The following is a 72,089-nucleotide window of genomic DNA, read 5'->3' as shown; positions in this document are numbered from 1 at the left end:
ATGTAATATCAGTTGCATGTGTTTTCTCATCGAGAAAACTCATGCATGTAGTCAAGGATTTATCCTTGAATATTACATAGTTTTGAAGGAGGTTTTCCACTTGGTTGAAGGCTAATCATCCACAAGGAACAACGCAAGGAAATAGGAGCTTGGAGGGCAGAGGAGAAGGCTGGAGAGAAGCCAAGTTTGCTTGTAAGCATCTGTGAGGATTGTACTGAGAGCTGGCTAGCTGTAAGAGCTAAGGTTTTGTATAATTCCTATGTATTTCCACCATGTATGATAATACAATAGTGTGGGATTTTTAGCTCAGGCTTTCCCCAAAGTATTTTCATGTGTATTGTGCCATTTATTCTTCATCTTTTGGTTATATTGTTTAGCTCGATCTTTAAGCTTCCGCAAATTGATAGTAGAAGTAGGTTATAGTATTCTGCTTTGATTTATATTGCATTATCAGGTTAACCTACCATCAGATTTTCTGCATGGTATCAGAGCTAGATTTGTAGAAATCTCTACAGAAATATGAATTTCTCCCCCTTGCTGTCCAACTTCTTCCTCAACTCATCCGAGACATGTGCATATGCCACACAACCAAAGACTCTCATGTGAGTGACACTATGCCTTCTTCCACTCCATGCATCTTTAGGAACCACATTTTGGACGCTTTTGGTTGGACATCTATTCAAGATATATGCTGCACAAGCAACAACTTTAGCCCAATAATCATTTGGCAAATGCTTTGCCTTCAACATACTCCTTTCCATTTCCATAATGGTCCTATTCTTCCTTTCTGCCACACCATTTCGCTGAGGTGTATATCTTGTTGTAAATTGCTTGTGAATTCCATGCTCCCTGCAAAATCGAAGGAAATCATTTGAGATGTATTCGCCACCTCTGTCAGTCCTAAAGAATTTGATGTAGTGTCCACTTTGCTTCTTAACAAGATCTTTGTATTAGTGAAAGTGCTCAAACACTTCACTTTTTTATTTCAGGAGATAGACCCATGTCTTCCTAGTGTAGTCATCTATGAAGGTCAATACATAGTGGCTGCCACCAATTAATAGTGTCTGCATTGGTCCACATAAATCTGAGTGGAAAATCTCCAAAGGTGCCTTTTCCCTTACCTACTTTCCTGCTAAAAATGTCTCTCTATGTTGCTTGCCCAAGATACATCCTTCACATAGGCTATCCGGTTTTTGTATGAGTGATAATCCCTTCACCATGCCTTTCTTATGCAGCAAATTCAACCCTCCAAAGTTGAGATGTCCAAATCTCAAATGCCATAACCATTTTTCATCTTTGACCTATGCTTGATAGTTGACTTGTGTGACAACTACCTCTTTTCTTCCATCCTCTTGTGAGTTCATTGATAGTTGTGCTTGTGCACCTTCTTCTTTCAAATCCGATCTTATGTTTAGGGGAAACATTCTATTGTTTGTCATCTGAAAGTTTGTAATCAGCAGTCTGCTTGGAGGCCTATCCAACATTGTGCGCACATCATTCTTGAAAAAGACATTGTAGCCCTTTTCCATGAGCTATGCAATGCTTATAAGTTTATGCTTGAGACCGAGGACAAAGTAAACATATGATATGTACTTCTTCTCCACCTTCTTTGTTAGGATATTAACTCTTCCTTTTCCCATGAAAGAGACTTCGCTATCAGTCCCTAATGTCACTTCAGATTCACACTTTCATCTAGATTGAAAAACATTTCTCTGTTTCCTGACATGTGGTTGCTACACCCTGAATCAAGATACCATATATCACTTAGTTTTTCTTGTGCTACATTACAAGCTAAAAACATGCTATCATGGTTCTGATTTTCTTTTGTGAAATTTACACTTGGTTTGTTACTAATGTCATATTGCTTCTTTCTACATTCATTTGCATAATGACCATACTTCTTACAGTAATGACATTGAACTTGAGATTTATCATACCTCTGACCTTGTGCTTGATTTTGTCTTGGGTCTTGACTTGGATTTTGATTCTTGCCCCTTTCACTTGAGCTTGAAGGGCTTCTTCTTCCACCTCTGTGTGGACTTCTCCCTCTTCCTCTAGCATATGATCTTGCTCTGCCTTGACCTTAGCCAAAATAAACTTGTGTCTTGAAGGCATGCTCCAATGAGGAGCTTGTTGCTCTATTCAGTCTATGTTCATAAGAAATCAGTGATGCATGAAGCTAATCCACTGAGAACTATGAGAGATCCTTTGTCTCTTCTATGGCCACAACAATGGCATCACACCTCGCTGGCAGACTTCTCAAAACTTTCTCAACTATTCTCCTTTCTTCAAGTGTCTCACCATTAGACATGATTTGAGTAACCAACCAAATTACATGTGTAAAAAATGAGTCTACATTCTCAGACTCTTTCATATTAAGTGTTTCAAAATCTCTTCTTAACATTTGCTGTTTTGTTGTCTTGACTTTTGCCATGCCTTGGTAGGTTGTTTGGAGGGTATCCCACGCTTGCTTGGACTTCGTTGCTGCTGCAACCCTTGGGAAAATACTTTCATGAACTGCTTGGAAAATATAGAACAGAGCTTTTGAGTCCTTCTTCTTGTTGTCCCTTAAAGAAATCCTTTTCTGCTAGAGACAACACATTGTATGTTGTTGCATCTGCTGGTTCTGGAAAACCATTCTCCACCAAATCCCAAATGTCTTGAGACGAAAACACGGCCTTCATTTTTATATCCCAATAATCCTAATTTTTTCCATTAAACTGAGGTATCTGAGAATTAGTCAAGCTTGTGCTTGATGTTGACATTTCTGGGTGTGAAAAAAAAAAGCTTTCTATCCATTGGTAAATACGCTAAAAAACAATCTGCCCTCAAAACAATTTATTTAACTATTAGTAAAAACACTTGTTTTTACACTAACAATATTTAACCCAATACCATGTTAGAAATATTTACCAGGGCAAAGGAACTCATAAATCAATTGTGGCAAAGTAGGTAATGTCAACTTTAGTTGCGAAAAGGTAAATCTTAGTAGGTAATGTCAACTTTAGTTGCGAAAAGGTAAATCTTAGGTTGCGGCGAGGATATCACAACCACACAGGGACTTAATTAAAACATAGAGTTCACTCACAAAAAAAACATAGTAAAATAAAAGAGGTTGCAAAAATTTACTTGTGTAAGATTAAAACCATAAGGCAACTTACCATACCTTCTATTATATGTTAAAACATAAAGAAATTACATTCGTGTGATAAATGGAGGTTGCAATGCCAAGTGAAAAACACAACAAACTTACTGTGATTTACTCATTACGGAGTAAACTTTTCTAAAACTCCGTAAAATTGGTTTTCACAAGCCCACCAATATTTCCTCCACGATTTTCTCCTCGCCATCTCAGAGACTCTCCCTCTCTAACTTTCCCAACATGCCCAACATTACAAATGACTTTTACTTGCATATTTATCTTAACATACAAATTTAACATTAATTACATGACAGAGAAAATATTTAATACACAACATGGACTATTTTACATGGTAAATGATTCTCTAAACTTGAAAGGGTGTTGTGGAGTGTGGGCAAGAGTCGTGGAATGAATGTTTGGTCATACTTATTTATTAAATTTCATTAAATGCTTCAACTTCTGTGATGTGTTGTGGAATGGTCTGCTATGAACTTCTGTTTTGACTTTTTTCCTTTTGCCTGCAAACAAAATTGCAACAGTGTAGTGGTTGATTGGGAAAGCATTGTTTTTGTCAGTGTAGTGGTTGATTGGGAAAGCATTGTTTTTGTCAGTTTGTTTAATGCGGTGGTTGGTATTATTATTTCCAACATGCCTCCGGGAGAAACCGCAAGCTCAAGAGACTTGGTGGTTGGTATTATTATTTCCAACATGCCTCCGGGAGAAACCGCAAGCTCAAGAGACTTGATGTTTCCTCGAATCAATATTTCACGGGAGCCATCCCGTCGGATCTCTGCTCAAGCAGGAAACACTTCAAGCTCATCATTTTCTCCAACAGATTCACTGGTGAAATCCCCCGCGGCTTCATGCCCTGCCCCACACTGTGGCAGTTCCATATTGAGGACAACATGTTAAGTGGTCGAATTCCGCAGGGCTTTGGCTCGCTACAGAATTTGGCGTACATGGACATGTTGCACAATAATCTGAAAGCCTCTGGCCTTCCGATCGATCTTTGCGACACGCCCAAATGCAATATACAATATACAATAACTAGTTTCTTGGTCAAAACTCACATTCACCAGTTTCTTGTATCAAAACCAGTAAATTTATGTTGTTTCAACTTTAGATGTAGTTGGAGGAGAGGACTTGTATTGAGCCCGAGACTGTGTTTGTAAGTCTTGTTGGATAAGGCAGTTGGATCAGTGGTAAGCTCGGTAGTTGTACTTCAAATGGATCTAGAAATGGCTGAAATATCCCAAGTAGAAATTGAAACTCTTACTCCTATGACTTCTTTATTAGATAAAAGAGGCTCATACAGAGAAACAGGTAGTTCTGCTTCAACTATAACATCAAATGAGATTGATGCACACTCAAATTGGCAAATACCTCCTATTTTGCTATACCAAGTATATAATATGCCATTATATAAATATCATGCAAAGACTCAAATTCGACAGAACTCTGTAGATATATCATTCACATCTCAAGGCAATCCAATACAAATACCATTGCTTGAGAAATCCCAAATCGAATGGGGAAAGTTTAAAGGTTTCAAGTATTGTCTTGGAGCAATAAGATTTGGTCTTAATCCTCTTGTAAGGCCACAATTAGATATAGAAAGCGTATGTGTCATTTTTGATACAAGACACAATAAACTATGAGATGCTATACTTAGGCGGTTTTGCCAGTCCCCTCCATGACGGTCCCGCATTTAGAACTGTTTATCCAAAGTATTCTGTATCACTGGATGATCCTTATATCTACCAGTTCCTTCAGGCTTATATCCATCCACAAGGTTTTGACATGTCTGTAAATTCATTAATCATACAACTCAAAACCCTTACCATTGTCAGATTTGGCAATGGTAGTCTTCCACCTCTACAAGCCCATATAAGAAATACTTCACAACTTGTAGGCGAAGTGGAATCAGCTTCCAGTAAATCCACAACACCTGTTACATTTGAGTGTACTGGAATTTCATGTCCTTCTGAATGGGAATCACAGTACTGCAAATACAGCCAAGTTTCCAAAAATAAAGAACTGGCTAAAATCCAACCAAAGACAAAACCAGTAACCTTTAGCCACGTTACTCAGTCTTTTAGGACAAACCCTGTAGTTCTAGAAGCAATTCAGAAGATACCAAGGGGAGTTTCTGAACTTCCTTCAACTAGCGCATTTACTGGAGAGCTAGTTAGAGAGCATCAAGGTTAGCATCAGCAGTGTCCTTCCTGTAACCAGCTGATAGATAGCTTTGGCATACATGCGAGAAAAAGTCACAAACTGGGGAAGAGTACTGAAACCCCTGAAAAGAAATCACATCAATTCTTCATGTTTTCTTTACTCCGAAGAGAAGAAATTTCAAAGACTGAAAAATTCACCACCAGAGAAGAAAGCTTCATCCTAGGAAGAAATTTGCCTCACATCCCATTTAGGCAATTTGATGATGATGGTCAAAAGAAAAGGGAATTTCTCCCTTATTTTATAGTGCCAAAAACCATTTCCTCAAGCACTAACACTTCACAGCTGAAATATGCCAATCTATAGTTAGATCTCACGTCTAAGAACATAGATGATCTGCATAGAGACGTGCTTAAAGTCACAGTGACAGTTATAATAGAAGAAAAAGCACTATGTGAAAAGATTCTAGCTAGATCTGAACTGCTAGAACATCAAATAGATGACTTAGCTCAAGCCAATGAGAAACTTGATAAAAGGCTAGTCGCTATTGAAAAAGTATTATCCATTCAGGTTCCTTTACTAAGAAATTTAGGAACAAAGAAACCTTCACCAGATTATTCAGCTATAATGGATAAAATGAAGACATCTGTATTATTTTCAGATAATCCTAAAACTAAGCTAAAAAGAACGTTTAGTTTTACCTTAGTTGGTTCTGAGCTCCCAGAATGGAATTTTAGAGAAGAAGAGCTAGATGAAGACTATGATGATGCAGTCTTCACATCAATCTCCTTCTTGCAACAGGTGCAAGAAAAGGGCCCTGCACTTGACCAAGACCAGTACAAAAAGTTCCTAGTCTTCCCGAAACAAGAACCATGAACTCTATGGGAGAATCTTCCTCAAGAAAAGACATACTCCCAATGTTAGCAAGCAACACTAATGCAGCTGAAATCAATAGTGCTATACATTCCATGCCACAGGAACCCATGTTCCTACTGAACTACCAACCAAAAATTGAAATAGAAAATTCTATTACATTAATGGCTAGTTGGTCAACAAAAAGGAGAGCAGAAGATCCAACACAGACTTTGCGAAGCATTGCACAAGAAATTGTTAATGGTTTTGGAGGTCTTGCACATACATGGTGGCATTATGCTTCAGCAAAAGCATGAGAAGAATTTTTAGGTCATGCAGATCCTATCAATTAGTTATTACTTGTGCTCAGAGTACAGTTTGTTGGTGCTTCAGTAGATCCTGATCCTGATCATTACATAGATCTTTTCCTCTCTAACCAACTAGGCAAAATAACATTATTAGATCCATATTTTTTGCCAAATGCAAGAATGGCTTATCAAAGGAAATGCCTACCTAGACCCTGCCTTCATCCGCAGATATATTCAGAGTATGCTAGGAACATTACCAAATGCAGTAATGCAGTACTTCCGAGATAAACATATCACTTTCAATGGTATGACTTTAGCTGAAGCACAAGATCACATTAAATTTGTGATACAAGAACATTGCTTGGCTAAAGTTTAAACGGATGTAGAAAGAGTTTAAAAAATACGACAAAATGTTTAGTAGCTATGTCTGCTCTACAATCGGTCAGATGCCCAATTGGGGGAAGGGAACATTCAATAAAGATGACCCAAAGCATTGCTCATGCAAGCCAAAGAACAAATGGTCATCCAAATCCGAGTGGAAGAAACCATATTCATCCACAAGGTCTTACACAACTGGAAAAAAAGGTTTCCAGAGGAAAAAAGCTTTCTTTAGATGACGAAGCATGCCAGCCAAAACAGTCAGGTGCTTCATCTGCAATAAGGAAGGACATTGGGCCAATGCTTGCCCACAAAAAATGAAAAAAGGAAGGATAACAGCTTATGCTGAATTTCTAGAAGACCAACTTGAACCTAAGTACTGGGACTTGTTCTTTTGTGATATAAATGAAGAACCAGAAGGAGAAATCTTTTATCCTGATGGCCAAGATGAAGAGCAAGAAGAAAATGAAGAACCAGAACAAAGTTCTGATTCAGAAAATGATAGCCTACAATCATACCAATTCTGTATGTTTCTTAGATCAAATAAGCTGATAGAATTAAAGAAGGAGTTAGAAGAGACACCTCCTTACAAGATAGGATATAGAATGCATATCCAAAATCATATTACAGAATTGGAGAATCAAATCAAGTACAACGCATCATCAGCTAGTCAAATTTCAGACAAGCAAAAGGAAAAAGAAATAAGATACTCAGTTTCTTCAGACTGGCATGAAGATGAACTGTATGCATCTCATCCATCTAAGCATACAGTTAGGCAGAAGGTTAAAAGAGAAACTTGCGAATCATATAAATCATAGATCAAGGATAAAAAAGATAAGATTCGGCTTCTAGCCTCTGAAATCACTTCTCTAAAGCAAGCACTGCATTCACTAGAAAAAGAAGTTGAAAATTCATCCGATGAAGATCTAGAAAAAACTATGGATGAACATTTCTGAAAAGAAGAACAAGCAGGTTATACAGAGAAAGAATATTTTGGACCTGAATTTGATTCATCCAGCTATCCAGGAAAAACCATAGCCCTAATGAGTCAGCCCAGACTGTTTATAACTTTGCAATTTTGTCCTCCTGATTTGAAACCTTATTATTTAGATTGTTTATTAGACTCTGGAGCCCACCTTAACTTAGCCAGACATTTAGCAATTTCTCCGTTTTATTGGGATAAATATAATGAAGGTGGATCCACCATCACTGGATCAATTTTTAACATCAAGCACCAAGTCATAGATTTCCCTCTACAGATCCAAGGAAACCCAGTTCAATGTACATTTTTGGAGTTGGATGAAATCCCGGCTAATGTAATTCTTGGCTCTGAATTCTTTACTAGATGGTTGCCAATCCAAATAGATTATCCCAAAAGGATATTTAGAATAACCATCAATGACAAACGTGTTTTTCTTCCTCTTAAAACCAATGAAGACTTTACTGTCCCAAGAAAGAAAACAGTTTCTCCAGTCAAACCTATTAATAAGGCAAAACAACAAAGAATTGTTTCCTTTGCCATGGCTCATCATGATGATTATTTAAAAGATATTTAAGAGAAACTAAAAAATGGTTGTTTCTCTGACATTCCTAATGCTTATTGGAAAAGAGAAGAATATGTTATTGATCTTCAATTATTATTGATGCTTTCATTATTGTACCTACATTTCTAGGTTGAATACTTTATCAAACTCTATAGCTCTATGTAGATTTTCTATCCTTTATTGAGATTCAATTGAAGTGGTTATAGTCATACAAGTGTGGCAATTACATGCGAAATTTCATGACGACCTTTTCTTAATTTGTTTTCCCGGGTCTTCCAAAAGGCTCCTCAATGTCGGATTAATCTTTTATCCTCTTATATATTATATATAATAATACAAATGATAACCAGTGAATCAGTTACATGAATTTATTTATTCAATTAGTGATGGCAAGCGTGATCGTGACTTATCAAAGTGGCTGACCACAGTGGGTTTCAACAATCCATTCATTTGGATGTAGATCTGCTGCTATGATCTACTTTTTTCATCAACTTCAATACTCTCTCTTGGACCAAAACACCTTTCAAGGGTAACCCAAGCCTTCTTCGCTGTCTTGGTTTCTGAAATCAAGGGTAGAATGTTGTCATCGACAGATTCTTTTATGCATTTCAATGCAAAGTCATCTTTTTGCCCCTTCACTTCCAGATCTGAAAAGATCTCAAACATCTCATGTAGTCGCTTTGACTTTCTCAACCACTTGGCTTTTCCCATTTGATCGCTAACAAAATACGACTCAAAAAAGAAATCAAACTTCAAACATAAAGACGCACTTCTTTGCTACAGAACTTCAGAAAGCTTTCATAAAAAAATTACAATTGTCCAGAACCAATTGGAACAATAGGCCCTTTTTTCTCTTTAATCTCCTTTTCAAGACTTAAAAAATTCTCTTTTAAATAAGCCTTAATAAAAATTCTATCCCTTTTTAAAATAAACTTCAATATATTTTCTTAAAAAAATCCACGGCTCTTTTAACAATGCCACCCCATTATATAAGCAACAAAATATTCACATGCGGAAGCCCTTTAAAAACCAAATACATGAGCACTTTTAAAACAATACGCCCAAAGCCCTTTTAAGTAATCACGCAAACCTTTTTTGTTTGGAAGTCTCATGCCTTTTCATAAAAAATAACTCCCTAAACCACTATTTTTTTTTAAATAAAAAATAAGTCCCCGCTTCCTATTTGGTGGTTAGTTTAGCTGGAAAGCTATAACACAACCGCCATTACCTTACTTTTCTAGCAAATCCCAATCCCTTGACTTTTTCAGCTTGCCTTGTGAACATTCATTTTTTTTTGTTTAAATCACTGGTAATGCTCTGTGGGATGAGAAAAAACCGCGTGCTAACTCTTCCGTCGACTTTGAAGGGTAGTGCTAGCGCTCTAATGTGTTGTTCATCACAGCCAACCCGTGCCAAAATTTAAAATTGTTTCAAGTAACCTTCGATTAACGCATTTTCTCCTCTCGCTGTTCAACGTCAGTGGAGTTACTAACGCACTGGTTTTAACGCATGTAAAGCATTAATCTCCCAAAAGAAATTCTTCAATCTGTTTTGCCTTGCATTAGCTGGCTTCTAGTTTTCTTGCAGCTTTCTATATATATATAGGATTCTTCAAACTTCTGTTGTTCTTTTTCAAAGAGGCTTACTCTAAACTTGTGCTACTTTTTCAATGTTGGATCAGGTGCACAGCTAACATAAATACACACAGCAATTATCAAGCACATAAACACAAGAATTAACGTGGTTCACCCAACCAATCTGGGCTACGTCCACCAAACATAGGCATCAGGAATATATTAATTAAATTAAGAGATTACATCATGAAATCCTCACACTCACATAGCAAATCATCCGAATGACTGCCTGTTATATAGCATAGAGAATCTAATAGCCTCATAACTCCCTCACATCAAATATAGGAGGCATTAACTCCCTCCCAACAACCTGGAGCTAATCTAGGAACTGAATCCCTATTGTTGTCATCCTTCAGAGATTTTTGCCTATTTGACTCAAAACAGAAAATCTCAACAATCTCCACCTTGACAACAATTCGCCTGATGCCTTGTTATTATTATTTTATCTTTTCTGCAAGCCAAGAGAAGCCAAACACCAGCGTAGCTTCTCCAACAAAACTGGTTTCGTGAACATGTCTGCACAGTTCTCCTTTGTATGCACCTTTTCAAGAGAAACTCCCCTTTCAGTGATAACCTGTCTTACAAAATGATATTTGATTGGAATATGCTTTGACTTACTATGATAGACCGGATTCTTAGCCAAATGTATTGCACTTTGACTGTCACAAAGTAACCTGATGTTATCCTGTAACCTACCAAATTCACCAAGCAAACCTTTCAACCAAACCGCCTCTTTGCAAGCATGAGAAGCAACAATGTATTCTGCTTCAGTAGTGGATAAAGCAACAATGTTCTGTAGCTTTGACATCCAGCTTATAGCTCCACCTGCAAGAGTGAAGACGTACCCTGAAGTTGACCTTCTCTTATCCAAATCACCTGCAAAATCGGAATCAACATATCCGCAAACAAATTCACTACTCTTATTGTAAGAAATACAATAACTACTTGTGCCTCTCAAGTACCGAAGCACCCATTTCACTGCTGACCAGTGTTCTTTACCCGGATTTGCCATGTACCTGCTGACAACCCCAACTGCATGAGAAATATCTGGTCGCGTACACACCATCGCATACATCAAACATCCTACTACATTGGCATAAGGAATTCGAGACATATAATCCTTTTCTTCATCGGTATTAGGACATAAACTCGAAGAAAGCTTAAAATGGGAAGCTAAAGGGATCGACACAGGCTTCACATTGTTCATACCAAACCTCAAAAGTATTTTCTCAACATACTTCTGTTGTGATAGCCAGAGCTTACCATTACTCCTGTCTCTGAAAATCTCCATGCCCAAAATCTGTCTTGCGGCTCCTAGATCTTTCATATCAAACGTCCTTGCCATCTGAGTCTTCAACTTGTTGATTTCTTCAATGCTTTTGCTTGCTAAAAGCATATCATCAACATACAACACTAAGATAATGAACATGCCATTATTTAACTGCTTAAAATAAACACAATGATCATATTCACTTCTTACATATTTCTGACTCAACATGAAAGAATCAAACTTCTTATACCACTGCCGAGGCGACTGCTTCAGGCCATATAATGACTTCTTGAGCCTGCAGACAAATTTCGCATTGCGATGCTGAACAAACCCTTCCGGTTGTTCCATATATATTTCCTCATCTAAATCACCATGTAGAAATGCAGTCTTAACATCTAACTGCTACAACTCCAAATCAAACAAAGCCACTAATGCTAACACAACTCTAATTGAAACAATTTTAACCACTGGTGAAAATATCTCATGAAAGTCTATGCCAGCGTTCTGAGAAAACCCTTTTGCAACCAGTCGAGCTTTGTACCTATCTTCCGTATCATTCACACCCCGTTTCAGCTTGAAGACCCACTTGCATCCCACAGTTTTCCTGCCTTTGGGAAGTTCAACCAGATCCCACGTACCATTCTTACCTAAGGCCATCATTTCTTCCTTCATGGCTGCTTTCCATTTGTCACTATTTGAACCTTCTACAGCTTCCTGATAACACAAAGGTTCATCATCATTAGCGATCAAAGCAATTGAATCATCATACCTTCTCGGACGGCATTTGATCTTTGTAGACCTCCTTAAGAATGTTTCTGGTGCTTCCACAACTGGCTGTCTATCAACTGTAGGAATTTCTTCATGATCGCCATCTGAGACCTGTTCATGTCCTCCATCTGAACCCTGTTCATAATCTGATTCTGAAACCTGTTCATGACTAGAATCTGAACTATGGTCGTTATGACTATCATTAGAAATGCTGTCAAACTGAATATGCTGGAAATCAGATACATCATCCTGTTTCAATCTTCTATCTACATCTAACTGTACAAGAGAGAATTCATTAAACCTTACATCTCTGTTGATGATGATTTTGCGGGTAGTAGGATCCCACAATCTAAATCCCTTTGTTCCATCACCATACCCAACAAAGATATACCTTTTAGACTTTGGATCTAATTTAGTTCGCTGATGTTTAGGCACTAGAGCATATGCATCACAACCAAACACTCTGAGTTTAGAATAGTCACAAGGGTGTCCTGTCCATACCTCTTGCGGAACCTTGCAGTCTATTGCCGTTGATGGAGATCGGTTTATCACATAACAAGCAGTTACCACTGCTTTTGTCCACAACTCCTTTGGCAACCCGACGTTACTCAGCATACACCTTGCTCTCTCTAGAAGAGTCATGTTCATGCGTTCAGCTACTCCATTCTGCTGAGGAGTATAAACCGTGGTCTTATGTCTCTCGATCCCTGCTTCCTTGCAATAGCTGTCAAACTCCTTGGAGGAAAACTCACCACCATTGTCAGTTCTTAAACATTTTGTAGTTCTACCAGTGCTGTTTTCTACCAATGCTCTAAACTGCTTGAAAACTGTAAAAACATCAGACTTCTTTTTCAACATGAAGACCCAAACTTTCCGAGAAAAGTCATCAATGAATGATACAAAATAAGATGAACTACCATATGAAGCTGTAGGAACTGGACCCCACACATCTGAATGGATATAATCAAGTATGCCTTTACTAGTATGTTTGCATGTTTAAAACTTTTGTTTACTTTGTTTACCAAACAGACAATGTTTACATAAATCCAATTTTCCAGATCTTAGATTAGGAAGTAACTTTCGGTTAGCCAAAATTTTCAATCCTCTTTCACTCATATGCCCCAATCTTTGATGCCATAAGTGAATGGAACTACTGTCATGTTCAGACACAGACACATGATCTGACCCAGTTCTACCTTCTAACTGAAATAGATTTCCTACTTTCTTAGCCTTCATCACTAGTAAGATACCTTTATAGATTTTCATAACTCCACCTTGAATTACAGTTTTATATCCATTTGAATCAAGTGCTCCTAATGAAATCAAATTTTTCCTTAAATCTGGTACATGCCTCACATCAGTTAATATTTTGGTTGTGCCATCAAACATTTGTAGTTGTATGCTTCCAATCCCAACAATATTACATGTTACATCATTACCCATGTACACAACACCATCATCAATTGATCTATATGTTTTAAACCAATCTTTATGTATACACATGTGGTTAGATGCCCCAGAATCTAACAACCAATGTTGATCATGTTTTGAAACATTAACTGATAATACCTCATCACTCATACCTGAACCAGATACTGAACCTGTATCTGTGGTGTTGGCTTCCTTCTTTTTTGTCGAAGAGCCTTCTTTAGTAGCTTGCTTTCGCTTCCAGCAATCCTTTTTCAGATGTCCAGCCTTGCCACAATGCCAGCACTTCACCTTTGGCTTCTTTCCTTTGGACTTTGAATGAGAGTCGCTATGCTTTCCCCCGGAGTGTCTCTCTCGTGAGCGACCTCTGGCCATCATCACCTCTGATGTAGAGGTGTCTGCATTCGACCTCTTCCTCGTCTCCTCAGCCAACAAGGCTCCAACAACATCGTCAAATTCAAGAATTTTTGATGTACTAAAACTTATGGAAGTTACAAAGTGATCCCAGGATTCAGGCAAAGAACATAATAAAGTTATCGCCTTATCCTCCGAATCAAATTTCACATCTAGACTGTTTAATTGCACCGAAAAGGTATTAAAAACATTCAGGTGATCAACAATTGAGGTACCTTCTTTCATCCGCAAACTGTAAAGCTGCCGTTTCAGGAGAATTCGATTTGTCAAAGATTTCGTCATATAGAGCTTCTCAAGCTTCGACCACAAGCCTGCGGCGGTTTTCTCTGACACAATGTTGAACAGAACATCGTCCGCCAGACATAACCGAATTGCGCTCAGAGCTCTATCGTCCTACTCATCCCATTCATCCTCCGTCATGGAAGGAGGTCTTTTGTTTTTCCCCAACAGTGCTTTTGCCACACCTTGTTGAACCAGCAGATCGTGCATCTTCACCTTCCAGATCTCAAAATTATTCTTGCCATTAAACTTTTCAATTTCAAACCAGGCACTTTGTGTTTTGGCCATCTTGTATCAGCAAAAAACACAATAATCTCCAATATCCAACCAGCAATTAAAAAAAAATTGCCTATGCCTTTGATTTTACACAACAAAAAAAAATCTGCCTTTTTTTTGCACTTCACAATTTTTTTTTTTTCTTGTTTACACTTGTTGTTTTTCCTTGGACCAATTAACCAATCTTATGAATGCTGTCACTGCCATTTAAAAAAAAAAAATTGAATCAACTGGTTTTACGCTGCCATAAAAAACAATAATACCTCCGCGCAACGGGATTGTGATAAAGACCAACCCAAAATGTTTAGCAGAAATGATACGACTATTTTATGAATATCTATTAGTGCTAAATTATTCTGCAGGCATTAACTTAGTATCACGTTCACCTCTGCCTACCAAAAGTTTTAAGTGCCTTGCGTTTTCATTTGGCTTTCTCTGCCAACGAAATCTGCAACACTTATTATGAACCCGCAATCATTGAAGGATCCTACGGAAATTTTTGGTTTTTCATGACAGTCGTATCATGAAAAAAACATGGGAATGGGGCAAACGATTTAATCAAACGCACCAGCGATTTAATCAAACGTTACCATATGCACCAGCGATTTAATCAAACGTATGGGGCAATTGCTAACGACCTCCCATAATATTTGTGTTGCTGTTGTTTGCAAAGAACAACATCATTAACTATATACACGCTGTAGTTTTTAGAATATATATTACACACATACCCACGCTGTTGTTTTTGGAATATATACACGCTGATTTACACACATACCCACGCTGTTTTCAATACACAGTTTCTAATGCATATCAAGAATACGTTTTTGACAAAACTGCGTCATACCGTTGTCCATACGCAGGTCCACGCAGGCAGCAATTGTAAACACGCAGGCAGCAATCTCCAGCGCTTTGGTGGTCAACCAGCACTCCGGCAACATTTGTTCAACAGACATACGCTGCCTGAGCCACGCAGCACCTCCAGGCAGCAATCGATCTGCTCACCAGCAACCAAACCAACTCAGTGCTCCACCTCCAGCAGTGCCGCTCCTCCAACATGCTCTGATACCAATTGTTGGATCAGGTGCACAGCAAACATAAATACACACAACAATTATCAAGCACATAAACACAAGAATTAACGTGGTTCACCCAACCAATCTGGGCTACGTCCACCAAACATAGGCATCAGGAATATATTAATTAAATTAAGAGATTACATCATGAAATCCTCACACTCACATAGCAAATCATCCGAATGACTGCCTGTTATATAGCATAGAGAATCTAACAGCCTCATAACTCCCTCACATCAAATATAGGAGGCATTAACTCCCTCCCAACAACCTGGAGCTAATCTAGGAACTGAATCCCTATTGTTGTCATCCTTCAGAGATTTTTGCCTATTTGACTCAAAACAGAAAATCTCAACACTCAAAGAGTTTTGCACTTTCTCTTCAGTGACTTTTTCTGCTCTCTCAAAGAGGCTTACATTTTCTCTTCACTCACGTTGCTGCTCTCTCATGGAGTCTTATGAAAACTCATCTCTCTCTGTTGCTCTCAAGGAGTCTTACACAGGCTGAGATCTGATACCATGAAAAAGATTGAAGAGAACAATATGTGGAGCACAGGACTCACTTTGCTTACTCTTCTCAGTATTACAAATCACTTAAATAAGATTAGATTGGAAACATCAACCATAAATGACTGAAGTCAACATGTGGTTGGAATTAGATTCTCCAACAGTTACCATACCAATTGCAAAATAATTCGCCAGGCATTGCAACCCATCTCCATAAGTGGACACATGTTGCCTAATCTGCTCTAAAGTCTCATTGGCCCCTCGAGTATCATCTACTGCCACAACTTGTGCACAAATAAGAAGAAGAGATCTTATATCCACCACTTCCTTTTTCCCTTTCTTCTTCCCAACAGCCTTTGAACCTTGTGAACCTTTCACAGACCCATTTTGAACACTTTTCACACTTGCACTTGCATTTTCGTAAATTTTCTACCATTCCAACCACCACAGAGCAACACCTCATCAAAAATATCGGTACAAATAACATTGTCTGAATAAATTGCTGAATTCTTGTTGCTTTGTCTGTCTTCCAAGTCCAGATCCTCCCGGTATGGATCCTTTTGTAGCTTAGGTCCATTCTCATCATCACTATGTGTCGCATTCATCTGAAAAGGAACACCAATTGCATATTCCCTCTTCCCCACCTTCAACTCAAGGTTAATTTCCTTCTTTGGAGCTCACAAAACCTACCATTCTTGGCACTGAACCCCATATTTAGCATAGGTACAAATTGGATAGCCTCCTCAAACTCTCCAACCCTCGAGTCCTGCTTGTCTTTAGAAAACAATTTCAGAGAGGCTAATGTCATAAATGGGGGAATGGTGCCGATCCCGAGGAGGGACATGTGGTGACGACTGTTTAACTCTTATCGTTTTCGAATTTAAGAGAGTGGTAGGGTTTTGGTGTGAGGTTTTAATGTGTTTTATGTTTTTTGGTCTACCCTTCGTACTGGCCTCGGGTTTGCAAACACATCTATCACACATGCCGAGGGTATTTGGAATTCATTCTTGCATTGTTGTGGTCTGGTTCGGCTCTATGGGTGCTCGGTGCTTTCGCCTGGTTCTTGTGATGGTTGGTAAGCGCTGTGCCTTGCTTGTCCCGTAGGGTGGTTTGTTATTGCTGTGCCTTTCTTGTTCCCTATGGTGGTTTTTTGGCGCCGTGCCTTTGCTTGCTCCCTATGGTGGTTTACTTTGCTAGTTCTTGGAGGGTTTCAGGTCAATTTCCCACCTGCAAGTCGATTTATCTCTATCACCCAGCTCGTACTTTTTCTCTGCTCTGTTTTGCAATGATTGTTTTCTTGATGTTGGGTATGGTGATGATTTGGCTCTGCAAACACAGGTTCTCACCTTTCTACTACACAAGACGGCTCAACAAACTCATTCTCAGGTAATCTTCTTGTTCCTGTTGCAATTCATCCTTTTGTTTTTAAGGCTCTAACCTTTTGGCTCCTTGGTGAGTAGGCAAAACTCTCTCATGGCATTTCTATTGGGAGAAACCCTTTGTTGCGGGTCTCGGCTCTCGTCCTCCGTCGCAGAATCGGACCTCCTCCAGGTAAATCTTCACTCCTCTCTTGGTTATCTATTCACTGTGTTTTGGTCTGGTGACCCTACCTAAATGCTACCCTATTTTGTGGTGGTGTGCAGGTCATCCCAGGGGAACACTGCTCCATGGCCTCGTCCTTGGAAGTTTTCGCAGGCTTAGTGAAAACCTGGGTAGGGTCTTTTCGTGGCTGTATCTTTCTTTTTCTTACTTTGTTGCTTGCTTTGTCTGTAGTCGGGTATAACCCTTGGGGTTATGATTCCTTTGTGTATGTGTGTGGTTTCAGGGGTTTTCATGTCCTTGCTGTTTGACTAGTATTAGTAAGGTTTCAGGGGTTTTCATGCCCTCGTTATTTGCATAGTATTAGCCTGTGAATTGTAATTTTCGGCTTTGCATGGGTTTCAGAACCCTCCGCGGTTTCTGGATTGTATAATTTGTACCATGCACTGTTAAATTTGGAAATGAAATGAATGCACAATTTTTCTTAAATGCTGAATATAAAAGTACCTGATTTTTTTGTTGAGGAAGGAAAAACATTGTATTGTCTATGCTGGTTTTGCCTTTGACTGGTCCCTAGTCTGAGAGCCCTTCTGTCACAAGTTTTTTGTCGATTCCATTCAGCTTCTTAATGAGTTATGTCACTGTCTTGCTTTCAATACTTTCAATACAATGCCTGAAATATTTATGCACAAGGGAAAAAAAACTGTCCTACTTCCTGAATGATAGGTTCTAGATTTATTTGCTTTTATAGAGATTCGAGACAATTGTAAATTACAAATTCTGAGCTCTCTCTTCTCTCTGGATGGCAGCCCCTCAATGAGATCTCGTTTTTCTTTTTCAATGCATTACTAGCAGTTTCTTTACAGTTGAGGAATTGTTCCTCAGTTAGCTTTCAGTTATCTAACAATTTCTTTAAACATATTCCTAACTAATCATATCTTGATTTGCTTGTGTACTTTTTAAAGAATAATGACTGAGTTAGCCTTAATTTAAATAAAACAAAATAAAATAGAAACTCAAAATGTTTTCCCTTGTTTCGAGCAAAATAAAAATAAAAATAAAAAACCATTTCCCAGCGGCCGCCTTTTTTAGTGAGATTCTCCTACATTGGGATCCCGAGGTAAATTAAACTCATGGCTCCTGTCCATGAGCTCTTCAATAGAGTACCCGAATCTGGCCAACATCTAACCAAGAACTATCTTCAATAGGATGACCCTTCCACTTGACTAGGTACCACAAATATTCTTTCCTTCGAGTTCGTCTGGCCACCTGGGTGTCTAGGATATGTTCGATCTCTAAAGGCTTTGCTGGGGGCATTTGTTTAATCCACGAGTCGTTCTCATTCTGGGTGTCTCGTGTTCGTCTTTCCGAACTGTCTTCTTCATTTGCCGCAATGTAGGGGTACAGATCTGTGACATTAAAAATGGGTGAAATTCCTATACCTGGGGGTAACTGTAATTCATAAGCGTTCGCATAAAACTTCCGAAGAATCCTGCAAGGCCCAATTTTCTTCCATTTTAACTTGTTGTATTCACCTTTAGGAAACCTCTCCTTGCATAGGTGTGCTAATACCAGGTCTCCTACGTTGAATTGTACCTCCCACCTTTTCAAATATTCTTTCTGTTTCTATCTTTGGCTGTTGTCTTGTAATTTTAATTTCACCTGTTCATGAATATTTCTAATTCCCTTTGCGAAATATTCACCATCAACACTCCTGCGCTCCAACTGACCCAAATCCCATGACTCATGTACTCCATGTGGGTGCATTCAGTATAGGATCTGGAAAGGACTACTGGTCGTGCTTCTGTTGGGTGAATCGTTATAAGCAAATTCCTCTTGTACAAGCACACGATCCCACTGTCGATAATTTTCTCCAACCAAACTCCTTAATAGATTTCCTAGATTTCAATTCACCACTTCAGTTTGGCCATCGGTCTGCAGATGATAAGCTGAGCTAAAATTTAGTTTGGTGTTTAATTTTTTCCATAAGGTCCACCAAAAATGTCCTTTAAACGTAATGTCTCGGTCCGAAATAATAGACTTCAGCAAGCCATGTAATCTAAATATCTCTGTGAAAAACAAATGCGCTACATGTTTGGCATCATTGGTTTTCCTGCACGGAATGAAATGTGCCATTTTGGTGAAACGATCCACCACCACCATGATGGAATCAAATCCCCATTGTGTCTTCGGCAGACCTAAGACAAAGTCTAAACTGATTGAGTCCCATGGTCTGTTCGGAATAGGTAAGGGCGTATACAACCCTGTGTTCTGGTTGTGTCCCTTTGCAAGTTGACACACTTTGCATCTAGTCACAAACCTTTGTACATATCTACGCATCTTCGACCAATAGTAAAAGTGGCTCAACTGATCCAAGGTCTTGTCTATGCCAAAATGCTTGGCTAAACCTCCATTATGCTTTTCTTGGATTAAGTTCTCTCTCATAAAACATTCTGGAATACACAACTGCCTTCCATTGAATAGCAACCCTTCCTGCATATTATAGTTTGGCCATGAACTGTTCTCTCAACAATGGATTTTGGAAAGCTTCATAGGCTTCCTTAAAATCTGCATCTGTTTTATACAAGTCTTTAAGATGTTCGAATCCTAATACTTGTATCGTACTTTCCTGTAGGATCAAATTCCTCTTGCTTAATGCATCTGCCACTTTGTTGGCTTGACCGTTGATGTGTTTCAACACAAATGTAAAACTCTGCAGGTACTCCACCCACTTCGCATGTTTATGGTTCAGCTTATGTTGCTGCATAATATATTGTAACATGGAATTGTCTGAAAATAAGACAAATTCATTGGCCAGTAGATAATGTCTCCAATGCTTTAGCGCTTGAACCATTGCATAAAATTCCTTGTCATAAGACGTGTACTTCTGCCTACTTTCATTTAGTTTCTCACTGAAGTAGGCTACTGGCTTGTCCTCTTGGCTAAGTACTGCACCAATGGTTGTTCCACTGGCATCACAACGAACTTGAAAAAGTTTGTTAAAGTCTGGTAATCTCAAAATTTGTTTTTCAGTAATCTTTCTTTTGAGTAGCTGAAAACTCTTCTCTGTCATTTCTGTCCAATGGAAAGGCTGATTTGCCTTCTTAATGGTGTCCACCATGGGTGCACAAATCCCACTGAAATTTTTAATAAACTTCCGATAAAAACTCACCAATCCATGAAAACTTCGTACCTCAAAAAAACTTTTGGGAGACGACCAACTAACTATGGCTGAAACCTTTTCCGGATCCATTTTTAGTTCATTCTTGGAAATCAAAAATCCCAAATAAATTAACTCTTTCTTGAAAAAAGAACTTTTCTTCAAATTTATCGGTAATCTATTTTGCTACAATTTTTCCAATACATACCTCGCATGTCGAAAATGCTCTTCCTTTGTCTTGCTGAATATAAGTATATCATCTAGATATAAAATAAAAAATTTACCAATGAATTCCTTTAGCATCTCATTCATCAAATGCATGAACATGCTGGGGGAATTTCTCAATCCAAATGGCATAACCAACCATTCGTATAAGCCTTCATTAGTCTTGAAAGTCGTCTTCCACTCGTCACCTTCTCAAATCCTGATTTTGGTGGTAGCCACTTTTCAGGTCTATCTTTGAAAAGTACGCTGCTCCACTCAAACAATCCATCATATCATCCATCAGAGGTAAAGGAAATCTGTACCTGATAGTGATCTTGTTAATTTCCCGGGAATCAATGCACATTCGCCACTCACCTCCTTTCTTGGGAGCTAAAACAGTAGGAACTGTAGAAGGGCTTAAAATTTCCCGAATCAGTCCTTTATCCAAAAACTCCTACACCTGCTTCCTAATTTCTTCATTGTCCTTCGGACTCATCCGATAAGCAGCCTTGTTTGGTAAATTGGCTCATGGAATAAAATCAATATGGTGACTAATGCTCCTCTTTGGTGGTAATTTCTCTGGTAGATCGTCTACCACAATATCACTAAATTCTTGTAGCATGTCCTGTATTTCTTTCAGTAAGTCAGTGACTTCAGTATGGATCAAAACTGGTTTTGACCTTTGGACAACTTCATATTTTAACTCATCATCCCCCATTTGTCGCAAAACCCTTTTCCACCTAACAGTGATGCTTTTGTCCCACTAGTTTCCGCAGCATCCTCTTCCTTCATGGGCACTAGCGTATGATTTATCCCATCTTTAGCAAACTTGTAACAATTTGTTTCCCCATCATGGACAAACTTCCTATCATACTGCCATGGTCTGCCCAACAGAATATGGCACACGTCCATAGGCATGATATCGCAAGTCACCTTGTCCTTGTACTTGTCAATATGAAACTCTAGTTCGCACTGCTCATCGACTAATAGTTGGTGACCTTTCTGCAACCAAGACACCCTATATGGAGTTAGGTGCTTCAACTTCTTCAAACCCAATTTCCCCACCATTTCAGTGGCTACCAGACTATCAGTACTTCCACTGTCTATGATTGATTTGCAACATTTCCCATGCAACTTGCACATAATCCGGAACAATGCTTTCCTCTGTGTCTGATCAGTTACTTCCTTAGCTGGTTTCAATAATACCTTGTTCAGCACCAAGGCTTCCCCAGTTTCTAGCATATTTTCCACCTCCTGTGGTGGTGCCTTCGCTTCATCGGGCTGAGCGACATATGCTTCCCTATGGCCAGTTTGTTCATTTTCAGGACATTCAAAGGACCTGTGTCCTCACTTGTGACACTTGTAACACTGATAGGAATTTCCTTTGCCGTTGCCATTACCTCTTCCTCGCTGGTATGACCTTCCTCCTCTAGTGTTACCTTCCCTTTCAGTCTGCCCCAAAGTCTTCGAACTACTTCCCTCTTCATTGTTGTTGGTAGTCCTACCTCTGCCAAAGGTTTGTGCCCGACCTCTACCAGAACTATGTCCTCTTCTAGCATTTTGTTTCCTAACAATATTTTCCTCTGCCTTCAAAGCACTCTGATAGGCTTCCTCTATGGTCTTAGGGGAAAGAATACTAATTTCGTCTAGGATCTCCATCCATAGACCATTTACAAACCTCACTGTTTTCTCAGGGGTATCTTCAACATAACCAGCTCTCAGGTTTAATTTATAAAATTCTTCATTATATTCATTTACGGTCATCATTCTTTGCCTCAGGTTCTGTACTTGTCTATAAAGGGCAATATGATAATATTTAGGTAGAGATTTACTCTTCATTCTAGCAATCATCCTATACCATTTTTAATCAATGGTTTGTTCAATCTCCTCCTTTCTACCTGTACACTATCCCACCATAGTGCTGCATGTCCCTTCAACTTGGTGACAGAAAACCTGATCCTCTTGTCTTCACTGATTTCTTCATATTCAAAATATTTATCTAGCTCACTTATCCAGTCTAACAATGCCTCTGTGGACAAACTACCATCATAATTAGAGAGCTTCGGTCTTGGCTTGCTGCGAGCCAACAAAACTGACATCAATAGTTTAATCTTTGGTCCTTCGTCATCTGACCCATCCATCGTGGCTGTGTTTTCCTCCTCACTGTCATCCCCACCTTCTGGATCTCTACGCCTTCCTGCTTCCACTGGGGTCAAACATGCAGTTAAAGTCCTAATTTCTTCTCATAACCCTTCATCTGCTACTCTTCTAATGGCTCTTTCTCGACGCCTTCTTCCTACCTCAATCCTTACGGAGAGAAAGGAACAAACTGCTCTAATACCAAAAATTGGTGGCGATCCCTAAGAGGGACACGTAGCAATGTCCGTTTAACTCTTATTGTTTTCGAATTTAAGACAGTGGAATGGTTTTGGTGTGAGGTTGTAATGTGTTTTATGTTTTTCGTCTTGCCCTTCGTACTGGCCTCGGGTTTGCAAACATGGTCTATCACACCTGCCGAGGGTATTTGGAATTCATTCTTGCATTGTTGTGGTTTGGTTCGGCTCTATGGGTGCTTGGTGCTTTCGCTTGGTTCTTGTGATGGTTGGTAAGCATTGTGCCTTGCTTGTCCTGTATGGTGGTTTGTTAATGTTGTGCCTTGCTTATTCCCTATGGTAGTTTGTTGGCGTTGTTCCTTTGATTGCTCCCTGTGGTGGTTTTCTTCGCTGGTTCTTGGAGGGTTTCAGGTCAATTTCCCACCTACAAGTCGATTTATCTCTGTCACCCGGCTCATACTTTGTCTCTGCTCTATTTTGCGATGATTGTTTTCTTGATGTTGGGTCTGGTGATGATTTCGCTCTACAAACACAGGTTCTCGCCTTACTACTACATAGGACGGCTCAACGAACTCGTTCTCAGGTAATCTTCTTGTTCCAATTGTAATTTCTCCTTTCGTTTTTAAGGCTCTAACCTTCTGGCTCCTTGGTGAGCAGGCAAAACTATCTCATGGCATTTATGTTGGGAGAAACCCTCTGTTGTGGGTCTTGGCTCTCGTCCTCTGTCGCGAAATCGGACCTCCTCTAGGTAAATCTTCACTCCTTATCTGTTCACTGTGTTTTGGTCTCGTGGCCCTACCTAACTGCTGCCCTATTTTGTGGTGGTGTGCAGGTCATTCCAGGGAAACACTGCTCCACGACCTCGTCCTTAGAAGTTTTTGCAGGTTTAGGGAAAATCTGGGTAGGGTCTTTCCGTGGCTGTATCTTTCTTTTGCTTACTTTTTTGCTTGCTCTGTCTGTAGCTAGGTATAATCCTTGGGGTTTCGATTCTTCCATGTATGTGTGTGGTTTCAGGGGTTTTCATGCCTTCACTGTTTGACTAGTATTAGCCCGTGAATTGTAATTTTCGGTTTTGCATGGGTTTCAGAACCCTCCACAGTTTTTGGGTTGTATAATTTGTACCATGAACTGTTAAATTTTGAAATGAAATGAATGCACAGTTTTGCTGAAATGATGAATATAAAAGTACCTGGTTTTGTTGTTAAGGAAGGAAAAAAATTGTATTGTCTATGTTGGTTTTGCCTTTGTTTGGTTCCTGGTCTGAGAGGCCTTCTATCACAAGTTTCTTGTTGATGCCATTCGACTTCTTAATGAGTTATGTCACTGTCTTTCTTTCAATACTTTCAATACAATGCCTGAAATATTTATGCACAAGGGGAAAGAAACAGTCCTACTTCCTTAATGACAGGTTCTAGATTTATTTCTTTTATAGAGATTCAAAACAATTGTAAATTACAAATTCTGAGCTATCTCTTATCTTTGGATGGCAGCCCCTTAATGAGCTCTAGTTTTTCTTTTTCAATGCATTACTAGCAGTTTCTTTACAGTTGAGGAACTGTACCTCAGTTACCTTTCAGTTATCTAATAATTTCTTTAAACATGTTCCTAACTAATCCTATCTTGATTTTCTTGCTAAGTTTTAAAGAACAATGGCTGAGTCAACCTTAATTTAAATAAAACAAAATAAAACAAAAACTCAAAATGTTTTCTTTTCTTTTCAGTAAAAAAAAAGAAAAAAAAGTCGTTTCCGAGTTGTCGCCTTTTTCAGTCGGATGCTCCCGCATCAGGGAATCAGGCAGGCCATCGATGATTGTACTGCTACTTGAAGAACTGAACGAATACTGAGAAGAGTAGCCAACAAAAAGATTCACGGACAGAGGTGACTCAAAGCCCATGGCCATCTGAGAAGATACCTATTTGTAAAGACATATGGCCTCTATGAGCTTGTACATGTTATTTCAAAAAAATTATACAAATATTTGATCTTTAGAAAGCACACATATAGGCACTTTATAAAAAGATTTTATTATTGAGACTTGAACAAACCTATCTAGATTAAGCAGATTATTCTTCCAATCCTACTTTGTGTAGGTGTTGTGTGTTGCTTTGCATCTTATACACCAGTGTTTGTATATCTGAAACATTTATCCATTATTTAATGTGGATGAACATTTCCCCAACTACAATATTTGAAAGAGCAAAGCAAATGGTAGGTTGCAAACTAATGAAGCAAGAGTAACTCAATTACCAAGATCTACAAGTATAAGGGATTCATCTTTTCTTTATGGAGCACAATATTGTTTGTAATGTGATGTCATTACAATGATAACACAATTTCCAAAGTCTAAGTTTGATGAAAGAGGAATCGAGAGTTTGACTTGCAGAATTGTGATTTGACTCAGATTGGTAGTCAAACTTCTTTCTCCTGCTAGGGCTCAGCCAATTTCATGGTTAACAAGTTTGACTCGATTAGCACACTATATCTCCCATAAAAAGGCACCATTTTCTCATTTTTTCACGATTTTACTCCCAAGCTTTTTCTTGATTATTTTATCTTGCTAATTAGTTTGCAGTCTGGTAATTATGACTAAGCTTGTCATTTGAAAATTGAAACTTTAGAACCTGTGGTTGGTAACTTTTACATTGATACAATATGAGTGTCCATTTAAAAAAAATAATTAAACATCTATGATTCAGATCAAATATTATTTTAGAAACTTCTTTTTAATTGTTGCTTCTTTCAAGCCCAATATTATCTCTTTATGCAAATTTCATGTTTAAATATCTTATTTTCAAATTGCAAAGTTTATAACAGTAGACACGCACTGGGGATTTGCTTCCATAAAATTCATTGGATGGGGATGGGCTGGAATGATCTGGCTTTACAGTGTGGTATTCTATGTTCCTTTAGATATAATCAAGTTTGCAGTGCGTTACACTCTTAGTGGACAAGCTTGAGAATTGTTCTTTGAGAGGAAGGTCGGTTTTGGGCGATCTCCACTCTTCATAGGTTTTTTGTTTGTTATGTGTTAGAAAAGTTTCTGTGGAGCATATATTCTTCTCTTTCAAATGCTCATTTTGGTAACAATGACATCATATAGACAAATTTCATGATAAAGAAGGATTACGGAAGAGAGGACAGAGAAGCCAAATGGGCACTTGGTCAAATAAATTTACATGGTCTGATTGCTCCTGATGCCTACACTTTTGTTGGGCATTCATCCATGATTGCAGGGCAAGCCAGAAGACGTGCATAAATTGCAAGGTAACAAATCATGGAAATGCATAATGCTTTTAGAGTCTATGTTATCGCCCTAATCCTATTTCATGAGAAAAACCAAATTGATTTGAATCTTTGCATTTTGAAAATGATTTTAAGGTTCTAAATACCATGCCCTGAGAAAAAAGTGTGTTCTCTGTGTTTTTGCACAAGTTTTATTATTTAGGAAAATCTACATGGCTTGCATTCAATTCCATTTCACCAATGATCTGAAGCAAGAAAAACTTGTTTTTAATATTTGCAATTGTTTGATGATCAGTAAAACCAAAAACTCAATCCTCATGCCTATTCAATTATAGGAGAAAAAAACTTGTATTTTGGAAACAACATTGGGAAAGAACCATTGTTTTAAAATACTGCACACGAGTGATCCCTTCCATTTGCTTCATGCAAGAAAGTATACTCAAGTTATTCATCTAGAATATTTGAGTTTTGCTTCACTTGACCATTTTGTCGGGGAATGGAAAAACATGTTGATGCTGTTGAGAGAACTGCATACATTGAAGGGACACGTGGAATCAGTTGTTCAGTTAAAAGGATTAGACATTAATGTCATTCAACACGCATATATTGTTTAAACCAGACCAACTACATTCAGAGGATTATATACTCTAGCAGGTTCAACTTGAAATTTGGGAAGACATTTGAGCAACACTGGTTTGTTTAATAAAACCATATTGGCAAGTCACTAGGAGAGAGTGTAATGTCCCCTAATAATAATAATAATAAATAAAATAATATAATATTAAAATGTAAGCAAATAAATGATAAACAATCAAGAAAATATAATAATGGTAAATAAATAATAAATAAATAAAAAAAGATAATAATACTAAATAAATAATAAATAATGAAAAAATTATAATAATAATAAATAAATAAAATAGTAAATAATATTACTAGAGTTCTAGATAAATATATATAAAAGTAAACTATAAAAATAGTAAAAATTAAGTAAAGTTAACAAAAAAGGTAAAATAAAATAAGAAAGAGTTAAATAAGAGAATTATAAATATAGTAAAAAAGAATAAAATACGAAAGAATTAAATTAAGATAAATATTAAATTAAGTAAAATTTAAAATAAATATATAAAGCTACGTGTTGATACATGGAATGTATGCATGTAGACCCTTGTTCATTGTTTGGTCTATTTAATAGACGATGAGGAAGATGAGATTCATCATTCCTTCATTCATCCTTTTGGGAGAAAAGTATTATAAGACAAAGGATTCTCTTACAGTAGTATGTTGATTGAGGGTTCGGGGGTGACCAATTGTAGAAATATTACGTGTAGCCGAGCCTACGTGTGGGTGGAGAGTCATCCCCAAAACTTTGTTGCGGATAGCGAAATTTAAATAGCATTCAACTCCGGAATCACAAGTAAGGAATATCATCGCTACAATTAAGTTGTCTATGTTCATGTTTCTAGAAATTCTATGCTAATTAGTTGAATAGTTGTGTGTTGATTATAAATCTCATAACTGATCTAACTAATTGCATATTTTAAATCGGGGTTGTTACATATGGTATCAGAGCTAGATAGCTTGCAACTCTTATGACCTATGAGTTCCATGCTTCATTACAACCCTTAAAGCTTATGAATTTTGATACAGTGATTTGCAACCAATAATATCATGCACACTTATACATATTTAAATTATTAGTCTTAAACTATAAATTTTATAAATAATGCATATAAATTTTATGATAATATCAATATAGATAAATTATATTTATATATAATATATAAAAAAATATTATTTAAAGAGATTATTTAAGAATATTTATTTTTTTAAAGGTTGAAGAACTATGATTTAACATGCGTGCATATGAATAAACCATTAAGAATTACAATTTTTCATGAAATATTGATTTTTGTTGTATCCACTATTTAGGAAATAGTATTATGGTTAAAATTGAGCCTTTCGTATTAACCCTCAATTGAAAAAAACGACGATAAATTGGAAAATGTAAAATTGAATTTTTATGTGCAATTGGAAGCTTCACATATTACCAAAAGAAATGTCTATCGAAAATGAAATCCAAACATATAGATTGTTAGGGAATTATCCTTACGGTTGGAGTAATTCTTTTTGAATTAATCTACATTTGTTACAACAATCCGTGTTCACCGCAAGAAACAAAAAACCAATTATAAACATATTGGCTATATTGAAAAAGGAAATATAGAAAAAGCTAACACTGAAATTCCAGCCATATAGGTGGAATACTTTTGTGAATCAATATTAATATAATAGGTAGATTTATGGCATGCAGAATTTTGCGATAACAATGATGTTATGTTTTCATGATGACATGCAAGACTTAGTACATGGATTATTTTCTATGATATTATGATGTTATAGCTAATGTATTGGATGTATGTTGAGATGTGGTGATTGACAAAAAATCCACAAATGGGCCGAGAGGGTCGGTTTATTTGATGATCTCTTGGGAGCCCATACTTGTGAGGGAGAATAGGTAACACCATATAGGTTGGAGACAAACTCAATCAACATTACATATGCCAATGGTTCCTTTGTTTTGTATAGTCTTTTATGGATAACTCTTGAGGGGCCGTGGGACCATATTGAGGAGACCGAGTGCCTGATATTGTAGGCTAAGTGCCTGATATTGGATTAGGATGCTGAAGTTTGGTGGGGTGTAAGGAATTCGATGCCTAGGGTTGTGCACCTTAGTGAGTGTGGAGGGAGTAGGTCAACCTTGCGAGATGCCCGAAGTAATTGAACACTGGGATCAGATGCTTGCCTTTAGGCATATGAGGTCTTAGATGGGCGTGAGATTTGGGCTATGGTACATATCGATGAGGCTTATGTCTGGTTCCAAAAGTGAGAAATAGGACAAAGATTTCTTGGGATTTCCTGGGTGTTATGGAAACTTTCGATGCCCACTGGTTAAACTAGTTCAACAAAGGGTGTAGGGCAAATGTGATGTAATAAATAACTAAATAAATAAAATGTTAAATGATTCAACTTAACTTCGGGATGAAGTTCCTTAAAGAAGGGGAGTATGTAATGTCCCATAATAATAATAATAATATATTAAAATATAAGTAAATAAATCATAAACAATAAAGAAAAGATAATAACAGTAAATAAATAATAAAAATTATAGAAAATATAATAATAGTAAATAAATAATAAATAAGGAAGAGAATATAATAATAATAAATAAATAAATTAGTAAATAATATTGCTGGAGTTCTAAATATATATATATATATATATATATATATATATATATATAAAATTAAACAATAAAAATAATAAAAATAAGTAAAGTTAACAAATAGTAAAAAAATAAAATAAGAAAGAATTAAATGAAGAGAAATATTAAATTAAGTTAAATAAAGTAAAACTTAAAAAATAAAAATAAAAGTTGCATGTTGACACATGGAATGTGCATGCAAACCCCTTTCTATTATTTGGCCAATTTAATAGACGATGAGGAAGATGAGATTGATCATTCCTTTATGCATTCTCTTGGGAGAAAAGTATTGTGAGACAAGGGATTCCCTCGAAGTAGTACGTTGATTGAGGTCTCGGGGGTGACCAACTATAGAAAGATTATGTGCAGTTGAACTTACGGTTGGGTGGAGATTCATCCCCAAAACTTTGTTGCAGTTAACGAGATTCAAATAGTGTTAAACTCTAGAATCACAAGTAAGGAACATCATCGCTACAGAGAAGTTGTCTCTATTCATGTTTTTGAAAATTCTATTATAATTAATTGAATAATTGTGTGTTGAATATAAATCGTATAATTGATTTAATTAGTTGTATATTTTAAATCGGGGTTGTTATAGAGAGAGAATTCATCAATCGCAGAAACAATGAGAGGCTGAATTTTCTTGTCATTACCACATGAGAACCAAAAATGCAATGATGAAATATGGTACAGAATTGGCCAATGTGAGAAGCTTGGAGAAAATCCTCCTTAAATAACTGCTTCATGTGCATGACTGAGTTGGATGAAGTGGACATGTTTGAATACAAATAAGTTTGTGTTCTCTTTCATTGTTTGGATTGTGTGAAAATCAAGTTTAAGCTTTTGGCGGTGCATATGATGAATGGAGTGACCATCTTTTCCAAATTAAACCTAGCATCAACATTTATGATGATCTATGCCTTTTTCATGGGTGCAGGATTTATAATGCTGATTGTGATGGCTTTTGTGGAATTTCGCAGTGGAGACACATATCTTGGAGACTCTTATGCATGTGATGGAGGGAGTGGATAAACATGCCCTCCCTGCAATGTAGTTTCTCAACATACTATTTGCATTGCTTGTGCAGTTCTCGATATTGTTGGACTGGATTAATATTGATATTACCACTTATGTTAACTGTAACCACTCTAGAATCGATGCATAAACTAATACTTTGTCCCTCCACTGCACAATGATTAGAGGTTTTCCAAGAAAAGGTACAAAAAGTTAAGAAGAAAATAAAATGATATAAATATGAATACTTCATCTTCATGTGCAATCTATTTGGGGTAATTTGAGAAAGAGGATGAAGTTCGTGTTCTTCCCAATTCAGACATTATTTTCATATTTCATGCATCAATTGTTGGCTTCTTCTCTGTAATGCCTCAAACTTTTCATGCCCTATGTGCAGAGCCACTGTCTGTGTCATTAGTAATGACCTTGGCTCATCACCAGCACTATAAAATACATTTCCATTTTATTTTTAGCTTATTTTAGAATACTTCATCTTCATGTGCAATCTATTTGGGGTATTTCAGGAAAGAGGATGAAGTTTGTGTTCTTCCCAATTGCAGACATTATTTTCATATTTGTGTATCAATCACTGGCATTTTCTCTATACTGCCACAAAATCTTCATGCCCTATGTGTAGAGCCACTATTGGTGTTGTTAGAAATGACCTTGCCTCATCAAAAACACTATAAAATACATTGTCATACTCTTCTTAGCTTATTTTCATAATCTATTTATATCTCTTAACATTAGAATTGAAACTTACATTTACAATCAATATAATTTTAATTTTAATAAAATATAATAATTCCACATTCTAGCGGTTCCGCATTGAGTACAACATCCATTGTTCAAAATTGAACACGTCAAAGCCCTTCAAAAGGCCTCTGGCACATCACAGAAGTAGTCAGCAAAATTTACTAGTAAAAAAATTAAAATTTGAGTTTCACAGGTTTAAAAAAAAATGAATAATATAATGAAATATCGTAGGAAAGGCTGTCAACCTGGGGAATATTTTTTAAAATTTCAGTTTTATTTATTACAATTTACCATTACCAATTTACCAGTCACCAGTCACCACGTTACATGTATAGACTCTGCCTAGGGTACACCGTAACGCCACTGATGACTGGACTCTGGGTTTTTTTCACTATTTAGAGGTTGTTGCAACATTGAAGAAGATTAATGGTAAGGGAGATGGAAGTTGGAGGTTGTTGAGTTTCAATTTTACCGTGCCAACTCCAATCCAACGATCATAATGACAGGCTTAGCAGTGACTGGTATTTTTCCTTTCTAGTGCGAAGGATTTTCTTTTTTCATCCCGTTGGAGAAGAACTGCAGTCTGCGAAAGAGCCATTTTTGCAGTGAAAGAGCCATTCCTAAATCCTTTGTTGCATATTCATATTCATAAGTCATCATCTTCTTCAATCAAATGCCAACAAACAAAAACCTGGTATGTTGTAACTTCAACCTCAATCTCAACTTCTATTGTCAATGGTCCTAGTAACAAACGCCTCATTGTAATCTTTGTAAATATACTTGTATTTCTTCTGTAATTTTACCCACACAAACCTTCAACCCACTCTCCCTCACAAACCTTCACTCCTCTATTCCCACCACAATAAGTAATCCTTTCGAAACTTAGAAGGTATGATTCCTGAAGAAGATGAAACACCTTCTTCTTGCAGGTCTCGATGCCATGATAGAATTCGACATCGACTTTTGCATCAGCCTTCTTTACTTGGGCAGACATGATGGTTTTCATAGTTTGCTCGAACTCAGATGTTGGCTAGTCATTTAAAAGAGTGTGCCTTCGATTATGACTTGAAACCCCTGAGTCCTGCCATACTGTTTGATCTGAATGGGAAAATTAGTTTTGTTGTGCTAAATTCCTCTTCAGAATATGTACAAGTGCTTAAGGATTCATGAGGTTAATTTCAAGTTTTATCATGAGTTTTTGAGTGTTTTTATGTAAATTTCATGTACAAATTAACATAAATAAATAACTGAACAACAACATAAAATAGACAAGAACATCACCAAAACAATATCACAATAGCACATGATGAACGAGTTCACCCTGCCTGGGCTACGTTTCCTTGGTCCAGCTTCCAATGACTTGACCCTCTCTATTATGCTCAAAAGTGTGAATTATCAGTTTACAATGCTCAAATAGCTTTGAAACTTGCTCTAATGGCCCCATAATGCCCAAAAAGGCATGTCTGGCCTCTTTATGCTCCTAAATTGGTAAAAATATGAAGAAGTTGTGGCTTCACCTAGCTCTTGCACTATTCGCTCTACAAATTCCCCCAAATCCAGCACTTGTCCTACATTTCCACCCCAATTTCTACTAACGGAGCAACAAATTGGCGAAAAATCGACACAAATTGTGGAACAGATAATTTTGTCGTTGACGCCTTAAGTCTGAAAATGTGGGTCATGTGGGGGGACCATACCCGGGGATAAGGCCAACAGCCCACCCCTACCGGCTAGGCCCCCACTCTGCTTTGCTCACAGTGCTATTGGTTGTATGCGCCCAGGGGATGGCCCCTTTCCTAGATGGTGCACCACTGAAAGTTAAAATACAATTGGCATGCCATATTACAATAAGCAATATAGTGGTGCGTGGTAGTTGGTAAGGTTTGTTGGACAGAGGTCTGGTGTTCGACCCCTGCTTGATCCATTCGACCCTTAATAAGATTTTTAGTGGCCCTTGGGTTGCCACGTGGTGGTCCCTGGCCGTGCCACATGGCAGCCTATGATTGGCCACCCACAAACCAATAAAAACTCACCAATTTAAAATCAATGAAACTGTGCCACATGGCATTACCTGATTCACCAAAGAAAACACAATCAGCTACCACATCACCTGCCATGTCATCCTGCCATATCACCTGCAATGCCATCCTGCCACATCAGCTTGCCACATCATCAGTACGGACTACTGATTTGGCTGTCACAATTTTGCCAAATTCTCCTATTTTGGAAAGCGAACAAAACATGTTTCTAGGAGCATACAGAGTCCGTTTCACATGAAATGAGTTGCGACAGATTCAGGACAATGAGCACTACACGATCATTTAGGTTCCACACTGATCCGATAACTTTGAATTTTGAGAAATGTTTTAAGCACCTGATCACTGATATTGAGTCCCAGTTTCAAAAACCATGAAAATGTCATTTACATGGCTTCAAAATCGAGAAATTTATCCATGGCGACAAACCCATCAACATATCCACTTAATACCAGTAACTCATCCTTTCAAAGATGAGCTTCCAAAAATGAAGTCTACCCATATTTTAAAAGAATGTTCTAAATACAACATGAATTCCCTGTATTAAATTACTGTCATTAATGCTAAATCTATAGTCCAGGGTACTATGGAGAATCTCCAGGAGCTGATTATGGAATCCATATTTTACCGATATTGGAAAAAGGAACCAAATTTCTGAATTAGAAGATAGATAAAAGGGAAAATAAACATTCAAAAATATCCTAAACGAAATCATTGGAGATATTTCAATGTATCAACTAGAAGAATCCTACAAAAGGCTAAGATTCTTCATAAAATTCATCAATTGTTCTACTCAATGGCCATAACACCAAAATATATGATATCTAGTCATATATATGATATATAAAAGGCAGAGCACCATGAAAGTGTTAACAATTCTAACTAAAACTCTACCTTAACAAAACCAATGTCTTTGGAGTAACTGCGAAAGCACTGTCAACAATAATTAAGGCCATATTTCCTAATCTGGCCATGTGATTCTCCACACACTCGACCGACACAATAATCACATAGAAAACCATGAGAAAAATGTATGATATTAAGCTTCATCTATTAATTAAAGCAAAATATTTATTTCGAAGTTTAAATAACAACACAATTTTTCACAAAAGGCAAACCTGTAGTTCTAATATAACAGATTAGTCCAATCCTATGCTCAAGAATTAAATTTCAATAACAATCAAATAAGTTTCCAATCACTTAAAGTAGAATCGCTGGCTCAAAACTAGGTACCCAAATGCCTTCCACAAAATATAACACCCTTTAGAAACGATGCTTAGTAAATTCCAGAAAAAGAAAAGGAAAAGTAGACATGAAACTCTTTCATGCTTCTCTCATTATAAGCATCCTGAGATATATTGATTACCACCCTGTAATCAGAGAGAAACCAATAGAAAAGAATAGTAAAAATAAAAGTTATTTGCATGCATTTATAGAAACAGATTTTAGAAAATACAATATCAGGAAATACTACCATAGCACAAATACATCTAAACATTAAAATAGTCTGTAGTGCTAAACAATTCAATTCAATGGTAACACCACAGAGGTCAAAGTGAACTTCAACAACAAGACATTGGTACACAGCAAAGTACAATTGCAAAATGGAAATCCTCTAAATATTTCCTAGTGAGCATGAACAAATAAATTCTTCAAAAGCATGGAAGAGAAGATTGGTTGTTCAGTTTACAACAAAGTTCAACTGCAAAATGGAAATCCTCTAAATATTTCTTGGTAAGCATGAAGAAAAATGATTATTGTATCCATGAAAATAGCTTAATAAGCATGGTTTCTCACTTTTGTATAGAAGTATGACTTCTCTGTGACTTCTATGCTTCTGGAACAATCAAGAACTCAATAGTTCAACAACGATGTTCAAGCAACTGAATTAGCACTGGCATTGGCTATCAACATAAAAATCAAGATAATCTGGAGCCAAAATATGGAGGCCCTCAATAGCAGCAAATGCAAAATCAACCCATGGTGAGCCTCTCACAAGAAAATGGCTTGAGCACTGAAATCAACATAGATATGTCATCTGTAGTTTCCAGTCAATGGAACCAACCATATCATGAAGAGACTTCAGACATGGACTCCCTATGGAATTCATTTTCATGGAAAGGGTCCACCAATTCACAACGTTGTTTGTTGAAGAACAATCTTTATATAAAAAAAACTTTGTATGAAGGTTTCGAAAAGCCAGTGGACCTACTTCTAATGAACATATGTTTGACACCCACTCAATTGATCCAAATATTACTCCCACCCATTTAACAAATTCACTTATATTTAGGTCTTGCACAAATTCACTCATTGAAAATTCAGTGTTCAGGTTTGGTGCTTATGAAATTCTTATGTTGTATACATTGTGTTGATTGATAGATAGACAACATCAACTATAATTATATCCAATATATTCTGAGTGTATATTATTTCTCCTCTTATTTGTATTAGTCATTGACCCTTTCAAATTTATTTTTCTCCTTTGGGTAAATACAAACTACCTCATCCACATGGTCTATAATATGTATATGACTCAAATTGATATCCGGATTAATTTAAAATCCATTTATTGCAATCAAATTGCTTTACTACTTTTTTTGTATTCTAGTATGGGCATCTACACACGAGAAATCTCGAACTTCATGATTTTTTCCGCACATAGGGTTGTAAAACAGAATAAATATAGGGGCCATGTAGTAGATTCCTAGTCATCTACATTCAATGCATTGATATGCCATTAATATTGAGGAAAATACCACCAAAAGATGTGGATTACATGCCTCGTACTCAGGTAACAATGTTTAGCCTGTGGTTTTAGCTTTAATGGGGTGGTGGTACAATCTTTCTTAACTAAGCCAATGTTGGGTTTAGTTCAAACTCGCCTGAGAATGCTTGAGACTAAAGAAATATCTGATTTTTGAGTTGGGTTGAGCTTCTGATTTTTGTGGAGGATTTGCCTTTTGATGAGATTTTTTGGAGGAAGAATGGGAGTGGGTGTTGTATGGAACAAATGAGACTTGAGGGACACTAAACATTTGTTGTGTTGAGGTTTTGATTTTTGCAGAGGATTTTCATTTGGATGAGATTTTTCTGAGGCGGAATGAGAGTGGGTGTTGTATGAAATTGATGAGACTTGAGGGGCACTGACAATTCGTTGTGTTGAGATTCTTATTTTTGTGGAGGATTAGCATTTGGATGAATTCTTTTTGAGACAATGAGAGTGTGTGTTGTATGAAATATATGAGACTTGAGGGGAACTGGGGATTTTTTTAGAATTATCTTTATGATCTCTAATGATATTGAGTTTAGTATGAATAGTTGTGGGAATTCATATAAATTTGGAGCTTAATCATTGTGTTGAGATTCTTGTAGTTTTTCTAAGGGATTGGGTTTGGTAATGGATAATATGAGATTGCACGAGTTGGAACAAGATTGAAGATTTGCACTAGAATGAGCCTATCTGTTATTTGTTTTGGTCTAAATCTGAAGGTTCTTATAGGTTTTCCTAATCACAATAGTATGAGATATTGTGTAAATGATTCTAAGAATTCATGAGATTCAAGATGTATTAAAGATTTGAAGATTTTCATTTGATTGTGAATTAGTTTCTGATTAGGTCCTAAATAAATTGAGTTTTGTGTGGTTATGTGCTATATTGAGAAATATCTATCTTGATCCAAACATGGGGTTTAACTGATTGGTAGGCCACTTTTACAGGCTCCCCGATTCACTTATGCGGCTTATATTCAACAAATTTTTTGATATTAAGGCCTTGGGATGATGTCACACAGTTTCAAAGAGGTTCTCTAGTATAGTCCCCTAAGTGTAGAATGTGGTTAAGGTGCACTGTGTTATATCCACTGAAGAAACCAACCTTAACAATAGTGGTAAAAGCAGGGGGATATGGAGCTATTTGATGAGAATCAAATTAAGGGATGTATTTTGAATTCAGATATATTAGGAAATGGGATATATTTTGAAAATGATCTTATATGTAATAGTCTTTTATTAACACAAATATCGCTTGTTTTTCCTTTCTGAAATGAAATGTAAAGATAATATATTGTTGTCAATTGAAATGTTTTTTTTAAGCTTTTCATTATGGAAGAGCGACATGAATACATGCCCTTCTAATTGAAATTAAGACTCGCCCTTCAAATTTGATCACTGAAAACATCTTAAGCAGTTGAATCTCGCAAGATTTTGGCTCGTTGCACATGCAAATTTCTTCCCACTCCTGCATATATAATTTCCGAAAATAATCAATAGAACACTAGTCACTAGTCCTGATTATACTTATCTATACTTATGCTTTTTTACTTGATAGGTATGCTTTGGATACTATATAAATATTCATAAGTTGGTTAACTCGTGAGAATTGGCGTAAAATGTGAACATAAGCATATTTATGCCGATAGGCATCCCTCCTATTGGAATGGGGCACTTTAATCACTTTGTTAATTAATATTTTTGATCTGAGGGTGTAAATTGAAAGATTCCAGTACATTCTCATCGTAGCCACTTGATCAATGAATAAAATTGAAATTGATAACCTCCTCGCATATCTAAATCAAGTGTTTAAACCGTAACTAATTTTTTTTACCAAATGATCATTAAAAAATTACTGTGCCTCTTATTTATCTCCATGTATGTGGGATTAGAAAAAATTAAGTTAAAATAATAGTGCCAAACGCGCATTGAAACTGATGTCTATTTGCATTCTGAAACATATGAATGTTGAAACTTAGAGGACATGTTTTCGTGCCCTATCATACCAATTATGCTACTACGTGTTAATATTCTACTTGTGGGCCTTTGTCATAAATGTGGCTCTGTAATGGCCCCCTGTTCATATTCTCTTTGTGTCGCATGATCAGAAGTCACTTTCAATTCATTAGATGAAAAGGAGACAAATCACATGTCAGTGAGAGGGTCAATAGACATGTGGCTTACTGGGGCCTGACCCAGGTTCAGAGTTGATTTAGCCAAACAAATCCTAGTCCTACTGGCCCTTTCGGCAACAGTTCGCGGAGCACGGACTATGGTCTCACCCGAAGTAGTATGGGAGGGTGCTATAACCAGGTTTCCGCACCTTGGAGATGTCTGATGGGTTCAAGTGGTCTGTGGTTCGACCTTGCATGCATGTTGCTATGCGCATTTTCTCATACCTCGTAGCCTGAGATACTGTCTTTGCGCAACCCTACTCAGGGGCCGAACACTGTTATTACCCAAGTTCTTACTAGTAGTCCACTATTACTTGATTATTTTATCCTACTTGCGTGCTTTAAGTTATACTTAAAAACATAAATCATTCATATAGGTGCGCGTAATAAATAGCCAGTATATTTGCGATTTACATAAAACATGCATTAACCCAAGAACAAATACACAACATTATGATAAAACTTCTCTTTATTAATCTCTTCTTTGGTTACAGACTTGACTCTGCCTTGTGCACTCAGCTACAGGGGTCTGCACACTCAGCTGTGGACTACAAGGCCTCTGTGCACTCAGTTGCAGAGCCTTCCCCTACTCTACGACCCAAGACACACTTAGTCACTTAGACTCTTTCTTCTCTCTACTACTCTACTAAGCTTCTTCTACACTTAGAGCCTCGCTCTATTTATACAATCCCATGGTCTGCGGAGCATGGATAGGCTGAAATTACATTACAAAACTAGGGCGGACAACCCTGTGACTCTATCATACATTTTGCGCTCTGTGCTCACAATTCGCAGAGTCTTTACAACAATATCAGGTCAAAATTTGGGCTTTGAGCCCAAAAACATGCCTTGGGGGGATTCCATGCCCAAAAGACCCCCAACACAAACATCATGACTCACTCTCGAGTCACTCTGTCGGCGCGGCAATCTTTGCACGGAGTCCCTCTAACTATTCGCGCACTGTGTTGAGGTCAGCAATGCATTGAGCTACTGCTTGCTAAATCTGCTGCATTTGCTGTTCCGAGACCTCTCTATTTGAATTTTTTCCATACATCTGTACTGGTATCTTCTGCATATGTTTATAGTCTAGCACCTTTGTCTAGTTCCTTCGAGCACGAAGACTGCGCTTCTGCTGGCTAGTCAGATAGACGACCCACCTGTGTAGGGCTTCAAGCGGCTGCCATTCACCTTGCCTAGGAAAGGTTCTCCATTTAGTTTGACTAGTTGTACTACACCTCCATCTGTGACCTCCTTAACCACGTATGGTCCCAACCAATGCATTCTGAATTTTCATGGAAACTTTTCAAACTTATTGTCATACAGCAACACTAAGTCATTTACCTTGAATTTGCGCAACTTAATATGACGATCGTGTCAGGCATTTTCACATTGCTTTTGTAGCTACTGATGAAAGCCATCCAAGAACCATTCCTCCTCCAGTTCTTCCAATTGCAAGAGCCTTTCCTCCAGAGCTTCATTGTCCATCATCCCTGTGAGCACTGCTATGTGCAGACTAGGTACGATATATTCCATCGGCATGACAACTTCCAAGCCATAAACTAACCAAAAGGTGTTTGTCCCATTAGTTTCTTTCACGTTGTCCTATAATCCCATAGTACTGCAGGTACGTGGAGGTCCCGATCGCTTCATTGTGCATTGCACACTTTGGTTAGCACAGTCTCCAGTATCTTGTTGAATGCTTCTACTGTCCCATTGGCTTGTGGGTGATATGGCGTACTTTTCTGATGATACTCCTGGAACTCTTCTATGAGCGTGCTGATGGTTTCATTTAGGAAATGTGTTCTGTGATCACTCATTAAGATTTTCGGACAGCCAAATCGGGTCAACATTTTTTCAAACAAAAACTTCGCAGCCATAGCGGCCGTGCAATATTTGATCGGCTGCGCTTCCACCCAGTGTGTCAGGTACTCTATCGCGGTGATGATGTAGTGCACACCCTCTTTTCCCTAAGGTTTGACAGGTCCCACAAAGTTGATTGCCCATTTCTTGAACGACTACGATGTCATTTGTGGATTCAACAACATCTCGTCCCTCCGCGATGGTTTTCTGGTCCTTTGACATATATCGCAGGCCTTACAGTGTGCTTTTGAATCTTGGTGAAGGGTTGGCCACCACAACCCGGTGTGAAGAATATTTTGTGCGGTCTCTCATCCTGAATAGTGTCCTCCTATAGTGCCCCCATGTGCTTCCACGAGGATCTAACTTCGTTCAAATTCAGTTATGTATCTTTGTAATATCTCATCATTTCCCATTTTATATAGGTGCTCCACGATGACAGAAAAGTTCGTCGCGTGCACCACCAATTCCTTCTTTTGTTGGATGGAGTATTTCTTTAGTGTAGTCTTTGTTGTCAAAAAGTGGATTAGAGCTTCGAAGTGTCTATCCATGACGCATGCAACAAAGAGCTGTGCGTCAGGTAATCCTTCCTCCAAACTAGTAGGTTTCTCGCCTGTCTTAATACGTGACAAGTGATCTGGTCCTGCGTTCAGGTGCCCAGGTTTTACCACAACCTCGAAGTCATATTATTGGAACAATAAGAGCCACCTACATATGTGCCCCCCCAACACAAGCTTATTGACCAAGTAATTTAATATGGAATGGTCTGTATACATTTTGAAATGTCCTCCTAGCAAATAGTGCCGGTATTTTTTGAGCACGTACACCATCGCCAACTCCTCATGCTCGGTTGTGGAATCGTTCTTCTTAGCTTTGGACAATCTACGACTTGCAAATGCAATATGGTGATCCAAGCCTTCTCCGCCCTCTTGTGTGAGCACTACTCCCAGCGTGATACATGACGCATCAACATGGACATGAAACTCCACATCCCATTTTGGGAAGACCAGGATTGGAACAAAGGCCAATTTCCCCTTTAGGACATCCTGGCTCTTCATGCAATCATCATTCCAGCAAAATGTGACATTCTTTTTCAATAGTTTCTCCATCCGCGTAGTGATCTGGGCATAGCTTTTGATGAACTTCTTGTAGTACCTTCTGTGTCCCAAGGTAGCGTGCAACTGTTTAGCACTTCGTGGTGCTTCCAAATTTAGAATCACTGCAATCCTCATGGGGTCCACCATCAGTCCCTGTTTTCAGACCACATGTCCCAACAGGTTTCTAAAGGGAACAAGGAATGTGCACTTCTTAAGGTTTAGCGCAATCTGGTGTCATCGGCAAGTATCTAGCATCAGGAGTAAGCTTGCTATGTGGTGCTTAACCAATCCAAAGACAATCCAATCATCGAGATAGACCTCCAGGAACTTGTGGATGTATTCTTTGAATGTAGCAACAACGATGCGCGAAAAGATGGCGGGCGCATTCTTCAACCCAAACGGCATAATGGTGTATTGAAAGCAGCCCCATTCCATTGCGAAGGTTATATTTCTCCCATCTTCCGGTGCAATTTTCATCTGGTGGTAGCCTGAGAACCTGTTCGTGAAAGAGTATGCTTCTTGTCTACCAATATTTTCTAATACTTCATGTCGGCCGGATAACTCATTCTTGTGGACAAGACTGACCTCCCTAGTATCTAATGATATCTAGCGACAAGCAAACCAAACAAATTCTATCTTTCTCTAAATATGCAATTTATAAATAAAGGCAAACAAGTGTTTTAGGCCTACCTCGGGTCCAGTGCAAGTTTGTGGAAGCCACGCTCCGTTGATCCAAATGAGCTCCCTTGTAAAGAATCTGCAAACACAAACAAGCACACACATTAAATAGCACCTGAAAAGCCAATATAACAAAGCATATTTATCATGATGATCAAGGAATTCATGAAACAAACCATATATGACAATTCATTGAGAAAAATGAATTTGATTGTATTAACTTTAATCAAAGAAGAACTTTAAAACCTTGGCGCCTTGATGCTGTACAAGCTCCTCCCAGGGTCTAGCAAGAAATCTTCTCTACTTTGACAAGTTTCACTCTCTTCCCAAAGAAGCCAAAAGGTATGTAATCTCTCATCTCAAGCTTAACTAGGAAGTATTAATTCCAACAGCATTTACCCTAAAAAATGTTGAGCTTCTAACCCTTCTAGCAACCAGCTCAATGCCTTAATTTATAGTGCAATGGAGGGAAGTTACTAGGTCCACCTTCAAAGGGATAAATCCCTCCTTCAAAGGGATAAGCTCCTCTCATCAAGGGATTAGCTCCTTTAGTTTTGGGATGCATGAACCACCTAGGAGCGAACCATCCACGTCAAGATTCCTTCTAGAAACATATAGAATTAACCCAAAGTGAGTTTTTAAGAATAAACTTGCGCCTTTTTGACTTTCACAGGGGTCTGCACCCACTCCCTTAGAGACAGAGCGGGCAGGTTCGCAGGTAACATGACCAAGGGGTGCGGGACCGCAGGTACTGGTAAGAGAATGTTCAGAACCAGAGGTTTATTGATTTTCAAAGCTTTCTCTCATTTTGAAGGCTTTGACATGAAGAGCTTAGGTTTGAGACTTGCATAGGAGGTCAGTATGAGTGATGATAGACCCATACTGATTACAGAAAGTCATGGTGACAATATTTTGTGTAACAGATTGCCCCATAAAATTCGAAGTCTGTAGTAGATGAGGATTTCATTTATCATCTAAGAAGAGTGAAGTACTTTATCATTTCGAGGATCATCTTGTGGAGAGCCTAGTTGGAACCTGTAAAAACATTCAATACAAAATATATATATGAGATCATATCATTTCTGAGGTAGGCATTCCCATACTCAGATCAAAATTGACTAGAAAACTAACTAAACTGCTCTGATATAGGAATGATATTGCAACACATCACAAGTATAGACACATGTAGACACAGTATGGACACAACCATCTGTTTATGAATAGTCCACTGTATAATGAATACAAAATTCCTCGCAGCCTGGATGGTGCAAACTAGATCCAGGGTCTTGATTTCTACTTCCCGAAATAGTATGATTCTATCCATGTGAATGAATGTGTCGAAGTCGAACATAGTAGAAACCACTTGATTACCAGTAAATGATGTAAACTGTTAACAAGTGTGAGAGAAACCACCAGTAATGTCAATGGCTCTCAAAGTACTCAGTACAATCCATGAGATGTGAATAGATGTGTTGATGTCGAACATGTCACGGAATCCTTTGATCGAAGGCCAATGATGCAACCTATCGTCGAAGGTGAGAAACCTGCCATTGATGCATGCAAATCCCAAGGTACTAACGATTTCTAGATCATCTTTCTAGATAATGAGCTGAAGTCGATAGAAAGCGATCCGTCGTAGGTAAGCCCACAACACGAAATCATAGATCAAGTTTGAAGAAATATAGTTGCAAGGACTGACTCAGGGATGGTCAAGATGGATGATAGATATTTTGCAGATGAATGGTTTATTTTCACTGACCTCTTGAACACATAACGACACAGCAGATGGTTTGGTGACAATTGACCCAAAGTTAATACCCGGAAACCGGCTGAAGACTTTCAATAAGGTTTGATCAACTGTTAGGCAAAGGATTTCCCAACCCAGGTGAATAAAAAGTTTCGTGTTCAAGAGTGGGTAAATGTTTTTCTGAGACATAAAGTATGACAAACAGGCTCATTTTTCTCTCTTTTCCCCCACCATTTCTGGCAAGTACCTCTTTATTTTTGACAAGCTTGAGGAGGATAACATTTGCTTGATTATAAGCTCATCCTTCAGATGAGTCCAACTTAGTTTAAATTCAAACCCTAAGAAGGAGTGGTCCTCTCCTGTTTGTAATTGAACAGGTCCTTTACTGTTAAATTTTAACGAGTCCAGTATAGGAGAAACTTGGCGTTTTTCAATTTTAGAGAGTCTGAAAAAACTTAAGAAAACTCCATGGTTGTCCTTATTCGTAAATTTGTGTCTCCCAATCCCGAAAAAGTATAAAATCATACTTGAGAGAACTGTTTGATCATTACAACCAAGGAGTACTTTTCATAATTAGTGCCTATGATCCGAAAAAGTAAAAAAGCGACCATTGATACGTCATTTTATAACCAATATCAAATTTGAAACGACAAAAACCCGATAATCTTTTCATGTTTTTACAGTCATAAAAGGGATGTAAGTGGACCGTCTTTTTAGTTCCGTTTTAACGAGCTTAAAAAGAAAAACTCGGCAATCTTTTCATATTTTAGGAGTCAGAAAAGTGCTTAAAAGTGACTCTAATGTTTTTTGTCAAAAATGATCAATTTCGCCTGAAAAATCCGTTATCCTACACAAAAACTCAAACATTACTCATACCTGTTTAAAATAGATAAAAATGCTTCAAAAGTTACCTCTTTAAAGTGAAAAATAAATAAATTAAAAATTCATTTATTCAAAAAAGCTTATAAAAAGGGCTTTTGTAAATTCATTTTTACCGTTTGACTTCAGAGTGAGAAAGGAGAGCTTTTGGTCAGAAACTTCCGGTGAAGATTGCGGAAAATCCGTCCGTTGGAATCGAACACCGTCTCCTCCAGGTAATCCACATCATCTTACTCTTTCATTTCATTCGTTTGAAAATTGTTTTTAGGCTTTGACTTTGTTTTTTAGGAAATTTTTAGGTCAAAAACGTGCACGCGGGGGTCCGCAGGCATAGCATAGGAAACCTGCGGACCCTGACTTTTTCGTAAAAGGAAAAAAGTCAGGGGTCCGCACCTACCGTGAAGGCAGAGTGAAGACCCACGCACTGTCTCTAACACAGAGGGTGCGGTCCCCGCAGCAAAGGTTTATAAACTTAAATTTTTCAAATTCCACCAAAAAATTTTGATTTTAAATATTCTAATCCGCCTTTTTACTGAATGTAGGGTATACATCATGCTTGACTGGCAGGAACGAGAGCACGAGGATGTGGATCTCGCCACGATTAATCATCAACCTTCGATTGATGCATTGAAGGCATGCAGTTTATACAAATTCTGGGCCATACCTGGCATGAGGGCCCAGGTGGACTTTTTGCAGTGGCTGGTAGACAGGTGGAACATACAAGAACAGTGTTTCTTTGTTGGTGTCCACTAGCTCAAAATGGAGCCAGAAGACATTTACTTTTTGACTGGTTTGCCTAAGAGAGGTGAACATTTGAATCTATTCAGGACTAGGCCAGGTGGCCAGTCTGTCGATAGCCTCCGACTAGAGTTCTACAACGACCAAACTAGAGACAAAGGGATAGATATCAAAACCATATCCCTTCCTGAACTGAAAGTGATTGCGTTTACTATTACCAGGCTTTGCAGAAGCGTAGGACTACATGTGGCCACTGGATCCCAAATACGGATGGCAGTAGACTGCTTTCGAGGCACCATCTTCAACTGGTGCGAGGCTATGTTGGCTAATGTAAAAGGCCAACTGACTAGAGCAAAGAATGGACAACTGAAGACCTTTGGATATGGTGCTTTATTTGTGAGCTTTGGTCTAGAGAGGGTCCTAATGTTGGTCCCACATCATCTTACTGTTGGAGCTGGACTTCCCTGAGAGCTCAAACTAATGCGTTGGTTTGCAGTTATAGCCCGTCATCCTTAGGAGGTAACAAAAGTCGTCCGATTTACTCCTGAGTATTTTCATTGGTTGGAGAACCAAGTTTTTGTTATTCAGGATTTTCCTTATGCTAGGGTAGATTATCGTGGTGACCCAGACATGGCTCTTTCACCAGGAGAGCAATGGGATAACTCAGGTAAAATCATTTTCAACATTTTCTAATTTAATTTCTTTTTGTTTTTATTTTGTCACAAAATTGATAGTAAAAAGTTTCAAATGCAGATGTAGGTCCATGGCGACCAGCCACTCTCCGGCCCTATGAGAGGAAACAACTAGCTGCAGCAGCACCAGCTCCACAGGACGAATCTACAGAGACTTTGGCCGAATTGGAGAGCCGTCTAGAGCATTTGACAGTAGAAATTCTGGAGACCAGCATAGATGAAATTCCTCTTAGGCTACAAAGCTATGTGATTGGGGTCCCAGGACCTTTCAGGAGGTTCCTTTGTAGGGTGGCCCGTACAGTGGTTTCTTATCATGATCATCACCAGTGATAGGATGATCGCTTGTTGTAGACTCATATGACATTTTTTGCTTTTTGTACTATCATTTTTGCCGATCATAAGGTGTTTTTCAACCTATGATCGAAGACGATGTATATTTGACACACTTCTATGCTATGCTATATCACTATTACCGGCTTATCTTGTAAAACATGTTATGGAATTTTTTTAAATTTACTTGTTTGATTATTGCAAATGTCTACTTAACATTTGAGAAGCAATTGCATCTGCTAATGTATTTAAATATCTTGGAATATGTTGATATTCAATATAATCAAATTCACGTTCCAAGAGACGAAATCTCAAAAATAATTTCAATAACACTGGATTTCTAATGGCATATACTCTATTAAGCTGTAATACAACGAGTTTAGAATCTAACCTCACTATTAAACTCCGAATCCCAAATGAGATGGATTCAGATAATAACTCAATCACTGCACTATACTCTGCAATGTTGTTCGTTGTTTGACCGAGGCTTACCCCATGCATAGATACCAACTCATCAGAGGGCGAATAGATAACCCAAGCTGCGGAATAAATATTCTGTGTATTACGACAAGAACCATCAGCAAAACCAATGTATGTTTGGAGAGACGTCGACATCTGCAATATCAAGAGTAAAAATCAAGATAAGCAGGAACAATGACAAAAAACACTCTCTAAGCTAAGCACACTTTTTAATCTAAAACACATGAGCTAGAAAGAAAACTAACATAACTAAAAATCTCCACACCCATATTTAAGCATAATATCTCTTCAGGTAAAGACCATTTTAGGGTTTACCTAAAGAGACCCCGTCAAAGTCTACCAATTCATAGGCCCCTTTTGCCAGCTTTCGCTTAACAACATAAGGACCATGCCACATGGGTACGAATTTTCTAGCGCCTAATTTATCATTTGCTTGATCGTACAATAATATTAGGTCTCCTTCTGAGAAATTACGAGGGGTAACATTTCGATCATATTGAGTTGTAATACGTTTGGCATGAGTTTCGATTGCTAATGCAGCATCACATCGATTCTCATCTAGCTGAGCCAAGTAGAACAAACATTTTTCCTCTTTGGAAGTAGCTGGAAGTAATTCTATGGCCATTTGCAATGATTGGATTTTGCATTCAATGGGTAACACAGCTTCCAAACCATAAACTAGTTGGAAAGGAGTGAAACCGATTGACGTTTTTACTGAGGTTCGATACGCCCAAAGCGCTGAAAATAACATGTTATGCCAATTCGACCTATGAATCCCAATGATTTGTCGGATCATGATGACTAGAACTTTGTTGATGGCTTCAACCAGACCATTAGCCTGTGGATAATATGGAGTTGAACTATCGTGATGCAAGCCAAGTTGGTCTGTAAGTTCAGTCATCATAATATTTTAAAAATGACACCCATGATCAGTGATAATCGCTTGTGGAACACCAAACCTAGCAATTATATGATTGAACATGAAAACCGCAACAGTTTTTCCATCTGCCTCAAATGTAGGCATCGCCTCGGCCCACTTGGTAAAATAATCTACCGCAAGGATGATATACGCATACCCCCCGACCGAGTGAGGATTACATGTAATAAAATCGATACCCCATTTCGCAAAAGGACCGACGACAATTATAGGGTGGAGAGGAGCAGGTGGAGCGCACATCTTTCGATCAAAAATTTCGCAGTTGTGTCATTTTCGGACCGCGTTAATACAGTATTTTAACAAAGATGGCCAGAAATAGTCAGCGTGCAATATCTTTTGGGTTGTGGCAAACCCAGACATATGACCGCCACACGCTCAAGAGTGACAGTCATTTAGAACCCTTTCAGCTTCCTCATGAGTTAAACAATGTCGGAAAACAGAGTCCGCCCCACGACGATAAAGTGTATCTCCGATAATTTTGAATTGTTGGGACTGGAATCGTATTTTTCGACGCTCTGATCTTGAAATTTCATGCCGAAAGGAATGGGTTTGGAGATAAACAATGATATCCCCATACCATGGATCTAAAGTGCTGATTAGAAACAAGTATTCGTCTGCAATGGGCTCCTCCGTCACAGTTTCAGTGTCAGCACGCGGGAAGTCACACATCAACTCTGCAAAAACTAAAGATTTCTTCGACTTAGAATTTTCAAATTCCAAGTCAAACCCCTGCAGGATCACAATCCATTTGGAGTACTTGCACCCTAGCAATTGTTTGATCAAAATATAGATCATAGGGTTGCAATTGGAAATTACTGTAGTTTTGCATAGTAAAATGTAATGAAGAAAACGTTGGACAACTTGAATAGCTGCCAGAGCCAATTTCTCCACATGTGAATATTTTAGCTTAGTTGGATTCAAGGTTCAACTAAGGTAATATATCACATGTTCATTACCGAATTCATCTTCCTGAACTAATACCATTTCGATGGTGGAATGCGAGGCGACGAGATATAAGAAGTAGCCCTGGTTGTAGTTGGGAGGATGCAATAACGGTGCATGGGTCAACACTTGTTTTAATGCATCAAAAGATTTGTCAGCTATCTCATCCAAAAGAATGGAGTATTCTGTTTCAACAAACGGGTAAACCCCTTTGTGATCTCGGCGTAGTTAGGAATGAATCGACGTAAAAAGTTTGCTTTCCCTTGCAAATTTTGGAGTTGGCGAAGACTCGAAGGAGGAGGCAATTTGACAATAGCTTCAACCTCCGAGGGATCGACGTGAATACCGGCTTTCGAAACAACAAACCCCAGTAACCGACCCATTTCTATACAGAAAACACACTTATGTGGATTCAACCTAATTCGATAATGGCTACATCTCATAAAGATTTCTCGTAAATGGATGAGACGATTGGCTCGATGTAATGAATGAGTAGGTAAATCATCAAGATAGGGCTCCACAATGTGCTTGATGTCATGAAACACGTAAGACATGGCTCTTTGAAAAGTTGCCCCGACGTTCTTGAGCCCAAAAGGTAATTTGCAATAAGCAAATGTCCCCCATGGACAAATGAAAGCCTTTTTGGTTGATCAACAGGTAGAATATTTACTTGATTGTATCCAGAAAAACCATCCATGAAGGAGAATATTTCACTGTCGGCACAATCATCAATGATTTGATCGATATAGGGAGTTGGGTAATTGTCTTTTGGACAAGCTCGATTAATATCCCTATAATCGATACATATTCTTAGTGTTTCTTGCTTTTTTTTAACAGGAACAATATTCTATACCCAATTCGTTAACGGAATTGGATAAATGAAACCTGCTTTAAGTAAATTTTCAAATTCTGCCTTAATAGCAGCATCTTTTCGCCGGTGGATCCGACGCAAACATTGCCGGACGAGTTTAGCATCCGGGTAAGTTTTGATTTCATGAACAAAAATTGTTGGGTCAATTCCTGGCATTTCCTCATATGACTAGGCAAACACATCACGAAATTCTTGAAATAGGGCCTTATATGTTTGAATTTCATCTTCTGTACAAGAGACACCTATATGAATGTTTTCAACAATTTCGGGTTTAACCGAAATGTCAATAGGAATAGTTCGAGAAATGTTTCCCAAATTTAACTCAGAATCAGGATTTTTCATTGGATTTTGAGGTTCCTTGACATAATCAGTTGTAAAAATAGATGAAAAATCATTTTCAAAGCGATCAATCTCAGGTAAAAACGAAGATCTGTGATGAAGATCTTCCCATGGTAAATCATCAACACATAGGATTTCATGAATTTTCTCATCAGTGTGAACAAGTTCGGAAAACGTTGTTGAATCTGAGTTTGAAGTTGAAAGTGATTCTTCATGGACCACATTCATTAAATCAATTTTGGTTGAAGAAGAGTCGGAAAACGACTGCACGGCCTAATACGCAATTTCATATGGACTCAAAGGCATAGCATCACGAAATGAATCTATCTTAGATTCGGAGGGTATGATCCAAGGATCATCATAAACAATAGTGTCTGATGAAATCATATGAATGGTTGCAGAAGAAGGCGATACGTTGAGAGGAGGAAAGGGAAAAGTTCCTAGTAAACCAGAATCTTTAACTAGTCCTACTCCAACATCCTTATAAGGGATAGTTGTTTTGCCGACATGCTGGATACTTTCAGAAGAGGCTGGGTCAGATGAAAAGTAAGTTAGCTGGTTTATAGCTACGATCTTTCCATTATGAGGGAACTTTATAAGCTGAAAGACCGATGAAACAACAGCTGTCATAGCATAAGACTAACTACGACCGAAGAGAATGTTGTAATCTAGAGGGGCATCAACCACCTCCACATCTAGATTAACAGTTTTGCCTTCAACCCCTATAGGTAAACCCTGTAGAATGCCAAAAGGATGGAATCCACGGCCATCAAAGGCCTTTAGAATCGTCGTGGATTGATTAAGTGTAGGAGAACCAAGCAATCTCCAACATTGAATTGACATAATACACGTTGAGGCTCCCTCATCAATGACAGTCCTATAGCAAAGTCTGTTTTTGACTAACACTGGAATCTGGAAAGCCATTTGATGAGGTAAGCGAGGTGTACTATTTTCTAGATCGAAAATTATAAGGTTCGAGTCCTGAATGTCAACAGCTCCTATAACTGACAATAACAATTTACGCTGTGCTGGACATGATTGCAACACCTCCAAAGCCGACATTGCTGAAGGTGAAATAGCCAAATCTTCAACAATGTTATAGTTCTGAGCAGCTCTCGCATGTGGATTGAAAGCTGACTTTCGAAGTATACCCTTGGCGGGCGGTTTGATTACTAAGTCTGGGTTAGGTTTCTTGATCTATAGTGGATCGAAACCAGGAGTTGAAGTTGATGGGTTCGAATTAGAAGATTCTGCTTCCTTACCACCAACAAGACTTTTACTTCCATAATCTTGTGATTGTGTCGCAATCCTAACATGGGACATCATCATTATGGGTTCTTCGGAGGCATTTGAGGAAGAACCTATCATCTTACTGTCTTGACTAGGAAAAGGATCTTTCAAAACAACAGGCGTTTGGGAACCTTTGATGATTTTCGCAACCTCAGCGTGATGAGGATAGTCTCTTGTAAAATGCTCTTTGTCACAAATGAGACAAGGATAACGAGGTTTGCGTTTCTCATCAGTAGATTTCGTTTTTTTTGGTTTCTCTTTTGAATTTTTATCTGTTTTATTTTTCTTCTTCCCTTTCTTTTTACCGCCGGATTTTGATTTCGTTGTAGATGACTCTACAACATGAATATCGGTAGAAATTTCCGCGGAAGAATCTCCTGTTGGGGAATCTGGTAAAGTTATGATAGGAGAAGAATTCTTGGAATATTTCTTCTTACTTTTAGTATTAACCGTACCAATCATACCATTAGCGGCATGGGACCTTGAAGGAGCTACAGTTATTTGATTTTGTTTAGGAAGGTCGGGGATTTTCTCGTGTAATGTATGGTCACCATTTTGTCGGCCGGATAAGTATTTCTTGCAGACAAGACCGACCTCCCTAGTATCTAATGATATCCAACGACAAGCAAACCAAACAAATTCTATATTTCTCTAAATATGCAATTTATAAATAAAGGAAAACAAGTGTTTTAGGCCTACCTCGGGTCCAGTGCAAGTTTGTGGAAGCCATGCTCCGTTGATCCAAATGAGCTCCCTTGTAAAGAATCTGCAAACACAAACAAGCACACACATTAAATAGCACCTGAAATGCCAATATAACAAAGCATATTTATCATGATGATCAAGGAATTCATGAAGCAAACCATATAAGACAATTTATTGAGAAAAATGAATCTGATTGTATTAACTTTAATCAAAGAAGAACTTTACAACCTTGGTGCCTTGATGTTGTACAAGCTCCTCCCAGGGTCTAGCAAGTAATCTCCTCTACTTTGACAAGTTTCACTCTCTTCCCAATGAAGCCAAAAGGTATGTAATCTCTCCTCTCAATCTTAACTAGGAAGTCTTAATTCCAACATCATTTACCCTAAAAAATGTTCAGCTTCTAACCCCTCTAGCAACCGGCCCAATGCCTTAATTTGTAGTGCAATGGAGGGAAGTTACTAGGTCCACCTTCAAAGGGATAAAGCCCTCCTTCAAAGGGATAAGCTCCTCTCATCAAGGAATTAGCTCCTTTAGTTTTGGGATGCATGAACCACCTAGGAGAGAACCATCCACGTCAAGATTCCTTCTAGAAACATCTAGAATTAACCAAAAGTGAGTTTTTAAGAATAAACTTGCACCATTTTTACTTTCACAGGGGTCCGCAGCCACTCCCTTAGAGACAGAGCGGGCAGGTCCGCAGGGAACATGACCAAGGAGTGCGGGACCGTAGGTACTGGTAAGAGAAAGTGCGGAACCAGAGGTTGATTGATTTTCAAAGACTTTCTCTCATTTTTAAGGCTTTGACATGAAGAGCTGAGGTTTGAGACTTGCATAGGAGGTCAGTATGAGTGATTATAGACCCATACCTATTACAGAGAGTCATGGTGACAATATTTTGTGTAACACTTCATTTGTGAACGCTGTTAGGAATGGGTCGTGTACACATGCATCATTTAGATTCCTGAGGTCCACACATATTCTTATCTCATCCTTCTGATTTTTATCATGTACTACCACAGGGCTCACCCAATCGGATTCTTCCACTAGCTCAATAATTCCAGTTGCGAGAATTTTGTCTGGTTTGATGCAGACCTTTTCCTTATACTTTGGATTCAAGCGGTAAGGCCTTTGCTTAACCGGCTTCACGTCGAGTTTTAGGGTGATCTTCATCATCCCTAAGTCGCCAACGATCCCTTTTAAGTCTGTAATCTTGGTCAAGAATAAGTCTTGGTACTCACGGAGTAACTTAGTGACCTTATCTACCATGGCATCATCCCAATAATCACTGAGTGTTGCATATTTTGGTTCAACCTCTGTTCCAATGTTTACCTACTTTGTTTTTAGCGGCGCGATGATGTCGGGATCTTCGATCAATGGTCCTCGAACCTCGTGAAAGCCTTCAGTTTCTGGAATGTTAAATTTCCATGGATCCTCACCATCCTCCTCAATATTTACATTGTAACACTCCAGCGCGTAGCTCAGCTGGGTCACCCATTTTGGTTGAAGCACTTCCATTGGCTCCTGGGGTATTTTGAAGATAGCTGCTTTTACTTCTTGTAGTGCATCATCAACAGTATCCAACCAACGATCCTCAAATTTGAAGGTTAACAGGAATCCTTCGCACAAGATATCCCATTCGCTCATGCCATGGTGGAGCTCCATCTCAATATACCAATTCATGGGTATCATATCTAGGGTATGACAGAACAAACACACCCACTCAGGTTGTGTCTCTTCCCTGTAGATATTGGTCCATTTCACGAGGTGTGCACGTGGATTGTACCGTCCGTCATACTTGTCTGTTAGCCACATCCGAGGTTTCCCAAACCGTAGGCGCATCATCCTTTAGCATTCCCACTAGTCCTCAAAATTCAGCTGGTGCATACTCCACCACCTTGCCGGCGTAGCGCTTAGTGTCCATTTTAGAGCATCGAAACACTATGGTTCCGGTACTTATTTTTCAAATTTGTTCAGGAAATCATCCACCTCATTCAACTCGTCATACATAAGCAAATCTCTTGCTTCCATTGCTACATAGTGCATCGGCCTTATCATCATGTTACAATTGAGCATGGTTACCTCGTGTAACTGGTTCTGCTATCTTTCTATCTCCTCGTCTAAATCTGAGGTGTCGGAGCTTTCGTGCTCCCATGAAATCCTGCCATCTGTTGTTGGATTCATCTAATTTTGTTCTCGCGCGGTTATCTCGTAGATACAGTTTAGATCGTCGTCGTTGTCATAGTTGTGCATCGTCTCTGTGTAGTGAGATCCTTCCACAGGGTCTAAAGGTACCACTATGCGTAGTCACTTTTTCTCAAAAATCATCTTGTGCTTATTCAGATTTATCACTCCATTCATATTAGTGGCCCAATCTATTCCTAATAGCGCCAAATAGGGATTGTTGTCATCATCAATCTCTATTACTTCGAAATTTGCAAGCGCGCTCACACCTTCGATATCCAGTGTTATTCCCTGCAATCTTCCCATAGGTAGGATCTTTTGCTGGTTTGCCATTCGCAATTGAATAGGAGACCATTACAACGTGGGCCTGCCCATGTGTTCCCATGTCTGTTTTGGCAGGACATTCGCGTCTGATCCTAGATCCAAAATCACTTGATCCATTTCATATTCTCCGATTTGCGCAGTCAATCTCATCTCGCTTCCTGTTTGTGTTGTGTGCTTCCTGAGCTTCTAGACTACATGCGGTTCTCTGGGTCCAACACATCTAGTGATGAGTTCTTGCAGCCCCTTCACTGATTTATCGTCGTGCAACAGCTTCATGCATGTCTCCAAAAAGGTAGTGAGCATTCGTGGGTCCATTTCTGGTTCTAGTTTGTCTTTACTACCTGAAGTGGAGGCCTTCGTGAAGCTCTTCTTAGCTTCGATGAATGTCTCCTTCGCGCTCTCCAAATCAAACTCTGGTTCCTTTGTTGGAGCCTTGTGAACCCAGGTAATCTCTTCGGGCTGCTTGTCCTTATCATCTCCTGTCATGATATTGCTTTGGAGAACAATTTTTACATTCGGGTCCTCCTCGTGTGGCTCATACCTCATCATTTGCAGGTTCTGAGTCGGGGGAGGCTGGAGTGTTCCTTTATTGTGCAAACTCATGATCAGTGTGGGGTAGTCCTCCGTCTCGTGATCAAACTAGGTATAATATAAACATGATGCTCTCGTTGGATTTGTACAATCGGGGGCATAATTCCCTAGCCCTCTGCAATTGTAATAAATCAGCTTTCCACGACCCCTTCTTGGTCCCATTCCACCTCGACCTCATCCGCGCCCCTAAAATCCAGTGCGTGCCATCCCCGCATTTTGATCGAGGGCTCGCGTTTAAGTCTGAACTCTGTAGGTAGGAGTATGATCCATCATCAGTTCATAACTTCTACAGGTATGCTCATCATGGCCTACTAACCTCCAAAAATTATAGAACAATTGTTGGGACGTCTGCGTATAGTTATGTAATAGATGGTAGTTATCTGTGGCATGCTTCTCTCCTATCTCACAAATCGCGCACCATAATGCAGGCACTGTACTTGGTCCTGCTTGTGCCTCTGGTATTAATGGCATTGGCCCTTCTCCCGCCAGGTAGTTTGCAGAGACTAGAGAATGGTCCTTGTCATGTCCCTGTCCTTTGCACTTTATGCACCATATTTCCTCGCGCACTTCTGGGTGAGCTGTCCTATCTTGTTTCAAGCTCTGCATCTCAAGACACAATTTTTTCAACTGCACGTGGATCTGTTGGACTCCCAAATTAGGATCTTGTATCAGGGTCTCGTGCAGTCTCATTGCGATCTCCAAGGCCTCGGCCTGTGTTGACAAGTTCTGTTGTGACAGCGCGTTCCTTAGATGCGGCGTTAGCGATGCTGCAAACCATGCGCGGTGTTGCCCATCCGTCAAGGTCATGTTGGCTTCAAGAATCATACACTTCAGTCTCTGGTCCATCTCCCAGGGGGTCTTGCCTGGAAGCATTGCAATTTCTTTAAATCCAATAATCGATTGTGTCTCTGATTTTGGCCTGCTATATTCCCTGTTTAGTGTAGCTTGGATATCCGTGATCCCTGCGTTTGGATTGCCATTGGAATGCTTAATGTACCATGTCAGTGCGCGATCCTGCAAGGTGCTGACCAGTGTTTCCTTCTTTACATTGTCATCTGTAACTCCTTTTTCTTCCCATATAGCCTTTACTACGAACCAAAATTGGGCCGGATCTTCATTCCCTACTCCTTTGAACACCGACAACTTTATTGCGCTCGGCATATTGAACTGTGGTGGTGGCAGAGGTGGTGTGGGCGAATATGATGAAACTGGTGGTGGTGTAGGTGGGGGTGGTATGCGCGGAATTCGTTGTCTTATAAGACTGATCGCACTTCTTGGTGAAACTTTCATGAGCTCCTTTTCACTCTCTCGTGGAGGTGAAATCAAGGGACTAGTCTCTAATTCTTTGCTACCTTCATTTCTATAGATCCTCCCACATCATGTAGCTCCAAACATTAATTTATTCGCATAACCTGATTTTCATAGAGTAACATCTTAATACAAGTGTTCAAAGATTTAATGTACTTACCTCGCAGTCATTTGAGGAAGTGTCATTTTGCCTCGTTGTAGCTGACTGAAGTATCTACTGCGAACTCAGTGATAAATCCTCCTATAAGTCGATCGAGCCAATGGTCCACAACGCACACGATCTTATCTCTTGATGCTTCTAGTTTGCGCACCAACTCTAGAGTCCACACAATAGGTTTGTCGATCTTATACCTTCCCTGACTATCTGTTAGCTTCACGATCCACTTTTACAACTCAGAGGGGAAGGATGCAAACGAAATTTCATGGCTTTCTGTATATAAGTAGCGCTTTAATCACTGTTCCTTCGATACTCGCAGATTCCTATTTTCCTGCATTGCGAACTCATGAATCTTTCTGTCCAACCACTCTTCAATTTCTTTCTTTGTCGGATTCCAGTGACAGGACATCAGACATCTCTTATGCATATCTCGGTCCTGGCAATGGAACCATTTGTTAGCTTATTGGGGCCTGACCCAGGTTCAGAGTTGATTTAGCCAAACAAATCCTAGTACAACTGGCCCTTTTGGAAATAGTCCGCAGAGCGCGGACTGAGGTCTCACCCGAAGTAGTATGGGAGGGTGCTAGAACCAGGGTTCTACACCCTTGAGATGTCTGATGGGATCAAGTGGTCCGTGGTTCGACCTTGTGCGCATGTCGCTACGCGCACTTTCCCATACCTCACAACTTGAGATACTGTCTTCGTGCAACCTTACTCGGGGGCTGAACAGTCTTATTACACAAGTTATTATTAATAGTCCACTATTAGTTGATTATTTTAGACTACTTGCGTGCTTTAAGTTATACTTAACAACATAAATCATTCATACAGGTGCGCGCAATAAATAACCAGTATATTTGCGATTTACATAAAACATGCATTAACCCAAGAACAAATACACAACATTATGATAAAAATTCTCTTTATTAATCTCTTCTTCGGTTACAGACTCAACTCCACCTTACACACTCAACTACAAGGGTCTGCGCACTAAGCTGCAGATTACTAGGCCTTTGTGCACTTAGCTGCAGAGCCTTCTCATACTCTACGACCCAAGACACACTTAGTCACTTAGACTCTTTCTTCTCTCTACTACTCTGCTATGTTTCTTCTACACTTAGAGCCTCGCTCTACTTATACAATCCCATGGTTCACGGACCATGGGTAGGCTGACATTACATTACAAAACTAGGGCAGACAACCGTGTGACTTTATCCTACATTTCGCGCTCTGCACCCATAATTCGCAGAGTCTTTACAACAATATCGGGTCAAAACTTAGGCTTTGAGCCCCAAAACATGCCTTGGGGGGATTCCATGCCCATCAAAACATATGTGCAAGATTAAGGTAAAAGGTAATTTATGTCATAAAAATAAAATTTACATGTCATAAAAATAAAATTGACATTTTATGATGAGTAATTTATTTTAAAATGTAACCTCCTCCGTAGTTCATAATTTAGTTTATAATATAACATCTTGCAGTTATTTCTTTTAATTTTGAGTCGTTTTGATTCTTTGTCAAGTAGGTTGGGGTTGCGTAGTTTCTTTTCAACATGCAAGCTTAATTGGTCCCTAATTTTTCCCTCGCAAACCTTTTCGGCTTAGAATTTGCGATATCAACATATACTTTCACCATGCTCCTCCATATTGGTTTTTTTATTGTAGTATTGTTATCCATGAGGGTTGAAATCATTTGGTTTTCAATCATCCATGATTTATCAATTCATTGTTTATTCAATTCGGAATGTTGTTAGTCACTTCGATGTTTTAGTTACATGCCATCATGGGAGGAGCTGGAGATTTATTTTCTGATCGCAGTGTCATTTTCTTGTAAACCATAGCAACAGTAACTAGGGATTGGTGTTTCAATGAAAATAGATATTTATGTTTTCTTTTACTTGCAGAGCATCATTGAAGGAGTTAGAGATTGGTTTCCTGATCACACTATTTTGATCGATGTTGATTGCATTGAAGGAGTTGGAGATATTTTTTTTGATCGCACTATTGTGGGAGAGATTGATTATCCATACGCGTGTGATTCCACCAGTTTGTTTCATTTTTTCATAAATAAAAAAAATATTAATGGTTTTCTACATACACCTTTTTCTTGATTATTTTTTCTAGTTAAGACTAACCTAAGTACCCACAGGGGATTTGAACCGGTGACCTATCACAAGGAGTGCCTTAACAGTGCACCCATTCACCATCAATCCAAAGCCCCGTGGGCACCTTTTTCTTGATTATTATATTAGTTTAGTGAATATATTTATTGTGGGTCTCTGTGATGTGGGAAGAATTGTCCCTTGATATGAGACACCAAAATTTTACTGGGAAAGAAGGAATACTATGTAGAAGCTTATGGGAAATATATGAGAGCTAAAGCATTTCATTAATAAATTCTATATCTCATCAACTGTTTTCAGGTCTGACCCCTTAGTTTAGAATATTTTTGTAAGGTAGATGATTTGATCACTTTCTTTTGATCATGGAAGTGAATTGGATTAGGGATATACTTCCACTTCCAGCATGATTGCCTTTTAATTCGTCAACATCTAAAATGGAAAACATATAAAGTGAGAGACCATGGTTTGAGCGCCCTTCGAAGTTTTATTACAAAGTTGATATTGAATGGAGGCCTTTATCAAGAAACCCTATATTTATCCTTAATTTTTTTTTTTGAAAAATGAGTCCAATTTCGAATTAGCCGTGATAAAACAGAAATAGGGAAATGGTCACTAGCTCTCAGGGCATTAGCAGTGAATGCAGCGGAGAAATAAGAGACCATGTGAACTCAGTGAACTTACCAGTTCATTCCTGCAATTTTATGGAGCAAAATTTGATTGTCTTCTTGACTACCCGGTTGAGATGAGTAGCATGGACTCCAGCGAATGACCACCTGTTGTGAAATACATATTTCGAGGGTGGCTAGGGCATGAATTACAAGCTAAATGTATGAACACAAATGAAGTCCTTTCTTGCATCCAAATTGCTCCAACTTGTCACGTTATGATTTTCAAAGCTGTTAAATTTTAAAGCTTCCCAATGTTGCCCGAGGAGTTGGCTATGTGGTATTGTGGCTTGTAACCCAATGCTGCTTCACGAGTGGGCTATTTGGTATTCTGTCATGTAACATGACATCAATTGAATTTGTAGCATTTTGTTATCTAGGTTTGCAAACTTAGTAAAAATGTTAATATCCATTATCATGAAATTAGGTTTAATTCTACTAATATTTTATGTGTTAAGTTCTTGGGGACGTTAACAAAAGAATTATTCCCTCATCGAATTCAGGTCAAATCAAGCACATTCAATAAGTAATTGGAGAAGGAAGCAAGTAATCAAGTTTGTCATGGAAACTGCGCACTTACATTTAATTATTTGGAAGTTTAGTTACCTCCTGAGATGGTAGTCATCAATTTCAAAAACATAAATTAACACAATTGGTTCCTTCAAATGTTAAAAGATTATCGTGTGATAATCAATGCTCAATTTAATAATAATAATAATAATAATAATTTTATTATAATAATATTTATTAAAGTTTAATAATAATTAATATTAATTTAAATATTAAAGTTTAATAATTAATATTAAGGTTAATTAATAATAATAATAATAATAATAATAATAATTTTTATTAATGTTATTTTTAAATCTTGTTGTGTAATAATAATAATAAAGTTATTAATTTTAATAATAAAAACATTAAAAATTAGAATGTTTTAACATGATTAACTTAAGACATTTATGATTGAACGTGATCAACCTCTGTCAAAATGCACAATCATAATTTATTATAGAAATGTATGGTCAACCATTACAAAATATGTGAAATAATGAGCATTAGTGTTCAACCATGGGAAATGTAGGTCAACAATGATCAATCGTGATCAACCATAGTCAAACAATCGTTAACCATAAGTATACAATTATTAACCATAGTGAAAACGTAGTTAGAAACTTTTAAATAAAGTGAGCATGGAAAACTATAGTCAACTATGGTCAACCATGGTGAAACAATTGTAAGACATAATCATTCATAGTGATATAATAATACTTATTAAAGTTAATAATAATAATAATATTTATTAAAGTTAATATTAATAAATATTTATATTAAATATTAGTATACTCATAATATTAATATGTTAAGTATTATTATACTTTGTTATATAATAGTTATATAAATATTTCTATACTAATACTTCATATTAGCATTTAATATTTAATAATATTAATAAATATTTAATATATTATTATATTAAATAGTAATATTAGTATATTGTATTAATATTAAATATTAAAAATATATTAATATTAGTACTATAATTAATAATAATTATAGTCTTTCATAGTCATATAATAATATTTGTTATTAAAGTTAAGATGATGATGATGATTATTATTATTATTATTATTTATAATAAAGCTTAACAATTAAAATTTATATTAATTATTATTAAAATTAACAACAATAATAAAGTTATTAAGGTTAATGATAATAATATTAAATATTAGAATGACCAAACATGATTAACCAATGTATTTTATGATTGAATGTGGTAAATCATTGTCAAAATGCACAATCATAATCTATGATAGAAAAGTATGGCGTGAAACAATGGGTAATCGTGTTTAGCCATGGAAAATGTAGGTCAACCATGGTCAATCAAGATCAACCATAGGCACACAATTATCAACCATAGACATATAATTGTCAACCATACCTAAAACATAGTTTGTGATGTTTAGACATGGTGAACATGGACAAATATAGTCATCTATGGTTAGCCATAGTGAAACAACGGGTTCATTATCCTTTTGGTTTATAATACTAATCCATTAGGTTTATTAATCCCTTGAATTTATAATCTTATTAGTCCTTTGTGTTTACTAATATGTTAGATTTAATATTCTCATGCTGGAATGGTACGAAACTTTATCCAATGTTATAGTCTCACAAACATCGTAATAAGTCAAGCATAGTGACATGCATCATTGCAATAAAACAAGCACTTTGACAATCATTGTCACAATTATACATTAAATTCTAATTTATTCAATGTTGCATTGCGATGTTGAACAAATTAGGGTTTAATATTCTCATTTATAATATTGGATTTACGGTTTATAATCTTAAGGTTTATAATATTATTCCTAGGGTTTTTAATCCATTGAATTTATAATATTTATCCTAGGATTTATAATCCCTTGGGTTTATAATGTAAATAATAGGGTTTTATATTATTCTCATGGCTTCATTATCCCTTGGGTTTATAATATTAATTTCTGGGGTTTATTAATCCCTCGGGTTTAAAATATAAATAATCCCTTAGGTTTAATAATCAATAATCCTTTAGGTTTAATATTGTGATGTTGGAATGGTATGGAAATCTATCCAATGTTGGAGTGTGAGAAGTATTGTCAAAATGTGACAATCATTGTTAGCAATTTATTCAATGTCGCATTGCAACATTGAATAAATTATGGTTTAATATTCTCATTTATTATATTGGATTAAGGGATTAGGGTTTATTATGTTTTATAATATTATTTTTATGGTTTCTAATCCCTTGGGTTTATAATATTAATCCTAAGGTTTATAATATAAATCTTATGGTTTAATAATATTCCCATGGTTTCATTATCCTTTGGGTTCATAATATTAATCCATTGGGTTTCAATTTTATTATCTTAATGTTTATTATCGTAAGGTTTATAATATTAATCCTAGGGTTTTTAATCCCTTGGGCTTATAATATTAACCCTGTTGTTTACAATCCCTTGGTTTTATAAGATAAATCCGTGGTTTAATATTATTGCCATGGGTTCATTATCCTTCGGGTTTATAATATGAATCCTCTGTGTTTATTAATCCCATGAGTTTATAATATTATTAGTCCCATGGGTTTATTAATCTCTTGGGTTTAAAATATCAATAATATCTTAGGTTTAACAATTTATAATCCCTTGGGTTTAATATTGTGACATCAGAATGGTACGGAAATCTATTGAACGTCAGAATGTGACAAGAATCATCACAATGTGACAAACATTGTAGGAATCGTTGTCACAATGACACACTACAGTGAAAGTTATTCAATGTCGCATTGTGACGTTGAATAAATTAGGGTTTAATATTCTATTTTATAATATTGGATTTAGGGTTTTTAATATAAAAGTTTATAATCATAAGGTTTATAATAATAATCCTAGGGTTTTTAATTCCTTGGATTCATAATATTGATCCTAGGGTTTATAATCCCTTGGATTTATAATATAAATCCTAAGGTTTAATACTATTCTCAGCGGTTCATTACCCCTTGGGTTTATAATATTAATCCCTTGGGTATATTAATTCCTTTTGTTCATAATATCATTAGTCCCTTGTGTTTATTAATCCCATTAGTTTTAAAATATCAATAATCCCTCAGGTTTAATAATCAATAATCCCTTAGGTTTAATATTGTGATGTTGGAATGGTATGAAAATCTATCCAACACTGCAGTGGGACAAGCATCATCGCAATGTCAAAAACAATGTGACAATCATTGTCAATAATTTATTCATTGGGTTTATATCATTAACACTTATCGATGTTTTTCAACCATATTTACTAATGTGGTTGGGTTTATAATATTAACAATCCCTATGATTTATTAATCCCTTAGGGTTTATATACCTTGGGTTTATAATATTTATCCCTTGGGTTTAACATTATTCCCTTGTGTTTATAATCTTTTTGGTTTTTAGTATTAAACCTTTTGGTTTATTATTCCCTTAGGTTTATAATATCAATCCCTTGGGTTTATTAATCTAAGGGTTGTTATTCCTAAGGTGTAATGTTATTCATATGATTTATAATATTAATCCTTGGGTCTAATATAAATCCCCTTGGTTTATAATCATGGTCATCCATGGTCGAACGTCACACTGTGACAAATTTTTTCTCAATATGAAAATCAAACATGGTCCAATGTCGCATTGTGGCAAAGATTGTCTCCATATGAAAATCATTCATGGTCAACCATGGTCAACCATGGTGCAACGTCACACTATGACAAATATTGCCTCAATATGCAAATCAACCATGGTCAACCATGGTCCAATGTCACATTCTCACAAAGATTGTCTCAGTGCGAAATATTATTCATAGGGTTTATAATATTACTCATATGGTTTAATATAAATCCATTGGGTTTATAATCATATTCAACCATCTTCCGAGGTCACATTATGGAAGAGTTTGTCTCAATATGAAAATCAAATATTGTTAACCATGGTCAACCATAGCTCAACGTCGCATTGTGACAAATATTGTTTCAATATGGAAATCAACCATGGTCAGCCATGATAATTCTAGGGTTTGCAATATTTATCTTAGGTTTTATATACCCTCTGTTTATAATATTAATCACTAGGGTGTAATATTATTCCCTTGGGTTTATAATCCCTTGGTTTTTTAGTATTAATCCCTTGGGTTTATTATTATCATGGGTTTATAATATCGATCCCTTGGGTTTATTAATCTACAGATTCATATTCCTAGGGTGTAATATTATTCATAAGGTTTATTTTTGCTTTTCGATGCTTTTAGACCAGATTTAGTAATGTGGTTGGGTTTATAATATTAACAATCCCTAGGGTTTATTAATCCCTTGGGGTTTATATACCTTGGATTTGTAAGATTTATCCCTTGGGTTTATAATATTAGTCCCTTGGGTTTAATATTATTCCCTTGGGTTCATAATCCCTTAGGATTTTAGTATTAATCCCTTGGGTTTATTATTACTTTTGCTTTATAATATCAATCCCTTGGGTTTATTATTCCCTTAGGTTTCCAATATCCATCATGCTCAACCATTGTCAATCATAGCCAACCATGGTCAACCATAGTTGAATGTCACATTGTGACAAGGAATGTATCACCATGAAAATAAACCATGTTTATTTTGGTGTTTCTAATATCTATATTAGGGTTTACCAATGTTGGGTTTATAATATTAGTCTCTTGGGTTTAATATTATTCCCTTGGGTTCATAATCCCTTGGGGTTTTAGTATTAATCCCTTGGGTTTATTATTAGGTTGGGTTTATAATATCAATCATGGTCAGCTTTATGAATCTCTTGTGTTTGTAATATCGATCCATTATGCTTCTTGATCCCTTAGGTTTTTAATATTTATCCCTTGGGTTCACTAATTCATTGGGTTTTTAATATTAAACAATTGGGTTTATTAGTTCCTTGGGTTTATAATATTAATAATCCCTTTGGTTTATTAATCCCTTGAGTTTAAAATATTAATTATTATGATTTATTAATTCAACCATGTTTATTTTAGTATTTTTAATATTTATCTTAGGGTTTGTATACCTTGGGTTTATAATATTAGTCCCTTTTGTTTAATATTATTCCCTTAGGTTCATAATCCCTTGGGGTTTTAGTATTAATCCCTTGGGTTTATTGTTCCTATTTATAATCTCAATTGCTTGGGTTTATTATTCCCCAGTCAACCATGGTTTATTATGATGTCAACAATGGTCCAACATGGAATTGTGATAAGGATTTTATCAATATGATGATGGTCAATCATGTTTATTTTAGTGTTTATAATATTTATCTGAGGGTTTATATACATTGGGTTTATAATATTAGTCACTTGGATTTAATATTATTCCCTTGGGTTCATAATTGCTTGGGGTTCTAGTATTAATCTATTGGGTTTATTATGCCTTTGGGTTTCTGATATCAATACCTTGGGTTTATTATTCCCTTTGGTTTATAATATCAATCATGGTCAACCATTGTCAATCATAGCCAACCATGGTCAACAATGGTTGAATGTCACATTGTGACAAGGATTGTCTCTGTTATGAAACCAGCTCACAAAAAGATAGAAAAGAGAGATCCACGCCTTAGAATTCAGCCTCTTTGAGGGGGCAACCTCCTTTACATTACATAAATAAACAATTCTTGGATGATACAAATGACAAAACCTCCTTTCTATATATAGGAGTCTAAGGAGTCACAATATAATCCAGCCGACCTATCAATAATAATATAAAGCCACAAAAATAACAATAGATGGATTCTATGGGGCACAGAAATAACAATATGGGGGTAATAGGGGCACAACAATATAAATAAGGGGTATAACTATAATAGTAATGGGGTAATCACTAGTATTATAGGGACCCAACATGCCCCTCTCCTTCAAAAAAGTGTTGTCCTCAACGCTTGAGTAGTTCTGGATACTTCTGCATAAAATTCTCATCCTCCCATGTGGAATCTTCAGCGGATAAGTTCTTCCACTTGATAAGATACTCTGAAATTGATCGATTTCGTAGCTGTCGAGTTCTTGTTTCTGTGACTGCATTCGGTTCCAATATAATTTTTCCTTCCTCGTCAAGTTCTGGCAATATTGTTTGAACTGGGAGCTTGTCGCCTATAACCTTCTTTAAACATGAAACATGGAAAACTGGGTGCAATCGAGAAGCTGCAGGAAGCTCCAATTTGTATGCCATAGTACCAATCTTTTCCAACACCTTGTACGGACCATAATACTTTGGTGATAATTTATTATCCTTCTTAGCTTGCTTTAGGGACATTTGCTTATATGGTTGTAGCCGTAGGAATACCCAATCACCTACATCAAAACTTCTTTCACTGCGATGTTGATCTGCCTGTTGTTTCATTCTATTTTGTGCCAACACGAGGTTATCCTTTAAGAGTTGGAGGACTTGTTGTTGATGTTCGATGTGATGTTCCACTGCCTGAACCTTAGAATTTTCTCTTAAATATGATGTGATGGATGGTGGTTGATACCCATAAAGTGCCATAAATGGGGTCATTTTTGTTGCTGTATGGAAGGAAGTGTTATACCACCATTCAGCCAGAGGCAACCATTTGACCCATTGTGTCTGTTTATCAGATACAAAGCAACGAAGATATCCTTCCAAACATTTGTTTACTATCTCAGTTTGCCCATCAGATTGAGGATGATAAGATGAGCTATGAGCTAACTGAGTACCAAGACAAGAAAATAATTCTGTCCAAAAATTTCCAGTGAAAATGGGATCTCTGTCACTTACAATAATCTTTGGGTTTCCATGTAGCTTTTGAACTGTTTCCATAAATGCAGTAGAAACTGTACTGGCTTTAAATGGATGTGATAATGCACAAAAGTGTGCATACTTGGTAAGTCTGTCAACTACCACCATGATGACACTCTTTCCCTCAGACTTGGGTAAACCTGTGATAAAATCCATTGAAACCTCCTCCCAACGTTGGCTTGGAATGGATAAAGGTTGTAATAGACCCGGTGTCTTAATTGTTTCAACTTTATTTTGTTGGCAAACCAAACATTCCGCCACAAACTTTTGAATATCTGATTTAAGGCCATCCCAAAAAAATTCCTTCTTAACCCTGTGGTAAGTTTTTAAAAATCCTGAGTGCCCTCCTAAGGGAGAAGTGTGCAATTCCATAAGAATCTTTTGTTTTAGCTGGGAATTCTTACAGAGGTATAAGCGATCTTTGTACCATAACGAATCATTTTGCCAGCTAAATGTATCAGAAGTACTGGAATCTTGTTGTAGCTTTCGAATAAGTGCCCACACTTCTTCGTCATTCTTCCATTCCTCCCTTGCTTCGTTTATCCAATCTGGTTGGATAATAGAAATGGCACACAACAATGCTTCCACATCCTCATCCTTTCTTGAGAGTGCATCTGCCACCACATTTTGCTTCCCTTTTTTGTAGATGATTTCAAAGTCATAACCCAACATCTTTGTGACCCACTTTTGTTGCTCTTCAGAGGATAATCTTTGTTCTAAAAAGTATTTAAGGCTATCATGATCCGTTTTTACCTTGAAGTGTCTTCCCATTAGGTAGGGTCGCCATTTCTTAAGTGCATGGAGTATTGCCAACATTTCCTTCTCATAAATAGCTTTGCTTAAAAACTTTCCCTTGATTGGACGACTTTCAAAAGCAATGGGTCTTTCATCTTGCATTAGAACAACACCAATTCCATTTCCTGAAGCATCACATTCCACAATAAAGGTTTTTGTGAAGTCCGGTGTAGCTAAGACCGGTGCTTGGCACATTGCCTCTTTAAGATGTTCAAAGGCCTTTGTTGCTTCCGGAGTCCATGAAAATGAATCTTTCTTCAATAATGTTGTTAGAGGTGCTGCTATTCTCCCATAATTCTTAACAAACTTGCGATAATACCCTGTCAACCCAAGAAATCCTCGCAGATGCTTTATGGATGTGGGGATTTTCCATTCCTTAATGGCTTTAATTTTGCTAGGGTCTACCTTAACTCCTTCATGAGATACAATATGACCCAAATATTCCACCTCCTGGACTCCAAAGAAACATTTGGATCTTTTTGCATATAATTGTTTCTCCTCCAATAGTTGTAGCACCCTGTCAACATGTTCAACATGATCCTTCCAAGACTTGCTGTAGATTAGTATATCATCAAAAAATACTAACACAAATTTTCTAAGGAATGGTTTGAAAATTGAATTCATCAAACCTTGAAATGTTGAAGGTGCATTGGTAAGGCCAAAAGGCATGACCAAAAATTCATAATGACCCTCATGAGTTCTAAATGCCGTTTTCGGAATGTCTTCAATCTTCATTCTGATTTGATGATATCCCGAACGAAGATCCAACTTGGTGAAGTAAATTGATCCATGCAATTCATCCAGTAATTCATCAATGACAGGAATGGGGAACTTATCTTTAATAGTGAGCTTGTTGAGCTCCCTATAATCTGGACACATGCGCCATGATCCATCCTTCTTGTGCACCAATACTACTGGAGCTGAGAAAGAACTTTGACTCGGTTGAATTATACCAGCCTCTAGCATTTCTGCAACCATACGTTCAATTTCACTTTTTTGGACATAGGGATATCTGTACGGCCTGATGTTTGGAGGAACACTTCCTGGAATCAGATGAATAGCATGATCATGATCACGCATAGGTGGGAGACCTTTGGGAGTCTCAAATACCTTGGAATGATTGTCCAGGACTTTTTGGAGATCTGGAGAAATAGATGATTCCAATGTGGAAACATCTAGCGAACATAATTGTGCAATTACACCTCTTTGCTCCTTTTTTAGAAGCTTTGTCATGCCATTAGAGCTGATTATCTTTCCTGGTTTCCCTGCAATACCCCTTAATTCAACTTCCTTTCCTTCCACAGAAAATTTCATGAAAAGTTCTTGAAAATTAAAAGCTATTGTACCCAAGGATTGTAGCCATTGGACTCCTAGTACAACATCAGCACCTCCCATTGGAATGGAAAGCATTGGGCTAGTCAATACATATTCTCCCATGGATAGCTTGATATTATGGCACTTTCCAGAACAATTTATTGTTCCTCCATTTGCAATCATCACTTGACACTCTGGTGCTGGATATAGGAAGCAATTCAATTCTTTTGCTACCCTACAATGAATAAAATTGTGGGTGCTTCCTGAATCAATCAACACTATTACCTTTTTCTTCTTGATTTGTCCTTCTATCTTGATGGTTTGAGGAGTGGTAATTCCCGCCAATGCATTACAAGATATGGTCGGATTTATTTGTTCTTCATCTAGGCTTTGTTCCTGGAATATATCCTCTTCTTTTGACCTTTCTTGCTCCTTTTCTTCTTCCTCTTCACAATCTATGTAGAATAATTTCTTCTCAGCACACTTATGACCTTTTGTGTATTTGCTATCACAATTGTAACAAAGCCCTTTTGCTCTTTTTTCTTCCAATTGTTGTGGTGTCAACCTTGTAGGTTGTGGAAGACTATGGGCAACAACACTTCCGTCTTTATAGTTGTGAATGGTATGCTTCCTAGTTGCCATAATTTTGCTTTCCATTTTTCTTGCTAACCTGAATGCCTTCTCTAATGAATCAGGTTCCCAAAGGCGCACATCATGTTGGATATTATCCTTTAAAGACCCTATGAACACATCAATCCTATGCTCCTCTGGAATATCTTTTACCCTTATGTTCAATTTTTGGAACTCCTCAATGTGCTCCATTATTGAACCCTTTTGTTTGAGACTTATCAATTGGCTAAAAAAAGTGTTGCTTTTTGTATCCTCATAATGTGCTATCAATTCTTCCGTAAAAATTGCCCAAGTGATAAATTGTTTACGAGAACAAAGCCATTGATACCATACAAACTGATTTGGTTCCAAATATAAAGTTGCCATACGTACCTTTTGTGTGTTTTGCACATTATTGAGATCGAAGAATTGCTCCATCTGTAATATCCATGTGGCGGGATCCTTGCCATCAAACTTCCTCATATCGATTTTTGGAACATGGTGAGTCTTCGATCCAACATTAGAGTCTATGGAATCATGATTAACATTTCTTTTGTTCTCATCATGAGTTTCCTTTACTACCTTTTCACCATTAGTGACCCTTTCTTGTAGCAACTTCTTCAATTCTTCCATGTCTGTCTTCAAATCTATCTTCAAATTTACCATCGAATCCTCCATCTTAGCTTCCATGCCATTTATCTTAGATTCCACACCATTTATCTTAGATTCCACGCCATTTATCTTAGATTCCACGCCACTTATCTTAGCTTCTGTTAGCTTTTGTGAGCGTGACATTTGTTGCACTTGTTCTTGTAATTTTGATATATCATGTAGCATTTCTTCCTCTTCTTCATGAGTCATGCTAGAGCTTTCAGGTTCCTTACTAGGTGTTTGCATTTTCTTTCCTCGGGGCATCAGTTACCGATAATAATGCTTTACTATGCCCTTTGAATTCCGTTAAACCAAGCTTACACAAAAATTAAAAAAAAAACTACACACCTTTTTTCACTTTATAGAAGCCTGATATTGAATCTGATGTATCTCTGTAATTTCAGATCATCCAGTTCTGAAATTGCTACCTGTAGTAGCCTTCTATGTCCTCTTTCCAATGCCACAAGTCTGAGCCAAATTGGATTCTCCAAGGAAGAGTTATGTGAAATCTCCCACAGTGACTTGCTTTTAGACTGGTTCAGTAGAGCGAACTTGTACGACGTGCCACGAGTCACTGTTTCAACCTTTGAATCTGAAACACACATACAAGAAACTACAGTCCGTCCTCTTTCTGTACCTTTTTACGAAATTTCAATCCGATCTTCAGAGAGAAAGTTATGACGATTTTCCCCAGGTCACCTGTTTTGAATGTAATTCAGGAGTCTGCAAAAAGACCAACTTCCTCAGATCATATCTCCAACAATATCGCGCGAAAAGCTCTGAAATTTGGACCCAAGGTTCAGCGCCAATTCTTCTCAAATGGGTTTTTTTTGCGACTTCTGAAACGTCACAGAAAAAAAGTTATAGCGAAAATGCCACGATGACCTGTTTGGAGCAGCGAAACCCTAGAATCCAAAGCTCTGATACCAAATGTTATGAAACCAGCTCACAAAAAGATAGAAAAGAGAGATCCACGCCTTAGAATTCAGCCTCTTCGAGGGGGCAACCTCCTTTACATTACATAAATGAACAATTCTTGGATGATACAAATGACAAAACCTCCTTTCTATATATAGGAGTCTAAGGAGTCACAATATAATCCAGCCGACCTAACAATAATAATATAAAGCCACAAAAATAACAATAGAGGGATTCTATGGGGCACAAAAATAACAATATGGGGGTAATAGGGGCACAACAATATAAATAAGGGGTATAACTACAATAGTAATGGGGTAATCACTAGTATTATAGGGACCCAACAGTCTCACCATTAAAATAAACAATGTCTATTTTTGTGTTTGTAATATTTATTTTTGGGTTTACCAATGTTATGTTTGTAATATTAGTCCCTTGGGTTTAATATTATTCCCTTGGGTTCATAATCCCTTGGGGTTTTAATATTAATCCCTTGGGTTTATTATTCCTTTGGGTTTATAATATCAATCCCTTGGGTTTATTATTCTCTTAGGTTTATAATATCAATCATGGTCAACCATTATCAATCATAGCCAACCATTGTCAACCATGGTTGAATGTCACATTGTGACAAGGATTGTCTCACCATGAAAATAAACCATGTTTATTTTAGTGTTTGTAGTATTTATATTTGAGTTTACCAATGTTGGGTTTATAATATTAGGCCCTTGGGTTTAATATTATTCCCTTGGGTTCATAATTCCTTGGGGTTTTAGTATTAATCCCTTGGGTTTATTATTCCTTTGGATTTATAATATCAATCCCTTGGGTTTATTATTCCCTTAGGTTTGTAATATTAATGATGGTCAACCATTGTCAATCATAGCCAACCATGGTCAACCATGTTTGAATGTCGCATTGCGACAAGGATTGTTTCACCATGAAAATAAACCATGTTTATTTTAGTGTTTATAATATTTATATTTTGGTTTACCAAT

Source organism: Pinus tabuliformis, chromosome X (assembly GCF_031772625.1).
Source record: "Pinus tabuliformis cultivar Carrire ecotype Pingquan chromosome X, CPIR1, whole genome shotgun sequence".
Taxonomy (NCBI): Eukaryota; Viridiplantae; Streptophyta; class Pinopsida; order Pinales; family Pinaceae; genus Pinus; species Pinus tabuliformis.
The sequence above is the reverse complement of the archived record's forward strand: the minus strand, read 5'-3'. Positions refer to the sequence as shown.